The sequence below is a fragment of the Fistularia commersonii genome, chromosome 6 (assembly GCF_037954325.1).
Source record: "Fistularia commersonii isolate RoL2024-O1a breed Wild chromosome 6, RoL_Fcom_v1.0, whole genome shotgun sequence".
In the NCBI taxonomy this organism is placed as follows: domain Eukaryota; kingdom Metazoa; phylum Chordata; class Actinopteri; order Syngnathiformes; family Fistulariidae; genus Fistularia; species Fistularia commersonii.
In genome coordinates, this window is record NC_141289.1 from 17,205,950 (window position 1) to 17,266,897 (window position 60,948).

General features: G+C 40.2%; 1 protein-coding gene across 1 annotated transcript; it reads left to right on the forward strand.

Annotated features, from left to right (window-relative positions):
* Window positions 1-16,128: 16,128 nt before the first annotated feature.
* LOC147233539 (fibronectin type III domain-containing protein 4-like) lies at window positions 16,129-58,242 on the forward strand. The gene is made up of 7 exons (XM_086148452.1): window positions 16,129-16,961; window positions 41,162-41,277; window positions 49,087-49,188; window positions 51,837-51,939; window positions 54,101-54,190; window positions 54,276-54,442; window positions 57,074-58,242. Exons 1-7 carry the CDS (start codon window positions 16,874-16,876, stop codon window positions 57,113-57,115), a joined length of 708 nt encoding a protein of 235 aa, XP_086004578.1. The 5' UTR covers window positions 16,129-16,873; the 3' UTR covers window positions 57,116-58,242.
* The last annotated feature ends 2,706 nt before the right edge of the window (window positions 58,243-60,948 follow it).

A 60,948-nucleotide genomic window follows, 5' to 3' on the forward strand; every position in this document is an offset into this window, starting at 1 on the left:
TCCTTCTTTTGGTGGAATTATGGAATTATGGTGGAATTCAAGTTATTTGGAGGAACGTGAGATGCAAACTGTAGAGGAAACGAAGAAAAACAATCCATCGTGGCTGAAATTTCAACAAAGAAAAATAACAATCCTTATCCTGTCATTCCCAGCAGCGGCTGCCGTCGCTGTTACAAAACAATTTTAAAATTTTTGCCTTTTGTGTGTTGCTCATTGCAGGTGAGCGTAAAACTAGAGGGTTTGAATGTCCACTACAAGCTCACCAGTTCATCTGAAGAGGGCGACGTAGACAAATTTGAGGAGTTGATGAAGTTCTCAATTCCTCTTGTGTTTAAGGGCTCTCAGGGCGCTCGCTCCAATCCCAGGATTACCTTGACGATAATACAGGACAGAACATTGGTATTGAGTCATAACAAATACCGCATGACGGAAATCTATTTTTAATCAACACAACGCATCGACACGTGGGCTCCCTGGAACAATCCCAAAAGGATTTAGACTCCGATGAAATCTGACATGTTAAGATGCGAGGCACATACAGCTGTGAAATCAGATGATGATGATGATGAGCAGGGCACCCATGTGCTGAACTACAGTGATATGCACCAGGGGATTATGGGTATGATCACTGTGGGATAGGCGATAGGAGAATACACATCTGGAGAGGAGATCAGATACAACACACAGGTCTAATGGTTCATATCTGCGGATGTGTAACGGTCATATTTGTCAACCGCTAGATGAACAAATGTATGATGGTGCATTGCAGTGCTGGAGCAAACCATTTTCTTAGCCTGTCCAAAGATTGCAGTGATAGAAATTGGACCTGACCGTGCCAGAGGCTGGAGATGAGACACACTCTGGCGCGCCCGCACACACACACACAAACACACACACATACACACACATGAAGAAACATCACTGAACCTCAGAAGGACAGTCCTCACAAGGCAAAGTTAGAGGGCCCTTAATGCAGAAGCACAAGAAACGACCTCGGGGGCCTCAAGTGGCAGCTGAGTCGATAGCAACAACCACAGAGGATTTATGAAAAATTCAAAGGCTGCAGATGTACTGTAAATTAATACAGTGGACCTGGAGATAATTCAGGTATGATTAAAACATGAAGCAAATATAATCGGAGAAGAAAGAAATAGGCCGAAGGACTTTAGGAGTTGCCGACACAACATGTTTGACAACATTACGCTAAAAGTAGCACATTTAAAAAAAAAAAACATACCATATCTTATAATCAATAGATGGTCTGTTTTCATCATTTTCAACCATAGAAAATAGTACACTTAACTAAATTATTTCAAGATTCATTATTGAGACTTTCCAAGTTAACTTACTCAGGGGAAAAAGCAGCAACAAATCACTGTGATCCCTAACTTCTAATCTCATGGAGTTATTTATATTTTACTTGGATTATTTTGATCAAATTCAAAATGTAAGAATGTCTTTGGCTTTGCCGCACTTCCTGTCTCCAAGCTAGCGTCGACAAAAGAGGTTTAAAGATTTGCAAAAGTATGGCGCCAGCAATAACAACAAATATAAGCACAAATGTGAAAATACGTGAGATCAAGGTTCCGGCTGTCAGAAATAAACTTTGCAGTGTCACTGATGTATAAAAAGCAATTTTGTTGTCAGGAAAATAGCACAAAAATATGTGTGCAGAGAAAAATAAGACACACATCTTAAGAAATGAACAGCAAATCTTCTCATGAAGTGAGTGATTGTCAACATTTACCAAAATAACACGGCTCTAATACATGCATTTTCCTTGGAAAATGTATTAACCGGGGTAACGTGTTAATGATGGGGTAGAGCTTTTAAATAGCTGTTTATTGAGCAACATTAAAGAGTTTCACTTTTAATTGGAAACAACAAACAGGTTCAGATAAATATCCAATATTTGACTTACTGCAAAACCAATCAAATAAAGGGATTCATGTCAAATATAAAATGCTGTGAATGTTTACACATAGAAATAGACAAATTAAGTAAGCTTTGACCTCCTATGAATGACCAAATTTCATCATCTAAACACTGTTGTAAAGCTTTCATTTACAGCTGACACAATATATTGTTGAAAAACCAATAGTCGCTGCCAAAAATAGCAGATACTTTATTCACCATGTTCTACATTTTTGTGACACCACCACCCACACCTTTTTATGTGACTCATAATTAATCTAAAGAAAGTTAGAATAAACATACCACGGTAGATCAAACTGGCTCTACATGCATTTCCGGCAAGTGCCACCGGGAGCGGGGGGGGGGGGGGGGGGGGGTGTCTGAGATCCCTCGGAATCGATGCAAACCACTTTTACGATGAGAAAAGTGTCTGCCCCTGCCTTCTCTTCATGCCGCATTATGACATGATGATGAAGTGTTATTGTCTCTGTCCTTGTTGCTAGGCACTTGTCTCCATGCTGTTTTCCTCTGATCAAAAAGTGTGAGTTGGACTCAAAGTTCTCTATAGCCTTTGGATTTTATGTAGATGTTGCACAGCATGACTGATCACTCAGTCTCACTCACTCCTATACTTGCTGTCTGTCACCCACACACACACACACACACACACACACACACACACACACACACACACGCACACTGGTTGCCTCCTAGCTGAAGCTGCCAGTGTGGCAGAACCAGTTGCTTTGACAAAGGACACAAATTCCCCTGGGTGTCAGTGGGACTGAAGCCTTGATGCCCTGAATATACTGGAAGTGTCACTGTTTGCATGTGTGTTTGAGCGTCTCTATACTGTATTCAAGGACCTGGGTGGTCCAATACTTGTGAGGACTCACACACATAAAAAGGTGTAAAAATTATACTTGTTCAGATAATGTTTAGAGTGTAAGCTTTTAGTACAGCACAATAGAAAGAACTCCAGATCCAGGAATGAAACCAAGATCTGAAGTATTTTAATGAGAGCTAGTGCATTAAGGGGACAGCATGAAAACACTGCTTCACTTCATTGGAGTTATTTAGCTTGATGAAGTCAGAGTTCTGGAGTGTCAGGCATGAGGGGAAGCATCGAGGCGGCGGCGGAGGTTTTGCGTCACCGTAGAACATTTGCAAAATTCTGGGGGTTTGGGGTGTCTCCTTGATTTAATTGACTCGCACCCTGTAGCATCACCTCTCATCCTGACATTGACCGGACCTCAGCCTATCATTCCCGGATAAGGAAGGCGGAGGAAGGTGGATAATAATTTGTGTTTGCTAAGTATCTGTGCCGTGACTGGATTGTGGGGCCGGTCGTGATCCCGGGCCGCGGCCGTAGGCAATTGACGCGGGTCGATTTTAATTGACTTGGTATAATTTCCTCCTCCAAGCAGTTCTTGTCTCAACTTGGACACAATATCCAACATAATGTTCTGTTCTTTACCCTTCAGAAAACCAAAGGTCTCTGTTATTTATTTGTTTCTTGATTTAGTCTGCTTTTGGGTCTATTATATCAGTGATCTGCCTTGCTTCATTGGCCCATTCAGGTTTAGGTTGCATTCATCGGGTGTCTCTCTGTCCTTAACTTGTAGAGATTTAATTTATGACTGTTCTTTACACTTGTATTAAACTTCAAGTTGACTTATTTTGCTGAGATGACTGATAGCTTTTTATTATTTGGATCGGCGATGGTTTTGCCGGTGCACGTTTTATCAGCGGTCCGGTCATTTGCCTCCTCACCGGTCCATAAAAATTTTCTACAGCAGATCTTATTTTTGTCATCAACTTTGACTGTCCATTTAAAGTAAATTCCTAACATTGTTTGGTTTATTATCTGGTCACATTTAGGTTTAAACTATTCGGCTATTTGAGAAGGTAAGCTACAAAATGGATGGATTCTCAAGGAGTGGATGAGGGAATCGCAATTATATGGCATTTTAGAGATAGCAATACCACAACACCTGCATGTATGGGATTGAGTCATGAAATAAAGCTTAAAAAATGTTTACAGCTCATGTAATATCATCACATGAGCTGTTACATTTTTTTAAGCTCAATATCATTACATGCACAGCCCAAAAAATTTTGCTTAAGAGGCAACATGTATGTTTACGTCAGTTTGCAGAGCTAGAGGAACATGTAACACAATTTGATAAGTAGAAGACAACAACTTTTTTCATTGGTGTAAATAAGGATGTCAATAAGATTAAACACAGAAACTATTTTGAACCAGATTGTATCTTGAGAAGCTGCTCGCTCCTCACCTGACTACAGCAGTCGTTTCTGAGCATTCAGATCATCCTATTTATCGGGAGTTATACCTTGAAACTGAAAAACCTGAAAAAAAAAAAAAAATGTACGTGTTCCAAATGAAACCTCAGTCATTACAAGGCAATTTCTTGTCAGACTTAACCTGCGACAACTTATTGTTATTGTTATTGTCTCACCCCCAACACGGAACCCTAAAGGAAAATAAAGATTTAATTGTAATAAAGCTTATTCAAAACGAGACTCAGAATCCGGTCAATGTATAGATTTGCTTCCCACCCAGACAAAGTTGAGAAGCAAGTTTTTTTCTTGCATGCAGAGGACTCATATCTGCCCAGATATACATTTAGATAGCTTTTATTCCGTAGAAATATTATCATTTTAATACATTTTTAATAAACTTTTCCTTACTCATCATCTTTTTATTCGCAAATTGTGAATATCTATTCCAACTCTACAGCCATTTTCAGAATCAATCAGAATATCTATACATGCTCCTCCTCCATATTTGTCAAATATTATATTTAAACTTGGAGCAAACAATGTTTTTCACTCATTCCCCATTCAAATCAGAGATTAAGTGTTTAATTTTAGATTACACGTGGTTTATGACAAATCATTTAACCTTTGCATCTGCAGCTCTTCAACTGATTGATTAAATCGGCACTCTTTTTTTTCAGGAAGTCAAATACACTCACGAAAGAGTCACGCTGGTCAGGAAAACATCCAACACTCTCATTAGTCTGATTTAAGGAAGCAAAGGATATATTTATGAACATCAGTGACGGCAACTTTGAAAACCGAATCCGCTTCACTTAAGAATTGGCAATGATGGACTGATTAAGTAAATAAAAAGGCAGTAAAGGTCTATTCAGACCATTTTCCTTTTTTTGTTTAAAATGTTGTTTTTTATTCCATTAAGCTGGCGAAAGAAAACAGCACGCATAAGCAAAGCACACCTCTGCTCGCTGGCACGTCTCCCTATTTTTAAACATTTCCACTGGGCAGTTAATTTAAACATCCTGCTGCATTACAGGAACCTACACACGGAGGGAAATTTTCCATTAGATAAAAAGCCTGCTGGGCCTGGAACTAAACACAGCTTTGACAAAAAAATAAAATAAAACAAACGCTCCACTGGCGCCATTAAATACCTCTATGAAAATAAATAAATGACAAAATGAAGGTTACATTTCTAGATACATTGGTTTGACTCATGGAAACAGAATAAGTTGTGCTTTTCAATTAGGGCACATTTAGTTTTGTGCAGCCCTTGGCGGCACAGTGAGTAGTGGAGAAACTGGTTTACAGTCTGAGCTACATTATTTGAATTTCTGCAGGGTTTACATTGGTTTTTGTTGGTTAAAGCACTCCTAATTTGAGGGCAATATATTTCATTTATTTGTTATCCTAACCTTACCAATCAGTCAAACTCTATGGGTGTTTGTTTTTCTTATGATTTCCGAATTGGCTGTGTAACAACTTGTTGAAGTTGCATACATTATTCGATATTAGCATATATAAGAACATCAAAACAACGCAAAAGGAGATGAGTTTTTGTTGATAAGTTTTCATTTCTGAAGAAGCCAAGGACTGGTTTCATGTCAGACAATATTTTCACGGACATCAGCCTTTCAGGTGTGATAAAAACATATTAATATCAATATTATAATTCAAAATACTCAGAAGGTTTTTTTTTTAATGCAGGATGCTTGGTCTCCAAGTGGCGAAGCAATTTTAAAGGCTTCAATGCCTCATTGGAGAGCATATAATGCATGGTAGGCTTGGTGTGTGGGAATCATAAATCCATATTTTAACTAGGTCTCCTGGTAATGAAATGCAGCTTTTTTTTTCTTAGTGGTCACAGGCTCGTCTTCTGTCTCCTCACCGGGCCTTTTTCTCTTCGGAAAGTTTCTTTGCAATCTGTTTTTTACTCATTTTGCTAGCTTGTGGGTGTAATATTAGCATTCATGTATGATGTGACCAAGACGAGCATCTCGACATGCATCAAGAGTGAGTCAGGAGTGAGTCATAGATGGATGTAACGGAGAGAATTTGGTCATTTTTCAAAATGAAACATTGTTCAATGATGTAAGCTATTTATTCTTTCCGTGTGGCCCAGAATCAAATGACCGATGGACCGGTACCGGTCCGTAGCCCAGGGGTTGGGGACCGCTTCAACAAGGGATAGCTGCCCTTTGACTTCTTGTCCAACAGAATTTCGAGGGCAAGCCAAGAAAAGGTTAGGTTGATATTGTACCAATGATTACCTGTTGGTGTGTGATTTGTTTTCTCCGGGTGAACCCCATCTCTCGCCCGATGATAGCTGGCATAGGCTCCAGCATCCCAGCGATCCTGAGTGGGATAAGCATCAGACGATGGATGGAAGGTTAGATGGATGAATGGACTCCACCTCTCAACCGATGACAGCTGGGATCGCCTCCAGCATCCCCGCGACCCCAAGTGCAGGATAAGCTGTGTATGATTAATGAATGAATGATTGAATAAATGAATGAAAGAAACAACTTCTTCTTTCCTTTTGGCTTTTCCCTTCAGGGGTCGCCACAGCGAGTCAACCTTCTCCATCTAACCCTGTTCTCTGCATCCTCTGTCACTACGTCAATAAATCTTTTCTTTTGTGTTCGTCTAGACCTCCTGCCTGGCAGCTCCAATTCCACCATCCATCTTCCAATATATTCACTATCCCTCCTCTGTACATGACCCAACCATCTCAGTCTGGCTTCTCTGACATTCTCTCCAAAACATATTCTTCTCTACAACCTCCAGCTCTGCTTCCTGCCTTTTTGTCAGTGTCACTGTTTCTAAACCATAGAGAATCGCTGGTCTCACCACTGTCTTGTACGCCTTTCCTTTCATTCTGGCTGATAGTCTTCTATCTCGTAGTACCCCTGACACTCTTCTCCACCCATTCCAACCGGCTTGAACCCGTCTCTTCACCTCTTTTCCATACTCTCCGTTGCTCAGGACTGTTGACCCTACGTACCTCAAACTTCTTGATCTGCACTCCCCGTAGCCTCACCGTTTCATTTGGTTCTTCTTATTCACGCACACATATATATAGCATACCTCCACCTATCTAGATTTTCCTCAACATGTTTACTACTCTCACAACAAATCATAATGTCATCTGCAAACATCATGGTCCATGGAGATTCCTGTCTTGCCTCATCTGTCAGCCTGTCCAACACCACTGCAAACAAGAAGGGGCTCAGAGCAGATCCCTGAGGAAGCCCTAGCTCCACCTTGAACTTCTCTGTTACACTTTCAGCACACCTCACCACTGTCTCACAGCGAGCATACATGTCCTGCACCAGTCTATCATACTTCTCTGGCAATCCAGACTATCTCATACAAACCAGAGTTCCTCTCTCGGCACCCTGTTGTATGCTTTTTCTTGGACTACAAAAGTGCAATGCAGCTCCAACAGAACCATATAAACATCACCTTTTATCACCAGTTCAGTTCAATCTTTAGCTGCATGCAGTTACAATTCCTGAAAGGATCCATACGGTATTTCTAGATCTTTGAAAATTGATCTAAAATGAATTGTTTATATAGATTATAGATAAGGATTTTTAACAGTTAAATAATGAGATCATACAATACTTTTTTTTACTTTTTTTCCAATCTTGGCTACTCCAACACCAGGATGATGAAACACAGAGGGGAAAGAGAGAATATATAATAATAAAAAAAAAAAATGTCCAGGAGGTGTCTAATCCTCTAAGATGAGAAGCTACAGCCAGACGTTTCTGTGAATCAGACACTCCCGAACCCTCCAGCTCTGCTCGTCCCTGAGCCGCGCATGAAAAACACAGTCTAACCCCAAGACCCGCAGTCTCCTTTCTTTTCACCAGCTGACAAAAATCTCTGGTCAGATCAACTCTTGATCCAGCCCAGCGTCCCCCCCCCCCCCTCCTGACAGGCACTCTGTCGCCGGGACACACAGATGCTCCGTCACCCCTTGACCATCATCACTTGCATGATCCGTGGAGAACTATGAGGACGTCTGCGTGAAGGAAGTGCAAAAGTGCCCGCTTGGCGGTGCCCGTGGAAAAAAATATTATGTGGGTGTCCCACAGGGGTGCCCCGCTCAACAGAGCTTGCCAAAAGCTTCCCCTTCTGACCCCCAAAATACTTGTGCCAAAAGTCCTTGGCAGTTCTTTTTTTGTCATCTGTCGGGGGGGATAATATTTTCAAAACCTTACCTTTGTGATCTCATTCTGAATTCCTTGCTAATTTCACAACACCCCCTTATTATTTTTTGTGCAAACTGCACTTACTGCTTTTGATTTCAGCAAAGTCCTTTAGTTAAAAAAAAATTGTTGATTTTATTCAGATTTTATTATTTTTTTGTCTAAATGTTTTGGAAATCTTTCAGCACATCTGCGCCAATATTTGGTCATTTGTTATCTCGGTCATTACCAACCAAACAAGATCTGTTTATTTAGATCCAGATATGGAGAGAGGTTGCGTCTTAATCTATATGAGACGCAAATCTTGATTCTAGAATAAAATCATGCCCCATCATCCCGAACGTTTGAGCCCCTCCTCAACGGTTTTCGCTGGATAGGACAGAAGATGATGGCATTCTCCAACACTCGCACAAACTCAAGGTAACGGTAACGATCTGCAGATGACTTGGTTTGGGTTCGCAAAGAATATCATTCTTGGTACAAATTACAATTTTTTCATTAGACCTTCCGGATCTTATTTTGAAAAACGTCAGTTTCCGCCTTCGCCTTACTGTTGCGGCAAAAAAAAACAAAAAAACACATTAGCTACAAAAGCTAACCCATAAAAAAAATTAGCCAGAAACAAAAGCTGCTAAAGAGTCTTACGGGAGGGAACATGCAAACAATGAGATCGCAGAAGGGTCATTCTTAGTCGGAGATCGACCCACTGATTCTAATTGCCTAACATAATCATTGTATTCAGATTAAATACTGTGAATTGATAGAAGTTGGTTATTATTTAAACCCCTACACCTTTAACCAGTCCGCTGAAACATTTTCATGCATAAAACTGGTCCCGGGTTGCAAAGGGCTGGAGCCTATCCCAGAAGCGGGGGTTCACCATGGTTATTTATGGATCACGAGGCATACAAACATTCACCATTTAGTGTCTTCATTGCTGTTTTTTTGAACTGGGAGAAACCCCAAGTAGACAAGGAGAGAACAAACTCCACACAGTGAAGCGTACTGTTGGACTTGAACCAGGAACCATCTTGCCGTGAGGTGGAAGCGCTAACATCTGCGCCAACACTTGCTGCTACTCCCCCCCTCGAACAGGGCGAGTGCATCCCTGCTGTTAGGGTCGAGACCTCGGCCCCCTCGGCTCGAGATCCGATCGATTCCATTTGATCCCACGGATGAAGTGAAAGCACGGCGGCCCCCGCGGGTTGGGCGTGGGCAGACGGTGAGCCGCCGCTTTACTAAAACTGACATTCCTTGTGGCTGCTGCACACGCCAGCACCATATGTGGAGCTACTCACTTAGCCTATGCATGGCTGGCTTCCATCATTAGCAAAGAAAAGGGAGAAAAAAAAAAAAAAAAAAAAAAAAAATCGAATTAGCCCTCTTGAAAACTCCTCCTCTACCCTTAAGGAAAGATTTAGTATTTTTCATGTGGGTGGCTTTTGATCTGTGTCGGCTCCATTAACGTGCGAAAAAGAGTTGAAAAAAAGAATCATTACGTACAACAGGACAGTGAATAAGATGTAGATGCGGAAGTCAGATGACAGCAGTCCTCAGATATAGATAATATGAATTAAAATGATAAATCACAGCAAGCTGCGCATTTTATTAGTGGCGCTGGACGTCATTATGTGTTGTAATCTGCATTGAGGGGGTGTCAGTGAAAAAAAGCACTCGGCTGTGAAGAATTGGAACGAGCCCTGCAGCTCAGCGCTTATTTTTAATCAGGGACATATTTATTTTTCATAAAGATGTCTTTTTAAAGTTGTGTTTCAAGATGGCAGGAGTGGTTTGTGAAGTAAACATGATGTGGGCAGAATCTGAAGAGTGAATTTAAACAGTCATAACTCATTACAGAGGCCAGAAAGGGGTTTTACCAAATTAAGGATGCTCTATTTTTTGTCAAATCCGCCTTATAGCTCGACGCTTCCTTTACTTTTCGATAAATGCGTGACGAGGAAGGAGATGAAAATGGTTGTAAGGAGCAAAATTCATGTTGCATCCAACCTTGATGCATCTGCTGCTGCTTTCTCACACAAGCATGAACAGAGACATGAATACTTCTTATGACAAATTTCAAATTTCAATATGTCTTATTAATCCTTCAGTCCAATTTGTCACATTTCTATCAAGATTAATTATCAAAATCTAATAATTAGCTCTTACTTTCTTAGGGGTGATCGACTACTGGGGGTCTAATTAGGGGTGAAATAATTTTTAGAAAATAATATTTATAATTGTTTTTGTGTAACTTCCTGACAAACATTTGATACGAATCTGAGACTATAGAGAATATAGTAACTAAGATTCTCTTGCATACAATGATCATTTATGTTACATATAATTCCATTCATCTACTTGAAATGGTGTATCTCAGAAGTGTGTGTGTTGAGTCTCACTCCGAAGAATCAACGCCAAATCTTGAGGAAGAAGATGGTCTGAAGTGGGTTGAGTCATAATCTGAGATTTGCCCAAAGGGTCGGATGATCTTCTGCAGGCTGCCAGCGTCACCTGGTGGACAGAAGCAGCACACGAGAGGCACTGACGTCATCACCTCACCTGCACAAAGTGTGTGTGTTTGTGTGTGTCGCCGTGTGTGTCTCCGTGTGTGTGTGTGCGTCTCTGTGTGTGCGTCTCTGTGTGTGTGTGTGTGTGTGTGTGTGTGTGTGTGTGTGTGTGTGTGTGTGTGTGTCTGTGTGTGTCTGTGTGTGTCTGTGTGTGTGTGTGTGTGTGTGTGTGTCTCTGTGTCTGTTTCTGTGTGTCAGTGTGTTTGAGTGTTGTACCTGGAGATGACGATGGGGGGGTCAACAAAATAATAATTACTTAACACTTCATTGAAAGAAATAGCATTAATTTTCACTGTCTTGTGTTGAAGTGCACCCTTCTATTTAATTACCGTTTAATTTGGACTCTATTATTATTATTATCATTATTATTATTATTGTTATTGTTGTTGTTGTTGTTTTTGTTGTTATTACTATTATTATCATTTTGCACATTTCATGGCACCATTCCTCTATTCCTTTGTATGTCCAGAAAAATTGATATTTTCGGAGAAATTGAGAATAAAGCAGACTTTGAAATCAAAACTTGATTTTCATTTTTAACACAGATCTATAATCTATAAATAAAAAAATAGATAGATAGATAGATAGATAGATAGATAGATAGATAGATAGATAGATAGATAGATAGATAGATAGATAGATAGATAGATAGATAGATAGATAGAGGTATTGTCCTTCACATTGATTTTAAAGAAAAATTAATTCAATTTGAAAACATTGAAACATTGAAAAGTAAATGACAGCCTGAAGTCAGTGGGGAAATTCCCATTATTGCTTTGCTGTTTTGTTATTCGACGCAGCCATGCCTGTAATCCCTGTGTTATGACTCATGACTGCAGGGCTTTTTCTTTCTCTTCTTCTCTTCCTCTCCTTATTTTTTTCGGGAGGAAAAACGCCTCATTAGCATACTGGAGCAAACAAGGGTGTAAAACTTGATTTTTTTTTTCCTTCAAGTTTTGCAGGGAACGGAGAGGAAGCTCGGCCCGTCAGGTGAGCAATAAAGTGGAACTTTAACAACAACATGGCAGTAATTAAGTATTTGTAAAGGTCATTTTTAATCGGCAATAACGCCTTCCCTCCTTGTGTCTGTGTTCAAAGCAAAATACGGAGCTTATCGGCCATTTTATCTTCTTTCACCTCATGTAGAAAACAAGGGCTTGAATAATTGCATTAAAAATATAAAGGTCAGGTCAGTCTATGGGGAATTTTGAGTTATTTTCCTCCTCAAGTAAGTAACCCGATAAATACGCCTGATAGAAAATAGAAAAATATAATGCTGACATTTTTTTTTTCCATGAATGATAGGGCGAGAGAGAGAAAATGTGTGTGTTGGTTCACACATACCATGCAAAAACACAAAGCACAAAAGAGAAGGATCAAGAAAGGGTAACTCCCCGAAAGGGTAAATATATACTCTTGCATAAAATATAGATGCGGTGAAAACTACATGAATTTCCTCCAGGTGCACTGGTTCTCTCTTCTAAAAAGTGTGTGTCAGGAAAGGTAAAAGGATTCACCCGTTCACACAAAACCCTTTTTACCACTTATCATATATGTATACTTCATATAGATAGGAAGTGCACAGTTTAATGGCACTTATAACATACACCAGACCACAACTGCAACAAATATTCAACACAAAGCACACAAATTCATTGCATAAATCACTTATCCTGCTCTCAGGGAGTGCCAATCTGGGGGGGGGCGGTTTGACTCTGACTGGTCACCTGTCAATCAAAGGGCCGCATACCGAGTCGTGCAGCCGTTTATTCTCTCACTCGCACCTATGGAACATTTTTAAAGTCTTCAATTTAATAGCTAAAATGTTCTTGGACTGGTAGAAAAGAAAGAGAACCTGGAGAAAACCTGCAGACAGACGTGAGGAGAACATGCAGCCTCAAAATGAAGGGAAATGGGTATGACAAAATAAATGTATGGTATTTGGAAAATGCCTTCAGTAATAGATTCACCCTTTGTCTCTAAATACTTAACTTGAGGTAAATCTAGAAAATCAATAATACGACACTTATAAGATAATGACTGAAACACATACTTTGACTGACTTTCATGTAGTTTTCATGTATTTTTCACATATCACAGGGTCAAATTTCAATATGCCAACTTTGATAGACATCAGTGGGCAAATATTTATTACGTACAGTTAGATTGTCCTTGGAAAACATATAAGAATACAAAGGAGCAACAGAATTCCTTAGACTGAAAGAAATGTTCATAAAATGCTGAGAGCAAATGCAGATTCAGCTAAACACACACACACACACATACAGACACGCACAGTGACGTGAATATATTGAGAAACACATCATCTCACGTCTTCATTCCATTTCCAATGTTTAAATTACGACCCCCAAATAATGGGACAGTTACTGAGACTGGACTAGGAAGGGCTTCAGGGAAAGAAAGAAGTTACAAAGGATTATTTACACCCCTTAAAGAATATACTGACTGAATATACAGACGTGCTGCCCCATTAGAAGTGGAACACGGAAACTTTTGCATGCATACACATTAACCGGAATTTAATTTTTCTTTTTTTTCATGTATATAAGAGACGCAGTAAATCACAAAATACCTCAAATAGCTAATATTTATTTTCTTTTTAGTTACTTTTTTTTGCCATGTTATGAAAATTACTTACACTATATGTAATATGAATATAATGAGGGGATGAGAAATCCCAATTGAGGTTTTGTGACGTTTGAGTTTGCAGAAGATGCATTATCACAACATTTGCATAACAGCACATAGAATAGATGGATAGAATTTACAATAATAGTAAACTTATTCTTTCTTTTTTGCTTGATATAAAAAAAACAAAAAAAACAAAAACAAATAGACCATAAATTGCAAATTAAAATAAAATATATATATATCTGTGTATGTATATATGTGTGATATGTATTGATATTATATTTATATGTATGTGATATACATTAGATATGTATTGATAAGATATAATGATAGTGTAAACGTTATTCTAAATTTATATATATATATATATATATATATATATAAACTTCACAGTTCATCTTTGACAATGTCAGACCGAAAAAGTCATTTTACCAACCAGGACTGATGAATCGTTCCCCGTTCAAGATGGCGTCACTCCTCATGCCGCTTTTCAAAGACATTCTAGGCCCATTTGATCTGGGAAAATCAATGGTCGAACCTTGTGTCCCCTCCTTCTGGGATGTCAAAGATGTCACAGTGTATGACTTTGCGGGCAGGTTATTGCTGCAGTGCATTAATGGTTAGATAAATCAGGGCCAAGATCGAAAAGCTCCGGCGCGAGATCAATGACGGCCCCGGAGTATGTGCTGGCCCTCAGGCTTCGTACCGAGACATCATCAAATTGCTGTTTTGAAGAACAGCGTCTCCGGGACGGATGACACATTTTATCATAGAGAAGGACTTTAAGGGAGTTTGGAGGCACCTGAATTGAACTTTGACAGAAATCACAGCTTCATGTTGAGCTAATCTGATGAAACGTTGTATTACCGAGGGGAAGCCGAGGCTGGTTTCCCTTCGGTTATATGATGTCTCCCCCTAGTGAGACCATAGCAAACGCCGGTCAAAGTAAAAGAGAGGTTTTCATGTGTTGTTTGTCCCTCTGTGTTCAGCAGTCTCTGACTTGGGGCTCAAAACACAATCAGATTAAAGAAAGTGGTTAGAGGAGGAAACAAAAGCCTGAGAGGCAAATGGATATCCAATCAGATCGCAGGGGAGAAGAAAATCAACATTTCTGAATCCTTTCTGGAGGGAGGAAGGGAAAAATGAAAGATTAGGTTGGCTGAATTTAAACACACTTCTCATTTCTGCACCGATTTTTCCGATCATTTTCAGAATGATGCGATCAATCGGCGCGTACAGTACATCACTGAATATGTAATGAATCCAGTTCCTAAAATAAATTAAATTAACATACGTCTGAGATGAAGTGCCATCGGACTCCCGGAAAGTAACATCGGTAAAGTTTTCTATCAATTTAAAAAAAAAGACCTTGCGTACAAATAATTAAAGAAAAAAAAAAATCGACATAAAATGTTAATTTCTAAATAGGCAAAGAAGTGTCTGAATCTAAAAGTGAAGAAATTTGTGAAATGCTGGGGAAAAATAAAACAACTAAAAGTTGGAAAAAGCCAAAACATTGGGTAAAATATGTTTTTTCAAAAATACAGGAACACTAAAAGAAGTGAACTTTTAAAAAAATACAGAACATTAGAGAGGATAAAAAGGGTCATATTACTGAAAACGATTGGGGTTCAGACCAACAAAAGATTTATGCATTTACCAAAATGAAACTCAACTAAAATTGAATACTATTAAAATAAAAAAAGATCACATAATTTCAACGATAAACATTAAATGTTATGTTTGTCGACTCTCATTTACTTCTAATAGAGCCTTCCTACTTACCCAGTTCAAGATTCAAATTCATATATTGTCACATGCAGAGTGTACTAATATGTTTTCCAGTACAGTGAAATTCTCACTTTGCTGTCTGTGGTGCATTTATATATGTATTGATTAGAAATAATGATAGTGTAAACATTATTATAAATATGAACAGGGTTGGCAGTGCAGCTTAGACATTTGAGTGCAGCTTGTAACTCACAAAGTGCAAAATGCTAGGATGAGTGCAGATTAAATAGCCAGCAATTACATATGCAGATGAGCGCAGCTCTGACTGCAGTGCATGTACAGCGAAGAAAAAAAAAGTGTCAGCTGTTAAAGACTAATGTAAAATAAACAAAAAAATAGTAAATTGATAGATATTTTAATTTGATTTAATTTAATTCAATTTAATTTAATTTAAATAAAATAAAATAAAATAAAATAAAATAAAATAAAATAAAATAAAATAAAATAAGATAAAATAAAATAAAATAAATATGTACGATTCGATTGGCACTGAAGATGTTTACCAAACTGGTATCCAGATGTGCATTTCTTTCACATGCGCTTTATCGCGCAGTGTTGACGCGCAGGTGGTTCCGAGTGATGGAATGCGCCCCGGCCCTTCCTCCCCTCTCCTCCTCCTCCTCCTCCTCTTCCTCCTCCTCTTCCTCCTCCTCTTCCTCCTCCTCCACCGTCTGTTAGTAGCGAGATTTGTAGCGTCAGTGTGGTTGCTGAGAGAACCTCCTCCGTGCGTGCGTGTACGCGTGCATGCGTGAGTGAAGAGTTGGGCTGCCATCGAAGCCCCGGCAGACAAAGACACCCTCTCCTCCTCCGGCTTTTCCTTATTTTATTTTATTTTTTTTTCCTCCCCTGTAATCCGTCAGATTAACGCAGCTCCGGATGAGACACCTCCTCGCTTCTCGCTCTCCCTCCCCGGAGCGCCTCCGTCCTCCCCCCGTCATTTCCCCGAACCGACACCGGTGATCTCCGCTCCGTCCCCGCCCGGAGGGCGGTGGGGAAAAGCCGGCCGGGCGCTGCTGAAACTCCCGGGGGGGGCGGGAAGCGAAGACCCGCGGGGGGGCACCAGGGGCGCGTCTCCGCTTGGCCATTTTGGAGGAGAGATTCAACTGAGTACGAGGGGTCGAACTACCTGTTAGCGGGCTGCGGGGCGCTGCGGGAGGCTGCGGGAGCGTTGCGGGAGTGCTGCTGCGCGGCTTCCGCACACCGACCGGCCGCGCCTGGCTGTCGCTCACCGATCGACACCTGCGGCTGCTCGGCCGCTCGGCGCAAGTTGGAGGCGGAGGTTGAGGGACGGAGGCTGGGGAAGGAGATGCGGAGTGACCCGTGGTGACCCCGTGGAAGAACTTCCAGTGCTGTAACGGGAAAGGGAAAAGAGGGTGAGCGGGGGATCTGGTGTGTGCGTGTGCGTTTTAACGCACGGAGATAGCGAAGGTTATGACCGCATCTCTTCACCTGGACCTCTGGCTGCTGCTGCTGCTGCTGCTGCTGGCCTGCTGGGAAAAAACGGCCATGGTGGAAGGAAGTGAGTCTGTTTGACCTTTTCTTTGCCTGCAAAAGTTACCAAACATTTGACTTGTTTTGTGAATTTTAAAAGCTGTGCTTCATATGAGATCCGCTACCTATAGTTACGATTAATCATGAGAGCAAATGGCACTAAAAAGGAAAATAAAAAGGTGAAATATATGATGTATATGCAACAAAATCACGGCGATATATTTATTGAGACAATCAGAACATAATGCTTTGGGAGCAGCGTGAGCTTTTTGCATGCTGTTAAATATTTAATTCATTAATATATTGAATTTGGGGTGAAATTTTTCTCAAAAGAAAACACATACGTGATAAAAGATCGCGTTCGGACCGTGTTTTACCAAAGAAAAAGGCAAGTTATTTCATTTTCTCACCGCAAAGGTGGCTCCGTCTGCATATCCTTGGATCTGCAGGTGGTCTAATCAATACAAGCCCCCTGCAGCACCACACGCTTCCCTCCTGCTGAGCCTCTAATTTTATATCAAGGAAATTCTTGGGCTTTTACAAACACTAATTATGTCAAACTCAAGGGGAATCTGTCTGTGATGAATTCAAAATGAAGTGAGAAACATTTAGAAAGTGCCCTTCCTCTCGACACATGCATGAACACACACGCGCACAGATGGCGGACACGGTGACACTGTCAGATAATGTGGCCTCGGATGGTTTTTAACAAGCGTAAAGGTTCGTTTTATCAAGGGCGCCGGTTTGACCTCGACCAGGTAACAGCCAACGGCGAATTCGTTTTGTTCTGCCGGATTTCTGCCGTTTTCCGCGGCCTGTGTTTTTCCGCATCCGGTGTCAGAACCTGCACGCCCGTCCTGAAGGAGGCCGTGGGATTTCAGACTGAACCGCATGAATCGAGGGGTTGGAGATGGAGCCAGACCCCGCTGGTACATCCCTTGCTTTACTGCTTTGACCGGGCACTTCCAAACTTTACTGCCGTTTCTCCGCAGTTTCTGGTGTTTAATGTCGCCACTTCGGATTTTGTGACTGAACTCAAGTCTAGAATGACTTCGAGTGATTTGTGACATCACAGATCCTTCTCGTAGCAACGCGGGGCTCCCTGTGGCTTTTGGAAATAATTGAGTATTTTATTAAAATATATTTTATTCTTAGTTCATTCATTTTTAAAATTTCATTTTAAATTGGAAGAGTCTGGCGATCTTATACCAAAATAAAATGTGTTAAACTATTTAGCGACTGCACACAAAGTGAGGACGGTATTTTTGGTTCACTGACCAAGGATAATATAAGTTCAATTTTTTTTTTTTTTTCGCTGATGTTGGATAATTTAAGTTTGACTTTTTTTTTTTCATAAATTCAAGAAGACATTGATTATTTTGCTTAAAAGTAACCATCAACCCAATCTCTTTTTCTTTTTTTTTCAGCATTCAAAATATTTTATTGCATGCAGAAATATAATTTAGTTTTCACTGCAGTTGTTCATTGATTTCAAAAAATGCAACATATATTTTGTGTATACATAGCGTAAAGGCAAAAAAATAAAATAAAACAAAATAAAAATAAATAACGTTACATACCATCTTCATTCATTTTTAAAATTTCATTTTAAATTGGAAGATTCTGGCGATCTTATACCAAAATAAAATGTGTTAAACTATTTTAGCGACTGCACACAAAGTGAGGACGGTATTTTTGGTTTGCTGACCAAGGATAATTTAAGTTTGACATTTTTTTTTCATAAATTCAAGAAGACATTGATTATTTTGCTTAAAAGTAACCTTCAACCCATTCTTTTTTTTTTTTTTTTCAGCATTCAAAATTTTTTTGTTGCATGCAGAAATATCATTTAGTTTTCACTGCAGTTGGTCATTGATTTCAAAAAATGCAACATATATTTTGTGTATACATAGCGTGAAGGTAAAAAAATAAAATAAAATAAAATAAAAATAAATAACATTACATACCATGTTCATTCATTTTTAATTTCAAAAGGGTCGTGTGGCTCCCGGAGTTTTCTTTACTATGTGGAAACGGGTCCAAATGGCTCTGAGTGATAAATGTCGCCGACCCCTGTCGTAGACCCTTAACATCATCCTGCCCCCTCTTCGACTTAATCCTCTCCCTCCTCTTCACTCTTTAACTCAGACTCTGAATTTGACATCATGCTTTCTCCCACACCCCTCTTTCACTTCATCCCCTGCTATTTTCACCATGTCTCACCATTATATTTTACTTAATCCATGCCTGTATTGTAAGAAATCCAAGATCCCTTTCATAACATCATCCTACAGCCAATTTCTGCTTTATCCTACACCCTTCCACTCCATCCTCTGCTCCTGTTTCACTGGGCTTTATATCTAATATCCTTTTTGTAATTCATCCTACGCCTTTCTTTTCCATCTTTCCATTTTGTCCTTTGCTCTTTTTGAAAATCACCCAGCAACCTTTGAGTACCTGATCCCATGCACTGCAATTTCTTTTGTATTTCATTGTATTACTCTTTTTTTTTTAGTCTTCATCCATGCACCCCCGTTATTCCTTCAAACGCCAGTTTTCGCTTCGATCCTCAGCCCTTTTTTTTCATTTTCTTTACTCTAATCAGCCTTTTTAGTATTTTTCAGGACTATTTTTCATCCCCATCTTGGTCCTTTTAGTCTTTTTTTTCTTTCATTATCCATACCCGCTTATCCAGCCCCACTGGTTGCATAGCCTATGCCAGCTGTTGTTGGGCGAGGGCTGGGGTTCATATAGAGACACGTAACCATTCACTCTCTCGTTCAGACGTGATTTACGGTCTTCATTACTTCAAAATGGCATGTTTTTCGATCGAGGAGCAAACCGGAGAACCCTGACTGGCAGAACTGGGAGAACATGCATACTTCTCACTGAAAGGATCAGCGTCAAAATTGATAAAGGGCCTTCCTGCCGCGAACCGCTGCACCGCCATACTGATTTGTTCCTTCCGTTCCAAAAAAAAACCCAACATATTTTTTTAAAAAAATTCAAATTTCATCTTCTCCCTGTTCACCTATCAGTTGGAGTTTAAAATTCTATTTTAAATATCCTGAATATCATTCGCCCAATGAAGCTGCCAAACACCAACATCTGTTCATACAAGGTCAAAAACTTATCTTCTTTGTGTTCAACCTTAAAAATATATGTTAAGGTTAAGAGAGAAGAGAGAAGAATGGGGATTATACACCTTTTAAATTTTTTTTTTTTCTCTGTATGGAAATAAGACGGTAGCTGTTCTGCACGGCAGTGATAGATGAACACAATTGTACAGGAGAGCAGCTCTCTGCTCTTCATCATTGCGAGCTTTAAGGACATGACAGCGGCGCTGCTTTACACAAACGTATCGCTGCTTCCCTTCGTCTGCTGGATCCGAGGCGAGTGGGTGGTTTGCTGTTCACTATTTATGCCTTTATATTTCGAGCAGAGAGAAACAGCTGCAGTAAAACTGCCAAAACCTGAATCGGATGTCTATCAGAAGATCAGAAAGTCGAAACGTCGCTCACTCTCTCGCTCTCTTTCTCTCTCTTTCTATCTGTCTGTCTGTCTATCTTTGTCCTGTTTAACTGAGCACCGCTGAAATTCACTTGCGCTTAGATAACCTGAATTGCTAGTCTGAAAAAACCTGATACAACACGTATGTAATAATAATGATAATAATAATAATAATAATAATAATAATAATACATTCTATTTAAGGTTCCTTCCTTGACGCTTGACAACATACGGAGATATACATAGAAACACAATACAGATTAAAAAAAAGAAAAGAAAAATGAAATAAAAACATTAAAAAGTGACTGGAGTGGAATATTATTAACTTCAGCCTCTTCTCTTATTGAAAGTATCCGTTGATTGACATCGCCACCCTCATTCTTCTAATGATGGTAATTATCGTAATCTGATACTTGTAGTTGAGTAAAAAACTATGCGACAAGTATAATTTCATAAAGTCATTATCTTATAAAGCGGAAAAATGAAAAAAGCCAAATTTAATGACAATAAACTCAATATGGTTGAAATCATTGAACGAAATAAAAAAAAAAGAAACACTTCCTTATGCAGTGAACTGCAAAGATTTACAAACTTGACCATTTTCTTTTTAATCGTAAAATTCACTCTCTATTTATTTTTTTTCCTCGTGAAATTACAACCTCATCAGGTTTTTTTTTTTCTCACAATATGGCCGTAATGCTTCAGACCTCTGGAGGATTTATCTAAAACCCATGGTTCCACCTGGCCTGAACACTAACAAGGGCTCATCTGTGTTTATGAGGGTCTGCATTGATTCAGCCACTCAAGTGTGGTTTTTAAATTCCCCCAACCGGTGTTCGCCTCCAACGCTGCTCACATAAAGAAGCTCCGTTTGCTTCACATTTACATTTACAGCTGCTCTCCCAGTCATTAATCATGCACTTTCCACCTTGCAGCATTTGATTTGACACCAGCCGCCTTATTGTGATTTTACATGCTGATTGGAAATATTCTCTTCATATCTGAACATGCATTAAATGGAAACCAAGCTTAGGTAGAAACAACCTGCAGGATTGACCGAGAGCCTTATTGCTGATTACAACCAACAGTTACGGAACTAAACCAAATACGCTTGTTTCCCATGTAAATTAAACTTAACTGGTGCAGAGAAAAGATGGTGCTGCAGAAAAAAAGCCATTTTTTGTGCCAATTCACATGGCGAGTGACCGTTCTTTATAAGACATCATTGGCATTTTGTCAGGATCTATTTTCTCTCCACTGAAGTTTACCCCCGACTGTGCTTGGAGTCTGGATTCTCTGGAATAAATGAGCCGTGCGGTGTGGATGACATTTTTAAGTACTCTAAACGCGGTGAAATAAAAGTTATCCAGCTCTGTTTTATTCAAGCAAAGGGGGTATTTAGAATGTTAGGATTGGTACAGCGGTTTGCCGCACAGCAAGAGGCTCCTGATTCACTTCTGTCGAGGTTCTTCGTGCAGGGACTTATCATGTTCCACCCGTCTCTTTCTAAAAACACGGTTCACTGTAGTTTTTGGTTTTACTGTAGCTTCCATATGTCAGTACATGTGATTGACAGTTTGTCAATTCAACAAAAAGTTAAAGCCAAACTAGAATGGAATATAATCAACTTCTTCTTCCTCTTCTCTTATTGCAAGTGTCTGTCGATCGCTATCTCCTTTGCTATCCTCGACATTAAACTTGCTGGCTGAATCTGTTTCCCACTACAGATTAATATGCAAATCTGCAAGAAAATACTAATGAAAGAAGGGAACCGCTGTCCGGGCTTTTCTACGTGAAGCCAAAAGACGGGTCTTTTCCATGACCTGCATACTAAACAATTCGGAGGGTCATTTAAATTCTTAGATTTTTGTATATGCACACACTGCTTGGCATTTGTGTGCATACATAAACAAAACACAGAACTTTAGAGAGAAAAAAAGTCTTTCATTCATTTTATTCATTTTATTTTTTCATCATTCTTTCATGTTACTTCTTAAAAATTATTATTATTTTTTTAATTTTATTATTTGACAGTTTCAAGGTAATTCAAATTAGTTTTCTTAGGACTCTTTTGGACATATTCAGATCATTTTTACATTCTTGTTAATCTTCCGAGGTAATGAGACATTCTTGCGGGGCCTTTTTTTTTTTTTCTATTTTAATTTTCAAACAGAATGTTTTCTTTTTTCTCCGAAATCCAGCTAGGTGTCACGCTGCTCAGCGATCGTATGCTTCAAATTTTTGGCACTCGCCTGATTCTACTGAAAACATATTTTTACCCCGGCGAAGTAATAAGGCTGGGATTTCAGATAGCCACAGAACAACTTTCCCTTGTAGCAGATTGTGAATGTTGCAAAGACTCACATAGCTCTTTTTATTTCGCTCCAACTGCGTGGAAAAGCTGACTCTAATGATCAGCGGCATCTTTATCAAGCTACCGGGATACGAGTGAGAGCAACTGTGCAACAGAGACACATTGTTGTGCTGTTATCTGGGCTGATTATGTAACCTTCCATAAGATAAACACGGGCGAAGCTTCATCCTCATGTGAACAAGCTGTCCTACATCCCCTGTAAACTTTGATCACATTCGCCCCCCTCAGATGACAGAAGTTGACATCTGCCCACATTAGACAGCTAATCTGACCTGGTTCCAATTAAAGCCTCCCGAAACGCTCGGGGTTGACGGTGAGAGGAGGTTGGGAGAGGAAGCTGCTAAAGACGACACGTGAGGTCTTCATTGAAATGGATGCATCCTGATTGTAATGCGGGGAAGGGTTTCTCCTCACATGGCTGCAGCTTTTAAACACTCATGTTTCCAAAGAGGCTCTTTTTGTATCACTTCAAAAACCGGGATGTTTCACAGAAAGAAAAGGAGAAAAAAAAACGTCCAGCTTTGTATGTTTATATTTTCCTAAAATATAGGTTTGAGATTTTTTAAGAAGTGTTTCCTTTTTTAATGAATATTGATTTAATTTAATTTAATTTAATTTAATTTAATTTAATTTAATTTAATTTAATTTAATTCAATTTAATTTAATTTAATTTAATTTATTCTTTACCTTATGGCTTTTCCCTTCAGGGGTCGCCACAGTGAATCAACCCTCTCCATCTCACCATTATTCTCTATATCCTCCTCTCTCACACCAACTAACTTCATACCCTCTTAAACTACGGCCGTAAATCTTCATCATTTAATTTAATTTCATTTCATTTTGTTAAATAACTTCTACTTCATTGTTTTCCATAATACCACTTGAAATGAAAATGCTACTCATAAAATAGCAAGAAATTAGACTGTGATTTATTTAATCAATAAATTACCTTGAAATTAATCAGATGTTACTCCCACCAAAATAATATCAATGATATAAATTGTTTTTATAAAGTCAAGGATTTTTTTAAAAACTAGAATTGAATAATTAAATAAAAACATTGAAAAAAACAAGTTATTAAAAAAAATAACAACTTACCTCAAAGCCCGAGGACCCAAGCTCTTATATGGTTTGCATTTTAAATTCATCTCTTCTGTTTTGGCTCATTAGGACCTGATAAATAATGAACAAAACAAAACAAAACAAAGCAAAAAAATTAATTATAATCCTTGGACATGATTTTAGCTTCGGGAGAATGACGTTAACATACGGGCACTCAGTCTGAATTTCAACTGAACACAAAAGAGTCCAAAATGTGATGTCAACACATGTGGATGCCAGGTCTCAGAAGTTTAAATTAGCGATATTGTAACTTTTTGTACAATATTATCTCAGGAAAAGACTTAGAAGAAAGGATAGTAAAGAACAGGGAAGGAAGAAAAGTTATCCGACTTGACATTTATCCAAGAATCATCAGTAACTTTCTGTCGACCCGCAGAAACTTACACGAGGTTAACATCATATCTGATCACAGAATCTCCTACCCTTTATGTAATGATTTACCCCTTCTGTTTCTCAATCAGCAAGCACACACACACACACACACTCACTGTCACACACATCGATCCGGCACAGAGAAAGCCATTAGCCAGATTAGGCTGTCTGGGTCTATCAGCAAACTGTTACTTCCCTGTGATTTACTCCCGCCTGTCCTGGTTGAGTCGTACGTCACAGACGACTGTTCGCCCGCAGGACGGATGTAAACAACACGTGTCACGAGGCATGTTTTTGTTTTTGTCGCTGACAGAGACACACTCATTATTGTTAAGAGGCTGCAGAGAGAGACACAGTTGCCCGGAATGTAAAATAACAAGTAGAGAATCGATGAGATTGTGGCTGCACAAGGGATCTAACTCATTTGTGTGTGTGTGTGTGTTCCTGTCAGTTCTTCATCTTAGAACATGCACATGTTGTAATTGTGCCAAAACACATGTAGTATTTTAATTTTATAGCCACTTGTCAAAGTGCCACCTCTAGAAGAGAACAGTCCACGTGTTTCCTCCACACTGCACCTGCACGGGTCTCACTGCAGTCAGATTTTCTGTTTCCACGCAAGGATGGGGAAAATATTCGAAAGTCTTCATTCGTCATCTCACTTCTTCTTCTCTATCTCTGTCCTACATAGCGATCCCTCGTCATCAAATACCAGACTGGAAAGTGGGTGGGATTTGAAGCTGCAGTTTTGATGGAGAACTCATGACAGCCCTCAAATCTTTGACTGGTTTAAAAAAAAAAAAAGAGAGGATGCTTGATGTTTTGCTAGTTTTAATGCCGTAATGTTTGGTTTAGATCAGGGGTTGGCAACTCGCGGCTCTTTGATCGCTCTGATGCGCTGGCTCCCTGTGGCTTTTGAAAATAACTAATGAGTATTTAATTAAAATTTTTATTTTAGTTTGTTCATTTTTAAAATGTAATTTTAAATTGGAAGATTCTAGTGATCTTGCAACATCTAAATAAAACATGTTCAAATATTTTTGTCGCTTTTAATACGCAGAGAGAGGACGGCATTTTTGGTTCACTGCCGATGGATAATTTTTATTTTATAAATACACGGACTCAAATAGGCATCGTATATTTTGCTTCAAAGCAGCCTTCAACCCAATTTTTTTTTTTTCGGAGTTCAAAATGTTTTGTTGCATGCATAAATGTAATTTCATTTTCTCTGCAGCTGTTCGTTGATTTAAAAAAAAAAAAAAGCATAAATGCAAAAATAAATGATTTATATGCCGTGTTAATTCATTTTAAATTTGAAAAGGGTTGTGTGGCTCCCGGTGTTTTCTTCAGTGTGGGGGAACGGTCCAAATGGCTCTTTGAGTGGTCCCCTGGTTTAGATGAATCGATAGAAATGCAGTTGATATCATCAGTGACGCTGCATTCTGGGCCTCAGAGACACCTCAGATCTAATCTAGCAACTTCCCCTATGTTTTATTTTACATTTGTACTTGCTGTTGTAGATGTACTCGGATTTACTTGTGAATTTTTGGCCATTTTTCAGTTGTTTTTTTTTTTAATTTCATTCAGTTACCATGCTTCTCTTCTCCCAATTTCAATCGGATGGGCTGGCACCCTCTATTTATTGAGAATACGCTTGAAATCTTCTCTTCCGAGAAAGCTTTTAGTTAGCACTAAGCCAGACCCCGGTTAGGCTGCCAAAGGCTTACTCTGCTGAGGGATATCCCATGATGCACTGCTCTCTTTCCTCTGACTCTGTCAAACTCATTTTTATGCGGGGCCGCATACGGCTTAATTTGATGTCAAGTAAAATCATTGTGTAATTACCTGGAAGTAACACTAAGTTGAATTTTTCCCTTGTTTTAGTGTAAAGGAGAACAGGTCAATTGTAAAAAATCTTTATATGTAATGAACTGTTCCTCTAAAAAATACATGACGAACAACCTGTAATTCATGAAGAAAAGTAACCACACGATGCCTCAGTTCTCGATGCATTTTGTTGTATTTTTCGCCATGGCGAGTCTCATAGTGGCAGCAAAACTTATTGCATCCACACCAAGCATACAGGTTTCTTATTAACCTCAACAAATAAATAAGAAGGGGTCAATTTTTCTTGGAAAACCCTAAACTCGATGTCCACTTTGTCTCTTTTTTTGACAACGACATCTTGCTGATGAGGAAAAACAGATTTCTAATAGTAAGTAAAAATGCTATTTTCAGACCTGCTATACTATTTTCACAGCCATCTGCTGTACATTGTGCCATGTTGCTAACATTGACTAAAACACTGAGCCCCTAGCAGAAAATATAAGAACTGCATTTTTATTTGAAAAAAGTAGTTCATGATTTTTATGTATTTTTCAAATTGTAGATTTATTCCACAGGCCAGATTGGACCCCCTGGCGGGCCACTATTGGCCCGCGGGCCATACGTTTGACACCCCTGCCCTATGTTTCCTGCACTTATGCACTCTTTTCATCTATGCGAGATAGAAACCTCATACCTGCCCTCCAAGTCCCTGGGTTCTCTCATTTAGCAAGTTCCCAGGGGGCGTGGGTCTATTGACTGCAATGGACTTGCTCGGCGACCTTCAGTCTTATTTCTTTTGTGGATATTAAAGCTATTAATCTATCATTTCGGCTATTGCCGTGTAACGGTTAGTGCTACTGTTACAAGTGAAAGATCGTTGCTCCTGTCCCTCCCAACCCTCACCGCCCCCTCCCTCTCTTATACGCTCTGGCTTTCTATTGCTTCTACCCCAATCGGTTGAGGCAGAAGGCTGCCCACACTGAGCATGTTTTTTTTCCATCCAAGATTGGATGGATCCAACAAGTTGCCACTCTCAACATTAGGCGATGTTGGGTCATTTTAAAAAGAGTGGTCCAGACCTGCTCTGCAAAGTACAGCTGACTTTTAGGACAATATTTTTGATGGTAGGGTATTTTCTGCAAACCTTTTTTTTTTCTCTGAATCATTTGTGCAGATATGTATCAATAGAGCTTAAGCTTGAGCTGTGAATGTGCTCTGGGCGGTTGAACATTAGACTCCTTCTGCATCACACATGTTGCACACTGATGATTAAATTACCCTGCAGCCATTTTGATACAATGCCCAGTCTGTCCTTGAAGGAAACAAAAAAAACAACCCAGATTCAGACCTGGATTTTAAGGTGTCGATAACAAAACCAGACCTCTGTGCCACCTTACATTTAACAGAAGGAGCAGAGGGAGGTGGCGGGTCACAGGGTTGTAGAAGACAACAAACAGCTGCCACCACGGGAACAAAGCTCAGCTGTCAGCATTTCACTCAGCTTCACAATTCCACTGCTGGTTCATACATCACCGAGCAGCAGGTCCAACATATTGATCAGATCGGGTGACTCCGTGTGAATGTTCCACATCTCTCAAGTCAGCTGGCGGATCGCCGCTTGAATGTGGAAAAGGCTGAAAATCAAAAGGGAAAAAGACAAAAACAGCTGAGACTCAAGGTGATGTTAACCCGTCCTTTTAACCATGCAGAAACTGACTTGGAGGCATCTCTACCTACTGAATTTTTATTTTTGCATATATATATTTTATATACTGTAATTTCCAGACTATAAGCTCCTACTTTTATCACACACTTTGAACACTGCTGCATAAACAATGGTGCGGATAATTTATGGATTTATAGGGGCTAACAAGATTCGTGCCGCTAAAACATTTAGCCTTGTCGCATCGGACCAATGAAATTACCGTGAAATTTTGAGACTGTTCAATCCCGACACCGAAGAAGACGACTTTAACGGTTTTAATGCACAGGAGGAAGACAAAGGTAGCGATTAGTGGGACAAAGCGGGGACAGAAGATGGATTGACTTTTTCTTGTTATTTATGATTACTCTTTTTCATCAGCTGTGTTACAGGCACTGTTCAGAAAAAAAGCATTTCCAGTATGTATTTAATTAAAAATTGAAAAAAAAAAAAAAAAAGTTTCAATCTAACATCATTCTGTATAAGTATCTCATGTTACAATGTGGACACCTATATGTACACATATATTTATTTTGTTATTTTTTTAGCAGGTGCAGCTTATATTCAGGTGCGCTGAGAAATTTACGGTATAAATTTTTTATATATATCAAGATAGACTTTCACTAACTCCATAGATGCATAAGAAGACAGGTTATCAGTGAAAAAATCTCGTCAGCCACCTTGTAGGTGGATACAATCGTAGTTTCTGGAGGGAAAGCTAACGCTGCTAGCCTCGGAGTTCAGCAGCTGCAGCTATTGGCTACCAGGGAAAGAATGCAATTTTATAATTGGTTGGGACTGGCTGATGTCACAATGACACCTCACACATTAGGATGTATGAAAAATGTGCTCAATATAACACTAAGATGTAGAAGGTCATCAAAACTGTTGCAACAGTATTTCAGTTAATCAGTCTCACTTTTTTTTTTAACCAACCGTACACTGCACGCTCTGGATTTTTAATTTCGATTCCATGCCAATATGCTGTATGTTAAACAATTTTCTGGTGTTTTGTCTTCGCAAGGTCTTTTATTCTCTCTGGAAAGACCTTGCTTTGCTCTTCCATTTCTTCCTCTGTCTCCAGAGACTCTCAGTGTGCGAAGGCCGACTGGATTTGCGCAAAACCCACACAATCGAAAGCCCCTCGACAAAGAATGAATGAATGAATGAATGAAAGAAACTTCACGGGGGCTCGAAACTTATCGGCGCATTGAATTTGTGAAAAATCACTGAAACTCTCGAGGTTTATTTATTTGTTTATTTAATTTCATATTCTAATTTATTTCTTGTTTTTGGCGTCTGGTGTACTTCCCGGTCGTCACTTTGTACTCTGGTACATAAATCTTGAATATACCGGAGCTTCGGACCCGAAAGGGCTCTAAATCTGTCTTAAAATGTTCTACAAATTATGAATGAGCATAAATATGTAATCTGCACAAACTGCCCTAAAGGATGAAGGGCAGACGAGGGCGAGCGGACGCTTGTGAATGTGTGTTTGCATGTGTGTGTACGTATATATATGTGTGTGTGTGTGTGTGTGCACTCTTACCTCCACCAGTACCGATATATTTCATAGTCTAATTAATCAGTTTCCACACCTCCCTTTACCCCATTTCTGCCTTCCATCACCGATTTCTCTCCCTCACCCTCAGCCCACTCATTCATCTGTCCATCCATCTATCCATCTGCACAACTAAATATGCGGTTCATCTGACTTTCACTTAAAAATTGAAATCCGAAAAAGTCTCAAGCCTTCTCTTGATTTCGTCTCCAGATAATTGCTCTCCTCCCCGTTGCCTCCCCGTGACTCATTCATCCCGACCGTACTCCTGTTGCCTTTCCCTCCCTCATCTCCATCTCTTCCTCCTGACTCTATCTCATTCTGCTCTCCTGGAGTGTATAATGTAATTGCAAGAAGTCGTGTGTGTGTGTGTGTGTGTGTGTGTGTGACTGTTGCCGTGCCAGATGAAAGCGGTATGGGGTTTAGCTGCTGTATCGTGATGGGAGTTGGGGGTGGGGGGGGGATTCTGTCACTGGCTCAGACATGGGAAAAGGGATTTGTGTGTTTCTCTCGACTTTGTGTGAGTGTGTTTGACTGTATGGATCAGACTGGAGAGAGAGAGAGAGAGAAAGAGAGAGAGAAAGATAGGTGGAAGGTGTTTTGTCTTGTGATTTCACTGCCAACGATATTGGTTCAGTTTAACTTTTTGCCCAATTACCTAAAAGGTTGTCATGAAACTGATCCAAGAGTGAGTCTTCTTCTTCTTCTTTTGACTTTTCCCTTCAGGGGTCGCCACAGCGAATCAACTTTCTCCGTCTAACTCTATTGTCTGTATCCTCCTCTCCCACACCAACTACCTTCTTATCCTCTCTCACTACATCCATAAATCTTCTCTTTGGTCTTCCTCCAGACCTCCAATGCCAGTATCTGTCTACCAATATATTCACTATCCAGCCATCTCAGTCTGGCTTCTTTGACCTTCTCTCCAAAACATCTAACATGTGCTGTTCCTCTGATAGACTCATCCCTGATCCTATCCATCCTGGTCACTCCCAAAGAGAACCTCAACATCTTCATCTCTGCAACCTCTAGTTCTGCCTCCTGTCTTTTCGTCGTTGTAACACTTTCCAGTCCGTACAGCATCGCTGGTCTCACCACTGTCTTGTACGCCTTTCCTTTTATTCTGGCCGAAAGTCTTCTATCACATAGTACCCCTGACACTTTTCTCCACCCATTCCAACCTGCTTGGACCCGTCTCTTCACCTCTTTTCCGCACTTTCCGTTGCTCTGGACTGTCGACCCCAAGTATTTGAAATCCTCCAACTTCTTGATCTCCACTCCTTGTAGCCTCACCGTTCTACCCGAGTTCCTCTCGTTCACACACATATATTCTGTCTTGCTGAGACTAACTTTCATTCCACTGATCCAAGAGTGAGTGTCAGACACAAAAAAATTAAAGTCTACTTAAAAAACATGTCGATCAGACTCATTTTAGAGAGAAAATTCAGGCTAACAAACAAATATTACAGGGTTTTGAGCACCATGGTGAAAGTTATGGATAGTTTATGAGACTTGGGAGAAGTCATAATTAAAAAGGAATAAAAGGAGAATTAAAGTTCTGGATAATTCAATTTCCTCCAGATATCCATCCAAGGCTGACCCTGTGCCCCTGTTCCCCCCCTGTAATAAAGAATTATGATCCTGGTGGTGTATATATATCTGTCATAAAGATTGCTTGACAGAGTGATAAATACCCTGAGTCATGCAGATGAACAGCATTTTTCTCATTTCGAATCACAAGGGCTCAGCTGTTGCCAAATGTTTTATAATTTCTTGTCAATTTTTTGACAGATACAGTGACATTTTTAGTTCAATAAAAATATTATAAAAAAAAAAGAAAAAAAACTTGACTCAAATATATTAACACAAACAAAAAAACTTAAGCTTCATTTTACATTACTTTCTACATATTCAGCACACATGGTGATGTCGTTTTTTTTTTTTTTCTCTTTTGTTCCCTCGTGATAAAAGTATTATTGTCGTACCAGCGAGGCACTCAAGAAGCATGTTAATTTGCTTAGCGTATTCTTTCGACAAACACTGAATGTCACTAAGGAGAGACAAGGTGGAGACTCCCAGCCTTAGTAAACCCCAGAATGCACCCCAGTGGCCGGACAGATTAGCAAGAAGCCAATTTGCTTTTTCTTCCCAACTGGAAAACCTCCCGCCTCCACGCCGCTTTCACGCTCCCGTTCCCTTCGCTGACATGAGATGATGCAACTTTGTAATCCTTCCCTGTAGTCTACCAGATGGCATGCTGGGGAATGTAGGGTTGGGGGTAAAATGAGGCAGCTCGGGGATTGATAATCAGTGTGTGATGAAAAAGAAGTTTGAAAGTGCTTCTGAGGGTGGCGGGCTCGCTGATGAGTACTCACCGCCTCCTCCTCCGATGAGCTGTCTTCCCGCAAGTCCGATGGGGCTGAAGGGCCGACAGCTGCTGGCCTATGGCGAGGACGTTTGCCGCTGTTCTTGAGGGAGGGCTGGTCCAGATGTTGCTGGTGGATCCCCCAGATGAGGCTGTGATACCAAAATTAGAATACATTACATTGCAGACATTTGGCAGACGCGTTTATCCAAAGCGACTCACAAGAAGTGCAATTCAGTCACCGAAGATCGGAAGTACCGGTAGTCGGAAGTCAGAAGTGACCGCTCAACCAAATATCCATCTCTGAACCTTATACATATATACATTAATTTCATCGTTCATTTGATTTTATTCTATTGGAGGCTTGGAGGTTGGAGGCTTAGTGCGATTGGAAGGGTAACGCTTGGTGAAGAGGTATGTTTTCAGCTCACGGCGAAAGACGGGCAGCATCCCTGCAGTTCTGACCTTTTTTTTGGAGTTTGTTACACCACTGAGGAGCCGAGACTGAGAAGAGCCGAGACCGGTTCCATCGGCAGCCGGGGGCCCTAAGTGATGGGATGGATGGTTGCCCAGAGGTGGCAGATCGGAGGGGACGGGTAGGGACTTCTGGCTTGGTCATAAACTCGAGATAAGACGGGGCTGTCCCATTCACTGCCCGGTTGGCAAAGCACCAGGGACTTGAACTTGAAGCAGGCAACTACCGGGAGCCAGTGAAGGGACATAAGAAGGGGAGTTGTGTGGGAGAATTTGGAACAGTTGAACACCAGGCAGGCTGCCGCTTTCTGAATAAGCTCCAGAGGCCTGTTGGTCACCGCTGGGGCACTGGCAAAGAGGGAGTTGCAGTTGTCCAAACAAGAAATGACTAGAGCCTGGATGAGTATGTGTCGAGCCGGAACCCAGGATCCTTCGTCTTGGCCCTCCTGATCTGCGAGGTACTGGCAACCTCTACCACGTCGGCGGGGGCAGATGTTGCAACTCACCTCATTAGCAAGTCCCCTGTCAACGAAGCGAGGGGGAGGTTGGAGAGGCGCAGCAGGCACCAGCGGACTCTTGTGGACAGATTTGCCCTTCGATACATGGAAGTTGGGATGAACTCATGGAACGAGGGAGGGCTAGTCAAACCGCTGCTGGCTTGATGACCTCCTGGACCAACTGTCTTGGGGTTGATCCTGAGAGGGAGGTTCTGGGTGTCCTGGCGCATTGGCTCACAGAATAGGGTGGCTCTGTCTTTGGCCCTGGTGCGGGGACAAAGGCAAATGAAGCCTGGACAGAAGGGCGTCAGACTTATTTCTCTTGGCAGGCGAAAAGAGGGGGCCGGTACCCACACATGCATCGGAATGGTGAAAGGCTGGTGCGGGAGCCAGTCAGGGTGTTGTGGGCATATTCTTGCGACTAGGACAGAGGGTGATTGTGTCTGTACACCTCCCATTTCAGTGCAATCTGGCCAGACATGGATTCAGCAACACCTCCTCCTCCGCAGAACCAATTCCAGACTCGATAATGCGCTCAGACACCGCTAGCTACGATTGGGAAAAGATTGCTTCAGATGCCGGACGAGCTGCGGAGACCAGCGCCGACACCTTCGCTGTCCTCTCGCCCAGATGAAGCAGCTGATGTCTGCAGGCCCTTCTACTGTACCAGTTCCCTCACTGCAGCCTCCCACTTTGACTCTGCCCAGGATGGTCTCAGAGCCTCAGATCTGAGCTCCAGAGCAGTTTTTGGAGAATCCTGAGCTCCGCATGCCATTCCTGAGTACCCGCTCCTTGCTTTTCATCCTGAAAACCTCATGTTTGCCGCCAAATAAGCCAGGGTTGCGGATGGCAAAGCAAAGCACTCCTCGTGGGAGAGGAAAAGTCCTGCATGTGCATCATTTCAGGCCTTCTCTGAGGAGCTGCGAAAAGTTTCTGGGATGGGAGCCTTCGACCCTGATGCCACCTGTGACCTGCTCTCTTTGTGACAGTCAGTTAGAGGCTGACTCCCGGACCAGTGCTCGCCAGAGCAGCTGGAACGCCGCAGCTCTGTGCGATGCCTTCATGCATGCCCTTGCTGTTTATATTATACATGAACTTGCCTCCTTCCCCACCCCCCCTTACTGCCGACACTTGATGAAGTCATAGAATTTTCCGTCTGGTTGGACCTCCGTCTCCAAGCACGAAAAAGAGAAAAGAGACAGGACGTCCCTGGTCGCTTTGGCTCGGCACGTTGGCCGGGTTCCCCCACCTGGTTCCGGCTCCTCTTCTCCGGCTGCAAGCGATGGCGCAGTTGGGTCGCATTTAGCTTACTCAGTAAGAACGAGGGCGTCACCATGTTGAGCCGCATTTTGTAATAACAGTGCATTTTGTAATAAACGTCCAAAATGTAATAACTTTTTCATTTCATTTTGTAATAAAGCCGCATTTTGTAATAAACTGCCGCATTTTGTAATAAACTGCCCCAACGCATTTTGTAATAAATTTTGCCGCATTATGTAATAAGTTATTACATATTGAGAAGATTATTACAAAATGCACTTGCAACTTTTTTATTTTCTAGGAAATGTAATAACATGGCGCATTATGCAATAACAATTCTAAAGCATAAGTTTGTTAATTGTATTTTATTTTACTTAAAAGTATTTGTAAAAGCTAGGCCTATTATTAGTATCACTGTATTAGCCTAGTAGCAGTACTTAGCAATTACTATCAGTACACTATTCAAAGGTTGCATTAACAGAGAATATTCTATAAATTCCATGTTTCCTAGAGAATAAAAAAGTTGCAAGTGCATTTTGTAATAATCTTCTCAAAATGTAATAACTTATTACATAATGCGGCAAAATTTATTTCAAAATGCGTTGGGGCAGTTTATTACAAAATGCGGCAGTTTATTACAAAATGAAATGAAAAAGTTATTACATTTTGGACGTTTATCACAAAATGCACTGTTATTACAAAATGCGGCTCAACACACCAAAAGGAGAGTCGATGGGCGATGGTGAGTTTAGGCGTGCATCCAGGTGAGGTGAATAAGATGAGGTGGGTGAGCCTCACAGAATGAAGGTGCAGAAGCGAGAAAAACAGAGAAACAAATCATGACACTCTGCTTTAACAAGGAGGCTTTTGCGTCAGAGACATATTTCAATAAATGAATGACCTCCATCCAGCCTGACAGTGAGGCTTTGCAGTTAAAGAAGTTGTGAATAGAGATGGTAGAAATGTTGAACCCCCCCAAAAAGAAGAAGAAATTAAAGTTATGCATATCCCGATTTCTATTTTTACATCGGTTTGACTGCACTGAATGATGTTGATGACATTTGTTGCTCTTTTGTTGGTAATTTCCTGCATATGTATATATTATTTATTATTTCACAGTTACCGCTTCTTTAAAAAATACATCACTTCCAAAACCGTTTTTCTATTTATTTTTATCTTCCAGTAACAGCTCGGGCTAATTAATTGATTTGTTTTTTTTGAAAATCCTCTTGCAACATCATTATCAGTGTCCTGAACTGTTGCAGCAGACTCCCCCCTGCTTTTGTTTTTATGAGCCCTGTGCTTGGCAACACACACACACACACACACACACACACACACACACACACAGACAGCCAATACACACAGACAAGCACCTCCAGTGGGCACATATTAATTGCTTTCTGCAGCCAGAGAAAGTGATGAGAAATACAGAGCTATTCTCGTCGTCCACCACAGACGAAGAAGCTCCAGTCATCGAGAATAAAAACTGCCATTCATCCTTCTGTCTTTCTTAACTCAAAATCTTTCATTCTTTCTTTTGTTTTTTTCGGTTTTATTTTAATTTTACCCTGTATTGCATGAGAGCCCGGTCTTGTTCTATAACGCTTCCTTTTTTCTCTCTTTCTTTCTTTCAGTTCTTCCCCATCCCTCCTCCCTTTTCCATGTAGTTTGTCCCTAAAGAACATAAAAAAAGTAGTTTTCCCTCTATTTTTGTTCACTTTCTACTCAGTGAGCTATTGATGTGACAATCCTCACACTAGGTTAGCAAACACTTCAAATTTGCCATCATTGTCTGATGATCCCACAGAGAGTCATTGCTTGGGACCTATCACTCAATAACTGCCGCCTGTGTCTGCTACTCCGTTCGCAATCTTACATTTCTACACTTTAGATATTTATCGGAAACTCTAATGGATGATGACTCACCAGGAATCGGAGCGTCACCTCAGTATTCTCAAGGACACTGATGGATAAAAACACATGACGGGGAAAGTGATGTGTTCAGGACGTCCCGTCAGCAGGACGACATTTAAATACTGGCAGGGGAACTCAGCTGTTAGAAAGACATGGAAGAAAGATGATTCAGCAAAGTTTGTTCTCACTGGCACATAAACTCAAAGGATATCATTTGTTGCATATATCCCAATTCCTCATTCACTTGTGGTGTTAGTTAGCTAGTTAGTTATTTCAAACCTAGATTGACTTTGGAGGTCATCGGAGGTTTGAAATGTTGGCACATAATTATGGCTTGAACCAAAGAGAGTGAAGAAGAATAGCAAAAAGAAATGAATGAACAAATTTATAGCTTATTCTAATACCCTATTGTATTTTCTATATTTCAGCAAAGGAAATGTTGTAGTTCTAAGGTAAAAATAAAATTAAATAGATAAACAGAGAAAAAATAATAACAAATAAAATAAAAAATAAATAAAATTAAATATATATGATATAATTCACCTATCTTTTTTTAGGAAAAATAATGTCGAGGGAGTACTTTGAGAAATTAAAAGAAAATCAAAAAAGAAAAAAAAAAATGAATCAACAAATTTATAGCAATTTCTAATACCCTATTGTATTTTCTATATTTCAGCAAAGGAAACGTTGTAGTTCTAAGGTAAAAATAAAATTAAATAATAAACAGAGAAAAAATAATAACAAATAAAATAAAAAATAAATAAAATAAAACATATATGATATAATTCACCTATTTTTTTAGGAAAAATAATGTCGAGGGAGTACTTTGAGAAATTAAAAGAAAATCAAAAAAGAAAAAAAAAATGAATGAACAAATTTATAGCAATTTCTAATACCCTATTGTATTTTCTATATTTCAGCAAAGGAAACGTTGTAGTTCTAAGGTAAAAATAAAATTAAATAATAAACAGAGAAAAAATAATAACAAATAAAATAAAAAATAAATAAAATAAAATATATATGATATAATTCACCTATTTTTTTAGGAAAAATAATGTCGAGGGAGTACTTTGAGAAATTAAAAGAAAATCAAAAAAGAAAAAAAAAATGAATGAACAAATTTATAGCAATTTCTAATACCCTATTGTATTTTCTATATTTCAGCAAAGGAAACGTTGTAGTTCTAAGGTAAAAATAAAATTAAATAATAAACAGAGAAAAAATAATAACAAATAAAATAAAAAATAAATAAAATAAAATATATATGATATAATTCACCTATTTTTTTAGGAAAAATAATGTCGAGGGAGTACTTTGAGAAATTAAAAGAAAATCAAAAAAGATGATAAAAAGAGAAAGGTCTTATTTCAGTCTCCTTGGGTTGGTCTGTCTGTGTATGCGCTTGCTGTTTGTGCCTGTGACATAATGTTGTCTGCTTTGATGATGAGTGTATCTTTGGCAGCTGCTTCACTTCAGATGCCCAGTGGTATTACTTTTTGCACCCACCACACTCAGACAGAGGCCAAAGGTCAAAGGGGACGTGTCCTTCCTCTCACAGATGTGTGTTCACACTGCTGTTCGCTGGAAACTATTGCGCATTCATTCTTACCTTGAACAGCGGCTTCAAGCTGCAGCTGCAGGCCGTTTGGACCGGATTGTCTCTCTGTATGCAGATGATGTCACGATTCTACTGCCCATGGGTGTTACATTCTGTATCTCTATATTTGCTGCTGTTTGATACCCATTTCAACCAAGCTGTTTCAACCAGACTGTAAACTAAATTGATTAAAAGCCACCTCGCAGAGCGTTGCGCAAACTTGTGCCAAATCAACCCTGCAACTTTCATATTGAGCTACTTCGGGTCGAAGAAGGAACGAAAGAGAAGATTTATGGATGGTGTTAAAAACGACATGAAGTTAAAGGACATGGAGGTTGGAGCAACCGAAAAGAAAGAAAATGTTGCACAGACTAAAAGGAATGGACAGTTATTCTTATTTGAGGAAATGTTTAAATGCCCTTTTGACCAATAAAATATTTTGTTTGCAACTGAAATCACTGTAAATAATCAGTATCATGAAAGCTTTTGTTGTCTTTCCTACCTGAGGCTATCCAACTTTTTAATTCCTCTTCTCTCAGCCGAAGGGAATATTCAAATCTTTGTACTTTTTAAGACCTTAAAACACTTTATAGCCTTAACTTTGACACTTTATATTTTATTTGTATTTCTTATTCTCCCTCCTTCCTACTATTATCTATTATTGTTATGTTTTACTTGAAACTCTGGCACAACAATTTCCTTCGGGATAAATAAAGTTGTTCTTATTGTTATTCTTATTCCTAAAATACATAAACCAGCTGCTTAGCAAAATCAATAGCAGCATGTTGAGGTTTGTTTTGCACCTGGAACATTAACCCTGTGCTCTCCGTCTGGCGTTTGTTGTCGTGAATCGACCGTGTCCGGGGCAACCTTCAATAGGTGTTTGATAAGAAAAAAAAAACACTGTGTAACAGCACAAAGATAATTCCAAGAACTAACTAGCGCGTGGGTTTAATACGACCCCGATTTGAATCAGCTACTAATCATCTACGAGACAGGATGCAGGCATATATGCAATGAGCAAAAGTGCTCCCTTGATTGAGAGCTAATTTGACTCATTATCATCTTGTCCCGCTTTATCATGCTGCCTTCAAAATGATTCAAGGGATGTGAGCGGATCTGCCAGGGGATCGTTTCTGATGCTTTATTTTAGTCCTCCAGAAGAACTGTGTCCCATCGTCATACCCCTACCATTTCTTTAGTTTATTTTTAGCCTCACCGACTTTTCTAATGAGGATTTTGTATTTTGAGTTCTGTAAACATCACATGTCCCCGTGCTTAGCACTGACATTTTGTCCTCATATGATCAATATATTTCACTCCTGCATCTGGTATTATAAGTAACCGACATCGACTATTGCACAAACAGCAGCGAACGCTCTGACGCAGATTCTGAAACCGAGGCAGATGAGATGCTCATCTACTTCTGGAATGTAAACTTTGTTTTTTATGTTTGTGGTTTTTGATGCATCCACATTAAAAACAAACAATACAAATCTAACCATGTTGTAGCATCGTCTCACTTCTGAGAAAGTGGGACGCTGTGGAGGTTTGCAGGGGGAGTTGGGGGGGGGGTGACTGCAGCAGAAATAAAAACTTTAGCGCAACTTTGATGATAAATCAAAATGAACCCTTATAATTCAACCTACTTTTTTCAGTAAAACCTATTTAATATTGGTAATAGTAAGAGGACATAACTTATATTTGGCTCCCATTTCTTGGAGGACCCAGATATACTCTGATGGAGTCCTGTGTGGACTGGAAGACCGTGATATCTTGCAAATATTTGGACATTTATATCCAATCATTCACAAACTGTACGCCAGAAAATCCACTTATTGGAAGAGAAAATTGAAAGAATTAACAAAAAGCAATTTAGACTCGCTGATAAACTTTAAGCGTGGGGACAGAAGGTTAAAACATTAGTGAACCTGCAACGACTAAATAAATCCATTTTATTTATCTTCTTTTATTGCATATAAAGTGCTATGTATAATTAATGGAGCTAGAGTATCCTTATAAAGGGAGTAGCTCTCAAATGTGGGGATGAGTTGTGTGTTCCTGAGACTGACTGGAGGGAAGATGTGCATTATTTAAGGAAAGCATTTTAATGTTTTAATTTTCTTGAGACAAATAAAGCCTAAATAAAGTTTTTCTCAGTAGCTATAGTTACAAAACAGGCTATGATTTCTGTGCTGATTATTTAACTTTTTTTTTTTTTTTTAATTCAGTTTATGGCAACAATATCATTGTCACTCCTTTGGATGAATGATTATTTATTATTGATGATGATTTCATCTTTTGATCTGCATTTTGTTGTCACTGATGAAAACTATCATATTTTGCAAAATAAATACATGCAGGACGATTTAAGTCAGAAAAGGAGTTGACTGATTAAAACCTATGACTCATGACTTTATCTTGTTGCTTTGTTTGTGAAACCATAAACATATGATTATTAAGACTTTGTGTTTTTTTAAGTTTACAGAGCTGCGGAAACTTGAACAAATAGATACAGACATCTGCTTATCCAAGATATATTTTTACAGAGAACCCCTTGCTCAGTCGGTATAATGGGCGTCCCTCCGATTCGAAAGTTGGTGGTTTGATTCCCGATTCTCCTTGTCTGCATGTCAAGGTGTTCTTGGGCAAGACTCTTAACCCCAAATTATTCCCGCAGGCCTGGTTAGCGCCTTGTGTGACATCTCCACTGCCGTATGCGTGTGTGTGTGTGTGTGTGTGTGTGTGTGAGAATGCTGTCCAATGTAAGTGCTTTTAAACCTTAAGGTGTGAAAGCTCCATATAAGTGGAGACCATTTACCATTTAAACTAATGGACTTGACTGATGCCATTTGATTCACAAATAGACATTTTTTCTGTTGCAATTGCAGTAAAAATGTAATATACAGATATATGTATGAATATCTATCTATCTATCTATCTATCTATCTATCTATCTATCTATCTATCTATCTATCTATCTATCTATCTATCTATACACACACAAACACACACACACACACACACATATATGTATATGCGTACATATATATGCATATATATATGTTATCTGAGATCAAACGTACAAACATCATAACCAAATATGTATTATGACATTTTATATTTTCAGTAAAGTTGATTAACAACCCTGGTCAGTCTAGTTTCTGCAAAATTGCTCTCTTATTGACATAACAAGGAAATCTCCTCATAGTCCATTTAAACTGGAGAAGGTGGTCTTGGGTGAAATGTTTTCAAAGGAAGAAATTCAAAAGATTTCTGCAAGAATTAACTGTGACATGGGTGACTAAGAACCTCCATAGTTGTGCATCAACATCAAATGTAATACTATTATTGGTTATTCCCATGCTTAGTCTTACTTTTTTCCTATCTGCAAAAAAAAAAAAAGGATTTCTTATCGAACACTAAAATTCAGCTTTTTGCCTGTGAATCGGAAAATTAGCAAACTCAAGTAGTTTTAGTCCAAAAAAAAAAAAAAAAAAAAAAAAAAGAGAATGCTGTCTGTAATTACTTTCAGTAACCAACGCATGTTTATTAAATCAAGTCATTAGATAAAGTCTTTGTAAATTCTCTGAAAGTTTATTCCTGGATGCTTTTGTCCTGATGTTATCTGTGTGTTTGTGTGTTTCCAGCTGTGCCGGCGGCGCCCGTGAACGTGTCAGTGACCCAGCTGAGGGCGCATTCGGCCATGGTGACCTGGAACATCCCTCAGGGAGACACTGTCATTGGCTACTCCATCTCACAGCAGGTTCGCGCTTGCGTGCGTGCGTGTGTGTGTTTGTATTTTTACGGGAATATTGAGGGTCATTGGGCTCACGGACTGTTTTTGTTTTAATTGGTTTAATCCCCAGAAAAGCCTGCGAAAATCATTAAACTCAGCCAATCTGCCTCCTGTCAAATGCACCCTGATCCCTCCCAACCCTACCTCATCCCCCCCCTGCTCTTGTTTGGTTGCAGGCCAATTAATTTTGCAGGGATACAAATTGAGGAGATATAAATAATGAATAAAATGCCCAGGAAACTTGGATGGTTGCCGCGCTCGGGGCTAGAAAACAGCTTTTTCCTAAGTTGAATTATGTATCTTTTGTGATTGTCTTTATGTCCGGAGGAGCTTATTCTTCCTCTTCCGCATCGGCCGTCCGGGGAGGGTGGCGCTCTGCCGCCAGACACTTTATAACACGGGTGGTTAAACAAAAGTATTTTCAAAGTTTGGAAATGTCAAGGGACTTCACCTATAAACATCCAAACGGTTTAAAAGACGGTTAAAAACATTACAGCAGACTTAACACAAAACTTAAAAACTCCGTTAACACTTTACTAGGTGTGTGTGAAGCATTTCCTGGGAGGCCAGCAGTAATCGATTAATCAAATTAATAAAAAAAAAACAAATGTAAGAAACTGTTGTCAATTTATCATCAATCATTTGATAATACTATCTTGGATCTACTTTCAAGAAATAAATGTAACATTATTTAATTAAATCCCTTTTGAAGAAAAAAAAATATATGTACATACATATATATTATTTTTTTTATATATGTATATATTACTTTCAGAAACTGTCAGAAAATATTTGTATTTATTTACAAATGAATAAATAGATATAAATATAATACTTTTAAAAGTAAACATAAGCTGTACTGTATCTTTGTGGTGTAAACATTTTTATCATTTTGAACATTTACAAATTTTCCAATGAATGGAGTGAAAAGGCATTTTTTTATAGACAAATTTTGAATTCATATTATTATTTTCATTTTCATTGACTTTTTAACCAGCAGGTGTTTTACTAATCAATAGAGTTGACTCACAAACCTCTGATAGGTCAGACCTGTAAATATCAGTTGTAATCTAGTAAAAAAAAAAAACTCATATTTGAACAGCAAAACATGAGTTATTGGAACAAAAATACTTGCCAATATAACTTTTGGCCTTTTAAATCTGTTAAAAGCCTCCTCCTGGTCTCTCCCAAAAACATTAGGAATAGAGGAAGAAGATGTGCCTTCACCTAATTTGAATATTTACGAGCAAATCCAGGTTTCCTCGAACCTTACAGGTTAGAATTATAGTTACCATGTTTTAGATGTTTACAATCAACATAAAAAGAGGCCATTTCAAAAACATTTCAATGAGGCTTAACTTGGAAACTTAGATTCTTGTGATTAAATGATTAGCTATAATACTATTACTACTACCACTACTATAACTACTACTGATAACAATATATACATATTAAATCTGCTAAAATGAGATGGGATAAGGGGTCATAAATGTAATAAATGGCATACATTCAATTAATTCATCCTGCCTATCCTGTATAGCAGGAGTCCCTAACCCCCGGTTGGTACTGGTCTGCAAAGAAAAATTTTTTTAGTACAAAATAAAAAATTTTTTCATTTGACATTCTGGATGTTATTTTGAAAAACGACTATATCCGCCTTCGCCTTACTGTCGCACTGAACTCCATCGCGCCATTTCTCATATCAGCTACCACAAGCTAACCCTTGAAAAAAAATGAGCCAGAAACAAAAGTCACCGGAGAGCTTTTTCGGCGAAGAAAGCTGCATTTTAAAAGACAATTTATCCAAAACAATAAAATTACAAACACTCAGTTTACTATTTTTTGTGTTGTGAATAACACCAATTTCCTCCAAGCTCTTAGCAAAGCGGTCGACACACCGTTTGAGCCTCTCTTGGCCAAATCAATATGTGTATTATCCAGTTGAGTGACTTTGAATCTGCAGAACGGGGAGATATTTTCATTCCTGGTTCAGAAGCGACACTTTATGTTGACGAGGAAAAACGGTAATTGGTTTAGGATACGGTGCCAGGGTAGATACCTGAGAGTCGTATGAGGAAAGTGGTTTTTTTTTTGCAAGAGCGTCTGATAGCACGTCTACATTTGGGGGAATGGTTTTTAATTAAAAGCAAAAGGGATGAGCAATGAGAACAAACATGGATAATTGGGGGTTTCCTCGTCGATGAGAAAAAGGTTGCTACTCTTCGAGCGGGTGGCATTTCCAAAGAAGCATATACAAATAGGAAATATATCTCCAGTGGCTTTTGCTCTTATTTGCATGTGAACATTTGACATTTTGGCATTTCTTTTTTAAAGCGATACCAAACTGTACCAGTGATTACTGAATCCTTAAGCTAAAATAACATTTAAAACTTTCCAAAATAAATAATGAGAATATGAAAAAGGATCTTGATAAATAACTGGAAAAGCGAGCACACAAAAAAAACAACTTTGGACATCATCATTAATCGTAATCATCGTCATAATCATGACTCCATTAAATCTTCATTAGTCTGTAAACACGTAGCAGAAAATAAAGGCCCAAAAATATTTTTATACTTGTTGCCATACTAAGTAAAATGAAAAAAATGAAAAACTCTATTAATTCCTTTCACCTTCAATTTTTTTTTTGTAATTTATTTATTTTGCTTTTATTTTAAATAACTTAACATCTGCTTCAGGAAGAAAAATCAGAAAATGAATTATACTAAAGGTACTGTGTGAATCCTCTGGCAAATTACCTCTTACTTAAGCTGATTATTTATCTATCATTTCACCGATTTTATTCCTTTACTTTCAGCCATCTGTTTAATCCACTCATCAATAACATAGCGCGAGATGTTTTATGCTCCTCGTACATCACTGCATTTTTTTTTTTTTTTATCTCCTGGAAGCTAGGCTGCTAACTCAGCGCTGCTTGTTCTAATCAGCGTTCACCACCCACCATTTGGCAAAAAAAAAAAAAAAAAAAAAAGAATGTGACATTAGCCGGGCTCCGAGTGGGAGTCGTCTCCATTAGTGGAAACGAGTTGGCCGGGCCTCGTCTTGCAGGAGGAACATCTGCGGCCGCCGCATCGCCACGCGCTCCCCCCTCCGTCCCCCCTCTTTTTTTTCGTCTTCCTTAAAAGTCACCTCACGTCTGACTCAGAATCCATCAACCTCATAGCTTTTTTGAGTAAACACAGGACAGGGATGTATAACATCTCCCGCGACAACCTCTGAGAGCACTTTAAAACATCGCTCAAATATTAATAGATGAGGTGAGGGCCAGGTGGATGCAGCAGGTTGTTTGTCATCGCAGGCCCTCTCGGGAAACGGCGTGATATAAAAAGCGTCCGTCCGTCACGCGTTTCCTTTAAACAATTTCGAAAAGGGAAATCAAGCGAACTTTAAGCTTCTGGCTGCTTTGAGAGATTCTTTCCACGTGTGACCCGTCCCTGATTAAGAAGCTGAGCCTCGCGTTTGTGAAAGAGCAGCGGGACGAGTGAATGAGCTCAGACAAAGAGTCACCCCCAAGATTCAAATATTACGCAAGGCGGATTTCTAGCACATAAGCAGGAAGTAACCCACTTTCTCACAAGAGATGCACTGCCTCCTGAATAATCCTTGTTTTTGATTCATAAATCCCAAAGTTGTACAAACAGAAGGCTAATTAATAATTAAGAGGCTGCGCGGGCGGGCGCCAGTTCGTCACGTGACCGTTCTCGATCCAACGCTCGGAGAAAACCGTCACGGCAGCGGAGAGACTGCTTCTTTTACCGTATTTTCCGCACTATAAGGCGCATTGGATTATAAGGCGCACCTCCAATGAATGGCTTGTTTTAAAACTCTTTTCATATACAGGGCACACCGCATTATAAGGCGCATAGAATAGAAACTACTGTAGTGGTTGGGGTTGCACATCCACAAGACAGAGCTGCGCTAAAGGGAATGTCAACTAAACAGTCAGATAACTCAGTCAAACTTCATTAATAGAATACAAACCAACGTTCTCACAACTCACAACTCCAAAACAAGTTAGTGCATTCACAATACGGTGCCGTATGTCGCGGTAGCTCTTACCGGTATTTGCGCCGTCTTAATTGAAAACAATTTTTCCAACTCCTTTTGTCACAGTTAAAAGCGTTTCATAAAACAAAAGCACCGAGAAGGACCGCCTCTAAATTCATTGACGTTCGTGTCGCTAGCGAGCGCTGTTTCTTCACTGGAATAGTGACCGTAGAGACGCTTCTACTTGCAGCTCTCTGTTCGACAACCCACTGTTCGAGATTGTCCTTCAACTGTTGCCATCTCGCTTTGTTTCCTCGGAAACTGTTCAGTCTTCTTTACTCGGCGCAGGTCATCTTGTTGCGTCCTCCACTTCCGCACCATTGATTCATTAATGCTGAATTCTCTCGCCGCTCCTCTATTCCCGTGTTCTACTGCGTGACTGATGGCCTTGAGTTTGAACTCTGCGTCATTAGCGTGTCTCTTGAAAGGTGCCATCTTGAGGTCTTTATACACACACAAGTAGTGTGGGACTGGAATTCCCCTTTACCGCTTTTACCGCTTCGGCGACAACCCCTGACTACGGTAGCCATAATCAACCAATATTGATCCATATATAAGGCGCATCGGATTATAAGGCGCACTGTCAGTTTTTGAGAAAATGAAAGGCTTTTAGGTGCGCCTTATAGTGCAGAAAATACGGTAAATAGAAAAGGGTTCTTTCTCGGCTGAGAAAAACAACCAAATAATTTTCCTCGCACGTCCACTCCGGGGTTAATCCTCACAAAAGAGTTTTGCCCAGGCGGGGTGTGAGAATTCGACTCCCATTGACAAAGTCAAGGGTTTCTTTTCGCCTTGATTTTTCAACAGGGGACCCGGTAACAGAGTTGGATTTGTTCTTGCGGCTTTCTCATCGCCCGCATGAAAACAAGCTTCAGTTTGCTCTGGTTTGCAGTGTGAGAAAGATCAACCATGTCAAAGTAACATCCCATTGTTACTAGGTACTACTTCAATCGCTGAAATTTATCCTAAATTGGTTCCATATTCTGATTTGTCAATGATTTTGTGATGATACACACCCATTAAGTCACTGATGGAAAGCACTTGCCAATTTATACCATAAAACTTTGTGGAAAGTGACATAAAATAATGTTTACAATAAAAAAACAAAAAACAAATCCTAAAATGCTCCACAGTTCAGGTTTTACGGCTCTCCAGACCTATACGATGCGTCTGGGTGGGAATATAAAATCAGTCAACGCTGTAACGTTCAAGGATCGACACGTCTTTAACACAAATCAGATCGAGGGACAGAAAGTTTTTTGTTTTTTTTTTCCTTCTTTTTCGGCTTTTCCCTTCAGGGGTCGTCACAGCGAATCAACCTTTTCCATCTAACCCTGTAACTACCTTCATATCCTCTCTCACTATAAATCTTCTCCAGGAAAATCACAACGTAATTACCTAGAAGTAAAACAAAGTCTAAATTTTTCCTTTGTTTTAGTGAAAAGGTGAATGAAAAGAAAATTTTTATACATAATGAACTGTTCCTTCAAAACAGACCTGGGCTACATCTGGCCCGTTTCTCTTTTTTTATCCGTCCCGCCAAACAACTTTCTTTAAATCATCAAATAAGTATTTTCAATTTTAGAAACACCTTAGTTTTTCCTTTTATTTAATTTTGTATGAATGATTACATAGAAAACAATATCAGCACATAAAATCGCGAATCATTTTAAAGTTGAAATAAAATGCCAAAATATTTAATTATTTAAATTCAATTTTCATTTTGTTCAATTTACTTGATACCTAGTTGGCCAGCGCATAAAAATGAAATAAGAAATGTGGCCCGCCGGCCAAAATAATTGCCCACCCCTGCTTTGAAAAATACAACAATTTCAATAACACTCTGCCTCAGTTCTGTCATCTCAGGTCTCAGTACACTTTTTTGTATTTTTCGCCATGGAGAGAATCATAGTGGCACTTTTTTGACAACAATATCTTACTGATGAGGGTGTCGGGGCCAACGGAAAAACAAAATAAATTTCTAACAATAAGTAAAAATGCTATTTTCAGACCCAGAAGCCGCGCTGCTGCCATCTAATTCTGAGTCACATAGTGTTTTGCCATGTTGCTGATACTGACTAAAACCGTGCTCCCCTAACACACAATATAGGAACTTTATTTTTATTTTAGAAAAGTAGTTGGTGATTTTTATGTATTTTTTCAAATTGTAGATTTATTCCACGGGCTGGATTGGACCCTGAAATCGTCCAACTTCTTGCTCACATTTACACACGAATATTGTGTTTTGCCGCGACTAACCTTCATTCCTCTCCTTTCCAGAGTGTAAGTGTAAAACAAGTGGAAAACATTTCCATATCTACTTACCTGTCTGCACAAATATAGTTTTACACATATATGGATGATTGAGACTCCTCCAGATTCAAACAATAGATACTTTATGACAATAAGCAAGGAGGTATCAGGCGCCATCATTCCGGCCGTTCGGTCGTTACAAATACAAGACAAATCTAAATAATATACGTTTTTGACTCCTTCACCTGCTTCCCCGAACTACGTCGCAGCACGTGGATCTTGTGTCCTTCTGATGGATTCCGGTTACATTAGAGGTATTTTTCAAATCTGTCAGATTTCAATCTCATCGCCAAGGCACTGGCATTGATTAACCCTTTAAAGACATCATATATTATGGTTATTTAGTGGTTGGGACAGTAAAGCTGTCATTTCTGATGTGTTGCACGAGAAGCTGCCAATGCAAAAGAAACCACTTTGACTCTTGCTGAGTCTCTTGATCCAGAGATCTGTGGGCCCCGAGCTTCCTGCCAGCCTTCAATTTATCGACTCTCCCTCCACTTTTAGTGCTTCACAACCACTTTTTCTTCCTGGGAAACTTGTGACTCATTCTGAACTACAAAGCTAGACGGTCAAATGTTGTATCTGGAAAATGGCAGCAAAATTACTGTAAATGTATTTGTGTCTAAATCCCCCCCGGACAGTCTTTCAGATTTATTGTTTTATTATCCTTTTATTTGATTTTATTTTGATACATAAAAAAAGCGAGTCGATGCCTTCGCATGTAAGTCTGAAGCCTTTTTTTTTAATTTTTTTTAGAGCATTTATTTCATTATGTCTTTTTCCATTTATGGGCCAATGAGATATACCAGAATCCGTATTTTATCATTTTTGCTTGGGCACAAAAATGAGGGCACTGACGATTCAATTTTTTTCCCCTTAACATCTGCGGCAGAGTGAACTAAATACATCATCCGAATGCAGGAAGAAAAGAAAAACAAAACAATAGATGACTTGAAAGAGGTATTTGGACATAAATTCTGCACAGCTGAGACTCTCCGTGCAATTTCTTCCAAATAATTATGATTATTTATTATAATTTTTTAATATAATTAAAAAAAAAAAAAACAATAAATGACTTGAAAGAGGTATTTGGACATAAATTCTGCACAGCTGAGACTCTGTGCAATTTCTTCCAAGTAATTATTAGGTCTGCGATATTGTTTGCAGACACAGTTTCCCAAAGGGAGGCAAAAAGTGTTTGAGCTGAATTCATGAGGCGGAGCTGCTTGTTACTTCATTTGCATTCTCCATCATGAAAATTGTAAAACTGTTCATTTTTCAAAACGCAGCAAAGGCCGGAGCTCTTAGAAACCCCTGCCAAAGTGTGACGATCAAACCGAAATACTCATTGCGTATACAAATTTCACCCGCCTTGCTGATATTCGTTTCCTCCAGCGTCAGGACGGCCTGATGCAGCGCTCCATCCGCGAGGTGAACACCTCCAGCCGCTGGTGCGTCCTGTGGGACCTGGACGAGGACACGCACTACAGCGTCCAGGTGAGACGTCCCGTCACTCCACTCAATCCTGCAGTCAGCCTGAAAAAAAGGACATTCAATGCAGCTATACCGATAAAGGCGGTAAACTATTTTGCATTCATATAGTGTGCGAGGAAAAGCGTCATTTGCGGCCGACGGTCAGGACTATTGGGCCCGCGGATTTGTTTACAACCTCCATAAACCAGACATTTTTATCCGGCGCCGGCTCTTTCTGCCTTGCAGCTGCAGTTCAGGCTAATTTTCACAGAATATTTCTTACATGACTGTCATTCTCAGCGACATCAGCTACAACATCCCAGTTGTGCTGAGGAGGAAAATATGTGTTGAGAGGATCTAGCAGAGCTTATCTGGGTCCGACTGATAAGGCGGTGGCCTGGGGTTTTGAACCGCGTGGAAAAGGTACAAAGTCGGTCCTCTTTTCCTTCATCGAGAGCTTATTACGGTCGTAAGGAAGCCGGAATTTTGTTTTCACTTCCTTTTTCCCCTCCTGCGGTTATTTAAACTCACCCATGGAGGTCAGGAGGGCTTCTTTGTTGAGCCGAACTCTCGTTCCTGTTCTTCCGGTCGGGTGTAAACACCGAAAACGCGGGATTGACCCGAGCAAAGGCGGCTCCCGTAGCGGCGGGCGGGTTCTGCTGCATCATCAGTTCTCTCAGTGCCGGGAGGATTCCTCCGCTGACGGAAGATCAAAGATGCCACCGAAGGGTTTTCTCAATGGGAAAGATGTTTTTGCATCAGCGTTGATAGACAGATGGCTCATCCAAGCTGTTTTTTTTTTTTTTTTTTTTTTTCTTAAAGTGGCTCCTAATTTTGTTGCAATTTTCTCTGGGATCTTCCCAAGACGGCTCTCTGGAACAAACCGTGTGGCGAGTCAGGTTAAGGTTGAAGGAGTACGTCGCCCTCTTGATATTTGGACGGCTAGTCTGGAAAGATAAACAGCTAATTTCCGCCTGCCAAACCCACATTTCAGGCCAATAAACAGTGAGCTGATACATTTCGGTTTGCTACGTTAAAACAAACGAAAGCGAGTGGAAGAAGCAACTAATCCACCTAATCCTCCAAATCCACCTTTGCAGACGATTTGTAAAAAAAAAAAACAAATTGAGATTTGATGCTTTTAATTTTATAAAAGTTGGACGACAAAAGTTCTTGCGCCCCCCCCCCAAAAAAAAATTAAAAATAAAAAAATAAATAAATTAAAAAAAAATGAAGAAATGAATGTACGCATGTATATGAGATGTTTATTTGGCAGAGTGGTGACTTCTGAATAACGGCTACTCGTGCTTTGGATTTTTGGTTATTAAATTGCAATTTTTGTAAGTCGCTTTGGACAAAAGCGTTTGCTAAATGAATGTAATTTCATGTTATGTAATGTAATGTAATGTAATGTAGTGACATGAGTCTTGATTTGTCCTGTGCAGATTAAATCTCCAGATTTGACAATGAACCTGTAAATTCTCACCATATTGCAGACTTTTTATCCTATATCATTCAGAAAAAGTAGGCTTTTCACTCATTAACAGTATTTAAACCATTTGTGCATAACTATTTACGTCACTTGAAATGGGCAGCAAACTGAGAATTACATTCGGATGAATACAGATGCAAAGAGGTGCGCGTTTAAAACCGATAAACGATAGCTATGAATCTGTATCTTTGTCCCAGAAAGCCTCAAGTAAGCCTTAAACATTTTACTTCTGGAATATACTTTAAATCATCTCCTGCCTGTCATTTAACAATAACAAATGACACAGTCACTCGTTCCTTATCCGTTCAGTCATTAAAATTCGAAGTTGCTTAAATCAAAACTCAGCACAGCTTCTCTGTGACAGACTAATGTGACTCCATCACCGTGACTGCATTAAGCTTTTTATAATCCATTCTGGCTTAATAGAGTGACAGACCCCTGCAGATTGTCCTTCAGCCGGAGGACTAGCTTTAAATATTCTCGTCGGCGAGCGGCGGCGCCATTGGACGAAGCGCCGACCCGAGCGGCGACGGCGTCTGACCTCCGACACGTCTTCCGCCGAGGAGCGAAAGACGATTTCCCCCGCGGGAATCGAGCGGGGGTTTTATTTTTCTCGGCGGAGAGATGATTCGGCTCAAGGACGGCGCGTCGAGATCGGACTCAGCAAACGTTCGCATCCTTTTTGCGATGTTAAGGAGAATAAAAGATTTGCGATGGAAATGAAATCAACTTTCCTGCTCTAGCGACAGCCCAGACTGATCGAGCAACAATTTCCGCAGAACTTTGGATGAGAGCGAACCAATCGGACAAAATTGGCTCGGAGTAAAGCGTCTGTATTTCGGAGGGGATTTTAATTTTCCTTTGTTGCTGGAAGTGGCCCGAAGAATTCCCTTCTTATCTTTCCAACTTCCAGCCTGCACGTCGCGTTCACCCTCCGATGATCATTCAGGATCTCGGCCAAAAAAACCAAAGCGGCATCTGTTCGCCGAGCAACTTCCTTTTCTGGGTTACATAACGCTATCCTGGAAAATGCATTTGATATTTTTGCGTCCGGTGAAGAAAAGGACTGTTGTTCCGCGGTATCGGCCAATGAAATAGCATCTTGGTTGCTCTTAAGGTGCTCTTAAAATGTCAACATACCCTTTTTTTTTCCTTCTTCTTCTTTTGTATTTGTATTCAGGTCCAGTCCGTAGGGCTGCACGGTGACAGCCAGCCCAGCCGTGCCGTCCACTTCAGGACACTGGAGAGAAGTGACCACTATCCTGCTGGGGTCCTGGATCATCGTAAATAGACACAAACACACACACGCGTCGCACAACACACGCCGGATATTTGCAATTTGATCCTTTTTTTTTTTTTCGAGAGCAATCACACAGATAGGTGGGAAATTTTGAAGGAGAACGTTTTCTGAGCAGGATTGGAAAGATTTGGGAGAGCAAAGTGCTTTCCACCTTCCCTCCGACGACCAAAAACCTATTACATTACATTACATTTGGCAGACGCTTTTATCCAAAGCGACTTACGATAGAGGACATAAGGACTGCAAATAACACTTGCAAATACAAGATGCACATGAAATATACAGAACAGTAAGCTGGGGTTAGTGAGGTTTTTTTTTTTTTTTTTTTTTTTTTTGGACAAAGACGTACACAAACGCACGCACACATACACACACACACTGTATAGCCTAACTTGGTGCTTAACCTGATCTGGGGCAGCTCAAGCATCAGCGCAGTAAATAGTCCTGAAAGAGAAAAGTTTTTACCTGTTTCTTGAAGGTTGAGAGAGATGATGCTAGTCTTGGCGCTTCCGGAAGTTTGTTCCACCGCTGAGGTAGTAGAACTATTATTTAAACCGAATCCCTTTTAAGACTGTAGGACATAAAGTATTTAAAGAGCGGTACAGATGCAGTATTTGCTTTCAGAGGCTCTACTGCAGATGCGGTATTTGCTTTGAGTATTGATAGAGATGTGGAGAGAAGGTCAGAATGAGCTTTTTTGTGTATTTGTAGATCTAGGAAAAAAAAAAAAAAAAAAAAACATACGAGAGGAAGCCGAGAGAAGATCCGTGATATTATCCGACGAAGCCTGAAGAGACGGAGCGCGTTAAAGCGTTGACGTTCAAGGAGGAGGTGGTTCTGCATGACGGATCAGCGGGGAGTCGTTTCTTGTTGCCGACGGTGATGAATAAGGTGGTGGATGAGGTGAGACGGGAATCTGGATGGTCCGCGATGTTCGCAGATGACGTCGTGAGTCAGGTGGAGGAACATCTCGAGAGGTGGAGGTCTGCTCCGGGAAAGGTGAGGGGGACCCAAGCGGAACCGGGAGCGGAGATAAAGAAGGCGGATGATTTTTGATTACTTGTGGTCGACGGCCAAAGAGCGATGGCGAGCGCGGGGAAAAAAGGTGAAGAAACGCGTGCAAGCAAGGTTGGAACGTGCGGAGGAGAGTGTAAGGCGTCATAGAAGAGAGTCTGGAAAGGATTAGAAGACGGATGTGAGACCGGCCGTCGTCCGCTTTGGACACATCGAAGGAAAGAGTCGGCGGTAGGAATTTCCAGACCGGACAGGAGGCCTAGAGGAAGAACCGAAAAGGGGATTTATGGATCGAGCGAAAGATGACGTGAAGTTAGTTGGTGTGATATATCGCGGTGTTACCGCTTTTTTTTCACACTTCTGCTACTTTGCGCTGTCGCAGAGAAACCAACACGCTGCTATTGTGTTATTGGACCATATACCATTATGGTGTTACTTACTGACCTTTTGCACAAACTGTATAAAAACAAACAAACAAAAAAAAAAAACTGCAGCTGCTCTCTATATCTAAATAACACATATTTATACACTTCAGTCTTCATGCTATCAAATGACATCTTTTCACCTTACCAGCAGTTTGTATTTTCTATAGTTTAATGTTATTTATTCAATGTTTATTCATTGATAATGTTATATCATTATTATTTTGTTAATTCATCACCGTGGGATTGTGCGAAACGTCTCCTCGATTCCTGTTTACCTCCGGTACAAGCGGAGAAATGGACAATAAAGCTGACTTTTTTTGACTTTTCTGAGACAACGGAGGGTTAGATGAAGGCAGATGATTCGCTGCGGCGACCCAGCCTGGAGGGAACACCCTTGAAAAGGAAAAGAAGAAGAAGAACATAAAGCATTCCAGCGTTCGCTCGCTCCCGATTCAAACAGAGCAATTTCCGATCTGTCCGTGAAACGCTCGAGTCCTGGGATTTACCTGCGGAGGTGCTGCCAACGCGGCCATCCGAACAAATGAACCGACCTTCGGTGCCAGAACCGTTTATATGATACATCGCCGTGTGGCTGCAATGGAGACAATATTTAGGCCCCCGAAACAACTTCCCGTCACATGAAATCGACTTTTTAAGTCAATTGCAACGTCCGGCGTCGACACGTCGGTGTTTTTCCGTCCTCAGACGAGCCGGCGATGGAGGGTTTGGGCATGACGCCTCACCTGCAGACGGGGGAGCTGCTAATCATCACCACCGTGTTGCTGCTGTGGGCAGGTGAGCCTCCCGTGAGTTTTAGCGCGCACGTTACGGCCGCGGAGCCTCGTCTCGGGCAATAAACCGGCGTTAATGTCGTCTCCAGCTGTCATCGCCCTGTTTTGCCGACAGTACGACATCATTAAGGACAACGACTCCAACGGCACCAAGGAGAAAGCCAAGAGGCCGCTGGTCCGAGCCACTTCCACCTACTACAACCACTCGGCGGGCAGTTCGCCCATCTACCACAACGGCGCCGTGCGCAGCAGCAGGGTGATTCTCTCCGCGCGCCTCCCCGAATCCTCGTCTTCTACTTCATCTTCTTCTCGGCTCTCATTTCGTTATAAACCCCTCTATAATGCATGCTTCGCTGCCAGGAATATTTTGTTTCCTCTGAAGAGCTTTTGCCGCCGCATCAAAGATCTCCTAGCAACCGAGGCCGCTGCCATCGTGGCTAAATATAAAACGAGCGGTCTGGAAACAGAGAGCGGAGACAGAAGAGGTAGACGATGAAGCGACGGCAGTCGGAGCGGATCACCTGAACGGAGTGCCGAAACGCACCGGAGCCTCTGAATCGCTGAGCCGAACAACTGCCTGAATCGACATCGTCCGCGCGTCCGAGGCGGCCGATCGGGCTCGGAGAGCCGCCGGAAATGTCCGCGGGCCAGTTCGTATTCATTCGTTTTATCCCATTAAATGACGGCAGAGGCGACGTTGCGGTAAATGCGGCGATGAGAAATGTCTTAAATGAATCTTTTTTTTTCACTTAGAGAAGAAGATCCTCCGCTTTAACATGCTGCTATTAAATTAAAGCTGCTCAATGAGGAGCAGCATGTAGAAATGAGTCACACTTTTTGTCTCTTTTCCTCCCCTCCTGCTTACCGTTCTTCTCTATTTATTTCTCTCTTTTTTTTTTTTTTCATACCCATTTGCTCTTTTCTTCCTTGCTGCTTTTGTTTCATTCTCCTTCTCTCTCGTTATTTCAGCCTTAATTCCGTCCGTGTCCGTCCTTCCTCTCTGCGTTGATGTCGCGATAACAAAAAAGAAAAATCCCTAAAATACAGATCATTTTCAGGAAAAACGGAGACACCGAGCACTCGGTTCATCATCCAGAGTGCACCTGGGCTCAGGCAGAACGGCCCCGCGGGGATTGAAAGGGACGTGCGGCCGAATACTGCTTTCATTTGCTATTTCTTTTCATTCCTATTATCACTGTATATAATCTCTATAGATGGGAACTCAAAGAAACTGGCCGGTCAGCTTATTGGATGGAATTGGTGTAGCACATCACACATTTTGTATATTTAGGACCGACAGTGGCTATTCAAAGAAAAGCGACTCTTCGAAAACCCGGCTCGAAGACTCGGAGCTGAAATCGGGGGGGGTTTCGGGTTGATAGCGGCCGACCTTGAACTGGCTGCAGATAGAAAGTGTGAAATCGAGGCTTGATGTCGGTTAAAATAGAGGATGAATGGTTGGAAAAGCAAAGCGCTGCGGAGATCTTGGCATTTTTTTTTTCCACCAAAATGTCACCTACTAAGCGCAACTGTGTTTTATTTCTCTCTTTGAGAAACAAATTCACTATTATTATCACTTTCTGACAAATAATGTCGAATCAGTCGTCTTTCTGCTACGAAATGAGACGTTTTGTGAGCGAGTGAGAAGGAAAATCATCCTCCGTCGGTACCTTTATCGATTCTCGGGCTTGTTTGAAAAAAAAAGGTTGACCTCCGTAGCATTTTAGCATCAGGTTACGAAGAAGAACCCGGAGAACGTGGCCTTGCACTGCCTCCGGTGAGGCCGTTTGAGTTCAAAAAGACCTCCCGCCGAGCACGGAGACACGAAATAATCGTTTTACAACTTTAAAACCCGCGACCGTTTTCATCTCAAAAGAAAACAATGTCACACTTTGTGTCTTTTTCTTCGCCGAGACTATTTCTTGCCTCCCGCGGTGCAATGACGCAAATTCATAGCGGATAATTACTTTCAAATGAAAAAGAACAAAATTCCGGGGGTTTTCCTTGGGTGGTTCGTGTTCAACGCGTCTGTTTAAGAAATCAGCCCTGAAAGTATCACGCTGCTGAGAATATGAGCAAAGGTCTGTCAATTTCACGGAATCAAACCGTACGGCGGCACGGCGAGCTCTTTTTCTGACTTTCTTTTCAGGCTTTTCAAGATTTGCATCATAACTTGTGTGTCGGGTCCCTCTTTTTTTTTTTTTTTTCCCGGGACGATCCCCCTGCCGTTCCATCATTCAGCCCCTGCACAGTGACCTTGTTTGATTGACAGCGGGGGCATCCTCTTTTTATTTATACGTTGAATGACCCGATTTTTTTGACAGAACTATTTCCAGAAAGAAGAAGTACGGGGCGAACATGGCACCTTTTTTTAATAAAATAAACGTTGTTTCCTTTGCGATGTTCACGCCCCGTCCACGACGGGGTTATTAAAATCTGCCCTGTAGTTTTGGTCTTAACCTGCGGGCAAACGCAAAACAAGCCATCAAACAAACCATCAAACAGAGGATTGCGCTTTTTATTTCTCGTTGTTTCAACGACTTAAATTAGCTTTTCCCGAACCCGGCGGTTTTGTCTTGCCCGGGGATTTAGATTTAAACTTTGCAGCCACCCAACCTAAACCAATTAGCGGGGAACTTTATCGGCGGTAGAGCCGAGCCCGTTGGGAACGGCCGGGAACCGTTCAATCGCTGCAATAAATGTCAAGTCCTCTCACACATATGCATAAATGGGGGAGAACAGGTCTTTGGTTATTTCATAAATCTTTTTTAGAGTACATTGATTATACGGAGGCACGTTGCCGTGCACGTGAGGTATCCGCGCACTTTTCCTGTGCCGATGAGTCACGAGCCCTTGCTGTGTCTCACTGTTTGCTGTCCTCTCTCAGCTTCACAGAGCATCGTCCTCCATCAGTATCATCAGAGTCTAAGTGCTTTTGAGACGAATCAGCCGACAGGCGCCGCCGCCACCGCGTACGAGGAACGTCGCAGGATCCCGGTGAATAACATCAAATTTTAACAGCGCTGGCTGTGAGTATAATTTATTGTAAAATATGTGCCAAGTTACAAGCACTCCATACAAATCCAATACAAAAAAAACATCACTGTGGATGAAACGGAACAATGCTGCCATCTAGTGGTAGAAGATTGAACTGCAGATATCTTGTAGTGCCATTGCAATGCAGCGCTTCAGAGCTTCCCCTGCTGCTGGGATGAACTCCAAGAGCAAGAAGAAACACCATGAACTGACAAAAGCTTCTGGCTTGATCTCTTCGATGTCCTAAGACTTGTGAATAAAGTTGTGAATATAACCAGCATGTCGGTCTGATCTTATATCATTCGTCGGGACCGTGTAGAAGCTCAAAGTTTGAGGGCAAGTGAGATTTTAAACGTTTGCTTTCGGCGGCCGAATATTTTCAACCCCTGTTTTTTTTTTTCGGAAGACTTATTTTCATCCGTGGACATGCCTGAAAGGCAAATGGCATGGCTTTTCTTCACTAGACAGTGAAACAAAAACTCTCTCAGGCATTTTCAAGATGACAAAGGACAGCGTGGTTTAAATGTGTATCACAACAACGCATAATAATCAGCCTAGAAAAGTCTCACTTGCCTTTCAGGAATTCAATATGTCAGTGACTCCAGTTTTTCTATGCTCCTGATGTTGTTTTATATCTATTTCATTTATTCATGTTTTAATGTGCTGAAAGGCCAAACTTTATCCAGAGGGTAGAAGCATTAGAGCGGATGTTTGATGCTAGGATGCAGTTTGTGTGTGTGTGTGTGTGTGTGTGTGTCATGTCCTCTTCCTTACTTGTAAATGCAGTTTAAAGTAGACCTCACTCACCTTTTACAGCCAGTAAACAATAGTAAGATAAACATGACTAACACTGAGGCCTGTATTATATGTAATTAGACTAGAGGAGAAAATGAGAGGAAGTTTCATGGATGATGTAAATGGTGTAATTTTGATGAATATTTGAATGTATGCCTAGAATATATCGTTACAATGTAAATTTAATGTCCCGTTTGATTAAATAAACTCATATTTTACCATGAATGCGGTTTAGTTTGACTGATTTGATTGATATAATCAAATTTGCTCTCACCTCACAGAGAGAGGATTAATAACTGGGTTCTTCTGTCCTTCTCTGGTTCTCCGGTTTCCTCCCTGAAAAACATCCAGAAGATGAAATTTTCCAACAAAAATACTGTCATAGCCCACCAAGTTGATGATGTTATCATAAAACACAATGTGGACATGGCGGTGGTGACACTGGTATAACCAAGATTATTTTTCATTACTTTGGAATAAGAGGTGAGACATGTTCCTGTGATATTTACAAATCACCGTAACTTGACAAATTCATTTCAGTTATTAACTTTTAGATTACTTTAAAATGACATTCCCCCCCCAGGCTCACACTTTGCAGGTCAAAGTCGCGCCAAATGACAGTTGATGCAAAGACTGTAAATAACTACACACACACACACACACACACACACACACACACACACACACACACACATTTGTGGCATGACAGAAAAAATTCACTCTGAGGTTATTAGACCAAATAAACACGATGAACTTGGCAAGACACATAACAAAAAGACTTTAAAAGCGCTTTGAGAAAATCACTGCAAGGAAATCACTTGTTGTTTTTATTTTCTTGAATCTTCAACACTTTGTTCAAGAATAAGTTTCACCTTTCTTTATGAATAAGTTTTTAGCTATTCCGCCATAGGTTTACCTGGTGAGACATCACTTCATGATAGTTACCTCATATTTCCTCCTGGGTTCTCTTGTCTCAAAGTTTCCCGGCTTGATCTTCTGCAAGGATCCTGCCGTTTTCCTCACTGCTGTCGCCAAACGCTCGCTCATGGGGGAATGAGTGGTTTCTGTAGATTAAAGTTTGTGGTCCAGACCTTCTCGAGTAGAAGACAGTTGTGTTGTAATTTGGTGCAACATGAATAACTTTTGTTTGTTACATAATCAGAATGAAAGTTTGCAAGTATAGTAAAGTGACATTGTCATTACTGATTTGTAACTATTGTGGTTACATTTCATTTCTATCCATGTAGTAATTCATGTATTCATGAAGTTAATGATTTGTTACTCTAACAAGGTCAAAATACACAAGAAAAAAATGACTTTTTCAACTTTTGTGCAAAGTGGAATCACACTCTAACCCAGGGGTCCCCAAACTTTTTCCTACAAGGGCCAAATAACTTTTCCCTTCCCTCAGGGGGGGCCGGGTCAGTTTGTAACAAAAAGTGTGATGATCACAGGTGTCTAAACATAAACATTTATTGTTTTCCAGGGGGCCACGCACAACCAAAAATTAACCCTTCCTGGGATCTTGACAGGGAAAAAAAAAAATCAGAAAATAAATAATAACATTATTAATGAAATAAATAACAACATTTATGAAATAAATAATAACCAAAAAAAAAAAAAAAACAGGGAATATTAACTTTCTTACAACTGTTTGCAGCTCTCTCATATCAAATGCACTGTAAAAACCAAAAAGCAAGCAGGCTTTGAAATCCAAACGATACCGACACCTACCAAGACAACACATTTCACTACCAGTACGGATTTTATCCCAGTAGATGTCATTTTGGTTACATTTGTATTATTATTTGCATTATGCTTATAAAATCGTAATGCATCTCTGGTATTGGTTGGGGGTTCGGGACGTAGTTTGGCGACCCCTGCTCTAACCTTTTTATAACACCAGATTTGAAAAGAGCTGCGAACATCCAAAATAAACCTGTAAATATCTGGAAAAACATCGTACACCTGCAGCAAATATAATGAGTAATTCCTCCATGAAGGTTTTCTAGATTTGCTGGGAGGACTGAGGTTATTTATGAAAAGTCAGGCTCTGATTATTTGCAATTCTGACTCCGCAGCATCTGTTTCCTGTCTGGAGTTATTTAGTAATCACAAAACCCATTAAACGTTTCATTTCCAGCCAGCTGCTGGTGAATCTGTCACCTTCTCTGGTGTATCTACGCCGATGTTTTGAACATTATTTGGTTATGGGAGTCTGCGGGAATGTTTAGTGCCGGATGCAGCTCATCCACGGAGTCCAGGGGCCTTCCAGCACTTGCGTGAAACTTTTGAAATCAATGCATAGAGTTCACTTTCAGATCTCCAGGGCTTTCACACAGTCTCTCTCCTTCAGTCCTAATGAGCTTGTTTCTAGACACCACTTTCAAGGCCTTTTGACTTTGAGTGAAGAGTCTGGCTAACAAACAAATCTGCTTGGCTCCGGTACAACTCTTAATTTTGCAAACTATGTGGGTACCACGGTGAGGATCTGATGGGTCTCGGACAAGAATTAAAGTTCGCCGTGGCGAAGAGAAAGACCCGGGGACACATACTGTACCAGATGATCTCATGGACTTCATCAGCATCTGGAAAAAAATCGAGATACAATTAAAATGTCTGTGATACAAGAAGGACACAGTGCATTAACATTGAACTTTTTAACTCTGTTATATCTGCCATGTAAAAATTCAATAGAAAAGCTGCATAAAGCCTAACAAGACACATGTAGCATGACATGGGATATGACATGATAAGGGACAGCTATGTCTTCATCATACACACACACACACACACACACACACACACACACACATATATATATATATATATATATATTTATACACACACACACACACATACATATATATACCCTTACATACATATGTGTATATATACATGTATACATACACACATACATACGTATACACA

What these genes read in the sequence shown, in the direction of transcription:
- LOC147233539 (XM_086148452.1), top strand. Translation starts at nt 16,874, where the DNA reads ATGACCGCATCTCTTCACCTGGACCTCTGGCTGCTGCTGCTGCTGCTG. An exon ending in AACGGCCATGGTGGAAGGAA is followed by an intron (nt 16,962 to 41,161) that starts GTGAGTCTGTTT and finishes GTGTGTTTCCAG; the next exon opens with CTGTGCCGGCGGCGCCCGTG. An exon ending in GCTACTCCATCTCACAGCAG is followed by an intron (nt 41,278 to 49,086) that starts GTTCGCGCTTGC and finishes CGTTTCCTCCAG; the next exon opens with CGTCAGGACGGCCTGATGCA.